This window comes from Globicephala melas, chromosome 5 (genome assembly GCF_963455315.2).
Source record: "Globicephala melas chromosome 5, mGloMel1.2, whole genome shotgun sequence".
NCBI classification, from domain to species: Eukaryota; Metazoa; Chordata; class Mammalia; order Artiodactyla; family Delphinidae; genus Globicephala; species Globicephala melas.
The window spans coordinates 2934651-3004963 of NC_083318.1; the positions used below are offsets into that span (position 1 = coordinate 2934651).

The 70313-nt window shown below is 55.1% G+C and overlaps 1 protein-coding gene and 1 non-coding gene across 4 annotated transcripts; one reads left to right on the forward strand and one right to left on the reverse strand.

Moving 5' to 3' along the window:
• The first annotated feature begins 1532 nt into the window (after positions 1-1532).
• On the forward strand, positions 1533-1605 carry TRNAG-CCC (transfer RNA glycine (anticodon CCC)). The gene has a single exon. It is a non-coding gene; the product is annotated as a tRNA-Gly (tRNA).
• Positions 1606-26006: 24401 nt separating this feature from the next.
• CPZ (carboxypeptidase Z) lies at positions 26007-49846 on the reverse strand. 3 transcript variants are annotated; one of them, XM_030876804.2, is made up of 11 exons: positions 49720-49846; positions 44699-44731; positions 43432-43806; positions 40787-41002; positions 37272-37468; positions 36572-36733; positions 36006-36164; positions 32074-32209; positions 30263-30402; positions 27106-27205; positions 26007-26451 (listed from the first exon to the last, which is right to left on the reverse strand). In XM_030876804.2, exons 1-11 carry the CDS (start codon positions 49805-49807, stop codon positions 26102-26104), a joined length of 1956 nt encoding a protein of 651 aa, XP_030732664.1. In that variant the 5' UTR covers positions 49808-49846; the 3' UTR covers positions 26007-26101. The 3 variants fall into 3 exon arrangements, with proteins under 3 accessions (XP_030732664.1, XP_060154708.1, XP_060154707.1); XM_060298725.2 differs by having other exon boundaries at positions 44653-44731; XM_060298724.2 differs by having other exon boundaries at positions 43432-43786; positions 44600-44731.
• Between the last annotated feature and the right edge of the window lie 20467 nt (positions 49847-70313).

Sequence of the window (70313 nt, forward strand, 5' to 3'; positions counted from 1 at the left end):
GCAGGAGTTATATGACAAACCTTCCTCTAAATTCTGCTGTGCACCTTTAAAATGCTCTTTAAAATAGTCTATTTTTTTTAAATGAACTAGAATATGTTTCCTATTTTTCTATTCTCTCAAAGAACTTGGGAGTGATTGGGGTTATTTGTTCCTCGAACATTTGGTTGTACTGACCTGTAAAACATCTAGGATTGTGCGTGCGTGTGTGTGTGTGTTTCTGGGAAGATTTTTAAACTACTGATTCTGTTTCTTTAATGCTTATAAGATCTCTTCTTGACTTCTTTTCCGTATTTTCTATGTCACTGTCTCTGGGTTACCTCCTGGGTGATTTCTTCTTGTCTCTTCTGCCTTTCGGTAATTCTCTCTGTAGCTGTATCGACTCTGCTGGTTGATGGTTTTCCTAATTGCAGTCTTTACATTTTCAGTTTCTAGAATTTTTTTTTTTTTGCTTCTTTCAAATGGTTGATGATTTCTTCTCCTTGGTCAAATTTTCAACACCAGCTTTTAATTCTTTAAATATATTCATGGATGATTCCACTGTTGCAGTCTCTATGGATCTAATTCCGCAGATTTTAAATGTTGTGACTTTTCCTCGGGCATTGTTTTTTCACTAGTATTTTATATTAATTGTAACTTACTTTGTAGAAAATGTCTTGGGGCCTGGGTTGAATGCACCCCCTGGACAGATCTGCACTCCCTCCTGCCTGACACCTGGCGTCTCCAGTATCCTAGGGCCACTCTGAGCCTCACTCCCACCTTCTTTTGTTGGCTGAGGGGATGCACAGCAGTGTGACTCCAGGCCCTCGTGGGAGGAAGTCTCACGGGAGCTCTCTCTGCTCTACTCAGAACTCACCATTTCGCTCTGTGAAGTGGTGTCTTTCTCATCCAGTTTCAGACGTACTGGCTTAGGTAGGGGTCTCCGTCCCAACCTACGACCCTGCTGGGGCCCTGGTTTTGTTTCTTGTCCCCAGTTATGTGGGACCCTTCAAGGCTTATCTCTAAGACACCCAAAATAGGCAGAGGTGTCCCAGTGAACCCCGCCTTTGTGCTGGCTCGCTGCCCTGGGTTCATGGTTCTCATCATTTCTAGCCGTCGAGGGTTTCCCTTTCTTTTTTACTAGCTCAGATACCCATCTTAAAAGATTTTCCTTGAAATGTATAAAATGTGTGTATAGTGCATATTTATTTCATCCAGCATTTTAAGTTGTTCTGAGCTGGGTTGATTTCTCCAGACATCTAGATCACTACATTGCCAGAAGGAGGGTCCTTTAATTTCAAAGAAAGAAAAGTCCACTTATTCTTTGAGCCGTATGCGCATCATTGAGAACATACTGCATCCTGGGCACTGTAGCTGGCGCTCTGCCTGCCTTGGAGGGCTCCCCCGTCCAGCGAAGGGACAGGCAGAGTCACGACAAACTTAAAAGGGTGGCCAAGTGTCAACCAGGCTGTAACTTTCACTTTAATTGGAGGCTATGGAAGCAGAGAGACGTGAACCATGGTTATGCCCACCTCAAGGAGACTCAGCTAGGGACCTCCCTGGTGGTCCAGTGGGTAAGACTCTGCACTCCCAATGCAGGGGGCCCAGGTTCGATCCCTGGTCAGGGAACTAGAGCCCGCATGCATGCTGCAACTAAGAGTCTGCATGTTGCAATTAAGATCCCGTGTGCCCCAACTAAGAAGTGCAATCAAAATAAATAAATAAATACTAAAAAAAAAAAAAAGACTCAGCAAGCTGGTCGCAGTAGGTGGCCCTTATCTGAATTGTGTGAAGAACTGCCAACCTTCGCCTTAGCGCGTGGAAAGATGACTCTGGATCGCAACCGTGAAATTTACCAATATATCCCGGGAATGATAGCTGTTGCTTACGGTGAGGTCTCCCTGTAGGAAAACCACTGACCTGCTATAGGAGCTGATGGAAGGAGGGGTGGTGATGCCGTCCACGGCCATCTGAGTAGTTTTCAAATTGCAATCTTATTCTCGTTTACCCTCCGAAAACTTAAGGTGATTTATGGACCCTCGTTAAGTGCAGCAATCATTGGATGGGGCTGAAGTCATTACCAACAATTAAGAAGCCGCCGTCGATTCCGCTAACCAGCAAATGGGCAGTCGAAGGCCACTTGAGATGTGTCCTCAAGGGAGGTCATCTTCCTCCTCCCTGGGGACCTGCGCGGACCACCCGTACCGAGTCCACAGTGGACGCTGGTGTGGCAGCACGGTGGGTGGGCAGAGCACAGGCTCCAGGGGAGGGATTCAGGTGCACACCCAGCAGTGACCTTGAGCGAAACCTGCGCCTCTACTTCTTCCCCGTCCACACGGAGGCGAGAGTCCCCACCTCACTGGTGTTTTTTGACTATATCCCATAATGTGTGTGCCTGGAATATGGTGGTCACGCGGTCAGCTGTCGCTGTTGCTATGATGAAACAGGTCACGAGTGGGACCTGGGGTAACTGGAAAGCAGGCTGCAGTTACAGGGCTGCAACCCAACATCCCACAACGGAAATCATGTTATATTATTATTAATACAAATGCAGCGTGCCGCTGAATGAGGCGGAAATGACCCAGAAGAAAAAGGGCTCTCTCTCCTTGGACAAGGCAGCCCCACTCGGCAGCCTGACAGGGAAGACAAAGCCCTGCTGGCCCCCGTGCTGGGCCTCGGGTCCAGGCTCCAGGCTTAGTTAAACTGTTTTTATCTCCCATAAATCCTCGTAAGCTACTTTAAGGCTCGTCAGACCCCTCAATTGCCACTTAAGTGTTTTTCCTGTGCTAACTGCTTCTTGTTAAATAGTTTGACATTTATGCGTCTAGACTTTGGTTGTTTTGATATTGATTTGGTCCAGAATGGTAATGGAGGAGAAAGACAGCATTTGCTTTGCTGTCAGTGGCAGTAGCCATATATCTCAGTTAAGTGGATTACTTTTTGATTTTCCCATGTTGGAACCCAAAGCGAAACCCACACAGGGTTTGGAAGAGGTTGCATCCTCCCAAATGGCTGCCCGACTCTTCGGGGCAGGGAGATGGCTCCACACAGGGGTTGAAGGTACAGCCCTGGGTGAGGTTTCCTGGCAGGTGCAAGCCTGTTCTCGCTGGAGGTCACAGGTGCCAGAGTCACAGGTGGGATGGTGTGGGCGCTTCAAGGGAAGGTGAAATCAACTCAGCTTGTCTGCAGCCTCCTGGGCTCGCCAAGCCCTGTCATGCCTTCTTATCTTTGTCCGTGCTGTTCCCTCAGACATGAGCACCCTTCTTTCCTCCATCTTGTAAACTCCTACTCATTCCTCAAGGCCCCAAGCATATGCTCCCTTCTCAGCAGGTCCTCCTTTGCTTCCCAATGGCGCATGCGGTGATGTGGTGATGTGGACACCCAGGGGCCTCAGAATTGTACGAGGTCAGCCAGACCCTCCTCGTCAGAATGTGGGTGGGAAAGGGTGTGACCTGCCCAGGGCCACCCAGCCAGCCTGAGGGGCGGCTGGGCCTGAGAGTGGGCTCTCCAGCTTCTGGCCTGACCCCTCTTCCACCACGTTCTCTGTACACCCTGCCCAGCTTACCCCAGGGGTGGCAATTCTCATGATCCAGACTGCTGCTGCCGACACCAGCCGGGGAGCTCGTGGCGAGAGAGTGAATTTCCGATCAATAGCCAGGAGCCTCACGGAGCCGCCGGCTGGCGGCTTGTGTGAGTCAGGACTGCAGGAAGGGAGGGAAGCCCCTTCTTCTCTCCCCCTCTCTGCTGTCGTTCCTCATATCCTTCGTCCTCCGGTGTCTCTTTCCAAACATTCTAGAAACACAGAAAAGCATCGAGGAAAAGTTCCACCCTTGTTCCCAGCCCCCAGAATCCACAAATGGCCACATCTTATTGTTTTTATTTGGATCTGTGGGAATAAAGGAAACGCGAGTCACAGATGCAGTTTGCACGTCTCCTGCCCATCCTGCTCTGCCTCCCCGCCCCCCGTCGCCCTCCCAAAGCCACACGGTTCTGAATGTGGTTTCTCCTGGGGTTCACCTTCTCTTCTACATGGATGGCCGTCTGGACACAATGGATGGCGTTGCGTTGCATGTTTTAAAATGTATGCAAAATGTTCAGACTCTGTTTCAACTGTGCTGTAGTATTTCCCCATATGTGTGTACCTCCATGTCATTTATCCATTCCACACGATGGCCGTACAGGCCGTTTCCAATTTTTTTGGCCACGACCAGCAAAGCTGCCACCAGCCCCTGTGTGTGCCCCCCGGGTGTGTGTCATGGCCTCTGAGGGTGAATTTCTGGAAGGAAAGTGCTGGACTCTACTCCTTCTCCTGTCCCTGGATGAGCCCACCTAACCGATGCCTGGACATCTGTCTGTTTCTATGCTCGTTGGACATTCAGATTTCCCCTCTGTTTATATCTTTTGTCCATTTCCACGAGATTGTCTGCCTCTTCCTCATTGGGTCACGGCAGTGATGGATAATCCAGGGCATTAATTTTCCTTCCGATGAATAGGCCACAGATGTCTTCTGTTGCTCAATGTCTATCTTTGTTTTTTGTCCTACAGACCATTTAAATTTTGACGTAATCAAATCGATCACTCTTTCCTTTACGAGTTATGATCTTTGCTTCTTGACTCAGAATTTTCCTACCCTGAGATTCTGAGCTCGTCTTGTGTATTTTCTTCTAATAGTTTTGTTTTCCACACTAAGATTTTAGATCCAGCTAGAAGTTTTATGGAAGGCGTGGATCTAATTTTTGCTGAAACAACTTTACATGTCTAGGATAAAGCTTGCTTTTTCATGACAGATTTTTTAAATAATCTGTTGGACTGAACTTGCTAATTCTTCATTTAAGGTTTTATATGTGTGTGTATAGATTTGGCCCACATTTGCCTCTTCTTTTAAAGACAGGTCTAAGGCCAGGGTGCACCACCTCTTCAAGTTGCTTTTATTTTTCTTTTCTGAAAGTTTGAATGAGATAGATATTGTCTGCTAATTGCAGATGTGTTAAAACTCACCTTTGAAATGACCTGGGGCTGCTCAGTTATTTTCATTGTTGTAGGTTTTCTATTTCTCCTTAAGTAAAATTTGATAACATATTTTTCTGGAAAAAAGTCTACTCCTTCTAATTTTTCAAAATATTCATATAGGACTTCCCTGGTGGCACAGTGGTTAAGAATCTGCCTGCCAGTGCAGGGGACAGGGTCTCGATCCCTGGTCCAGGAAGATCTCACATACCTCGGAGCAACTAAGCCCTCGCACTGCAACTACTGAGCCCACACGCTGCAACTACAGAAGCCCATGCACTCTAGGGCCCGTGTGCCGCAACTACGGAAGCCCGTGTGCCTAGAGCCCGTGCTCCGCAACAAGAGAAGCCCCTGCAATGAGAAGCCCGCACACCACAGCGAAGAGTAGCCCTCGCTCGCCGCAACTAGAGAAAGCCCACGCGCAGCAACGAAGACCCAACGCAGCCCCAAAAAACCCAAAAAACAAAAAGCCACAATATTCATGTAAAGTTGTTTATAATAGTTTCTGAGGATTTTACATCACCCTATTGTGCTTGTAGCTGTGTCTTCTTCTGCTTTCCATATTCTTTACTTTTGCCCTGTCTTTTAGGCAGTCTTGGTAAATATTTACTTGCTTAATATTTCAAAGAACCAAATTTTGGTGTTTGTTGCTATTTATTCTACCTTAGGTTTTTAACCGTTTTATTCTTGCTGTTGAAGGCAGAGTAGGGTGGTGATTGATAACCTGGACCCTGGACTGAATCAGCTGCTGCGTCACCTGTTTGACATCAGGCAAGTTACCCCACCTTGCTGTGCCACTCATCTATAAAGAGAAGAGAAGAGGACCCAGTTCATGGGTTGTTGTGAAAAAATTAATAAGGTAATACGCATAACGAGTTGTAAGTACTCTTTTAACATTTAAAAACCAACTTGGCAAACTAAGACTAGAAGAGGATTTCCTTGACCAATATTGAATACCCACCAAATCTATGCAAACAGGCTGCTTGAAGGTGAACTATTAAAAACATTCTCTTACACATCAGGAACCAGGCAAGTGTATCCACCTCAAGACAACATGACCAGGAGGTGCCAGCCAGCTCAGCAAGGCAACAAAAAGCAAGAAAAGACGATTTTAGGAAAAGAAACCAGGTTGTCATTATTTTCGCATGACATGATTGTTCCCTGCAGAAACCCAAAATAATCTATAGACAAATTATCAGAATTACTAAGAGATTAGCAAGATTTCTAAAAACTAGATCAGTACATTTGAAAAATATATTACTTTAAGTTAGCAACAGGTAACAGGTAGAAAATCTAATTTTTAAAATAGTAACAACGGGGCTTCCGTGGTGGCGCAGTGGTTGAGAGTCCGCCCGCCGATGCAGGGGACACGGATTCATGCCCCGGTCTGGGAAGATCCCACATGCCGCGGAGCGGCTGGGCCCGTGAGCCATGGCCACTGAGCCTGCGCGTCCGGAGCCTGTGCTCCGCAATGGGAGAGGCCGCAACAGTGAGAGGCCCGTGTACCGCAAAAAAAAAAAAAAAAAAGTAACAACAATTAAAGAACACCTAGCAATAAATCTAAAAGAGGATAGAAAAGAGCTCTGTGGAGAACGTCATTAAACATTATCGACAGACATTTTAGGAGACCCAATAAATGGAGAAATATACCATATTCATGGAGACAAATCCTCGTGAATTGAAAGATGTCAGTTCTCCCCAGATCAGTCTCTAGATTCAGTACAATTCCACCCACATTTCTGCACGCACGCATGTGTGTGTGTGTGTGTCTTAATGAACTGATTCTAAAATGTCATATGTTGAATTGCATACATTTTTAATAGGTGAATTTTATGATATGTGAGTTCAATCTCCATTTTTTGGACAAAGGCTCTATCCAGTGGAGAACGAGGAAAATGGACCAGCGTGGGCTCAGGAGGTCAGGGCTGTGCCAGTTTGTTTCCCAGGCCCAGGTGGAGCACAGTGTCTGACGCACGCCAACATGTGATAAACATTTGTCGACTGACTCTGCAGGTTTTGTGCATGAATGACTGCATGAGAAAGGCCTGAGGGGTTCAGCATCCGCCCCTGGTCATCCAGCCGGTGGGTGAGTGGAGAAGCTGGGATTTGAGTTCTGCCCTCCCTGGCCCACCCCTCTGACCCACTGGAGGAGGGAGGGCAGCATGGGAGATGGGGGCAGTCAGAGAGAGCCGGGAAACCTGCCCGCACATCGACCTGTCTGCGGGGGATGGTGCTGGCCAGTGTTTGGGAGGGACCCCGGGCGGCGAGGCTGGAGAGAGGGGGCAGCAGTCAGGACGACCCTGGCACTGCCTGAGTGGGGCTAGACTTCACACTGGGGTCCAGGGGGACACTGGGGATTAGAAACGTGAACGGCATCTGCGGCAGCCACGTGGAGCGACCCCTGGGAACGCGCGGCTGAACGACATTTCCCAAGTTGGAATGTGGTGCAGACGGGGTTACCTCCCGCCCGTGCTGTGAGAGGCAGGGCCGGAGCGGGGGTTTACTGAAGCCACCACTCTGCATCCCCCCAGACACCAGAACACATGCCTCCAGGGCTCAGGTGGCCTCAGAGCAAGAATTCTGACTCCCAGTCTCTGTAAGATGCTCCCACCTGATATGCAATAAAGCAAGAGTCTTGAGACCCTTTCTATTGTAAACCGTTGTGATGAAACTGTTCTTCCCTCACCTCCCAACCGACCAGGGACCCTCTAGTCCAGGTCTCCTGATGTATAAAACTTCAGGGTAAAGATCCAGGATGGTCTCTGGTTTCCCCCGCGGTGGGTGCGAGGGAACAGCGCTCAGGAAGGCCCGCGGACACAGTCAGTTGATTTAGGTGGTGAAGCATTTATCCTCCTGATGCAGTGGGAGCCCTCCGCATGCGACCTGAAAACCAGCTAATTTTGGCAGGTGCCAGGAAAAGCGCTGGGAGCCCTGTGGCGAGAGATCCCTCTGGCGGAGGGCAGCCCGGCGCTGCGGCTTACCCTGGGGGACCCGTGACGGATCTCATGGTCCCCGAGCCTGGGTTCCCTCATCTTGGGCTCATCCCGCCCCGAACCCTGCCCAGGGCTTTCTCCAGCCACCAGGCTACATCTGGAGCACGAGCAGGGTGCGTTCACGGGCCATCGCCTGGACAGACTGGCTCGCCGAGATCCTGCCGTGGCTCCAGTGTGTGTGTGTGTGTGTGTGTGTGTGTGTGTGTGTGTGTGTGTGTGTGTAGGGTACTGTGTGGGGCTGAGGATGGATTTGATTCTGGAATGTCTCCCCCTTGAAGGCTGAATCAGGACAGAATCAAGTCCGCCGTAGCACCTGCAGAGCCCGCCTTCCCCGCAACACGCAAGGACGCCCCTGGTGGAGAAGCAGCTGCCCGGGGAGCCCTCCCAGCCTCTGCAGGTGGGACTCCTCATCACGCTGGCATCACCCCTCGCTGGACAGCCCACAGCACCCTCAGGACCAGCCTCCCCATGTGCAGATTGGAACCAGGGTGGGGCTCCGGAGCCCTGTGCGTCTGCACGGCCTCCGCCAGCCCGCTTCCCCCCCTCCCACCTCCCTCGACTCCTGTGGCCCCCACCTCCGCTCCCACATCAGACCTGCCCCACCCCCGCAGAGAACCGCTGCGTTTCCCAGCGCTGCGCTTACATGGGGGACTCCAGTCTGTGCCAGTCGTTGGATCATCAGTAAATCTTCCCCGAGCCCCCATACATCTCTCCTCCATAACGCTTATTACCAAGAGCAGGCCCACTCGGGGGTCTCCACTTGGAGGGACACGTTCCTTTGATCAATCACTTCGTCCAGGGTTCATTCAGCTCTCACACAGTTCATTAAGCAGCTGGTCTGTCCCAGGGAGGCGACAGGACACAGGAATGAAGCTTCCTCTACCTTCTCCTGTGTGTGGACGTGTATGGAGAGGATGCTACTTGCTTACAGAGCTGACCACAGCACCATGAATCATGCTCTGAACGAGGTGTGTGCAATGAGCAAATAACCATCAATTCCACACCAAGAGCCTGGTCAGAGGTGGTGATGTTTCAGTGGGGCTTTGAAGGATGTATAGGAGTTCGTTAGAGGAAGAGAGTCCTAGGAACAAGAAACCACATGAGGAATGGCAGGAAAATGTATCGCACTATGCATTAATTCTCTCCAGCTGCTGTAACAAACTACCACAAACTTAGTGGCTTAAATTTCTTCTGACAGTTCTGGAGGTGAGAAGTCTGAAATGGGTCCTACAGGCCTAAAATCGAAGTGTCAGCTGGGCTGCTTCCTTCTAGAGGCTGCAGGGGAGGAACGATTCCTTGTCTCTTCCAACTTCTAGAGGCTGCCGGCATTCCCTGGCTCCTGGTTGCATCCCTCTGATCTCTTTTTCCATCGTCGTATGTCGTACTTCTGTAGTCAAGTCCCACTCTGCCTCCCTCTTATAAGTACCCCTGTGATTACATGTAGGGTTCACCTGGATAATCTAGAACCGTCTCCAAATCTCAAGGTCCTCAATCACATCTGTAAAGTCCCTTTTTCCGTACAAGTGCCCGGGCATTGCAGTGGCTTATGTACCCCTCTGTCTCCAGACCCCCTGAAGGGCAGCCCGTTCTCCAGTGGGGCCTGTCTACATCTTCCCCGGAGTGGTTTATAGTGTGGTGGTCTGCCTGGGACAGGAAATGTAACTTGTGTGTCTTGTCTTCCAAACCATCAGCAGGGTATCCTCTCTGGAGTTTGGATTCAGAGCCCCAGCCCGAGGGGCCGCCCAGGCACCCTGGCTCCAGCCCTGATTTTCTATTTCCAGCAATAAGGAAAAGTGCCCCGGGGGGGAGGGGCTGCAACAGCTGCCGGGGCTAACCTTTCCAGTCCAGAAGTTTTGGGGCCACATGTTAAATTACTGCAGTGCTCGTGGTGACAGCATTTACTCCATGGAAATCTGCAAACACTACAAGTCAGGGCTGCTTGGTTGGTGTTTCCTTTCTGGAGAGCCGGTCATTAACATTCCCAGCACAGTAGTGTACACACACAGACAGCCGACGGGCTTCCATGGCCAGGTGCCCTCCCGGGGGCTTTGCGTGTTTGGAACCACTTGTCCTTGCATCATCCCTTTCTGACGCATACCTGCATCCCCCAGCCCACTTTACAGAGAGGGTAAGTGACCCTGCAGCCAGTGGACATGGCGCAACCCAGAGCTGGGCCTGGCGGCCTGATGGGGGAGGGCGCGCTCTCAGTCACCACTCGCCGGCTCCTCGAGGCGGCCTGGGGACCCCCGAGACAGCGGGGGAGCACGGCCGCTCACCCCAGGGGTTCTAGCCCGCGTCCTGGCCAAGACTGCCCGGCAGGGGATCAGCTCACATTGGTTGAGGTCTGAAAGCAGACAGGATGGAAGTGAAAGGGCAGGACGGCTGGCCTGCGTGCAGGTGCCCCTCGGCAGAGACAGAGCAAGTGGGATGATTCTGGAAGGCTGGTCTGTGGGACCCAGCTCCCCAGCCCTGACTCAGGCCTGTCTCCTTGACTGCAAAACTCCAGGGCTGCGGAGAGCACCGTGGGATTCAAAACCTAGATCCTGTCTCTTCCCCACCGCCTGACCTGCAGAAAGTGAGCTCACCTTTCCACCTTGCTCTCCCTGTCTGTGGGGATGACATTGACCACCTGAAGGTTAAGCTGCATGCCTGGCTCCCGGGAAAGTCTGCCCTGCGCTGGCAGCGGCTGAGACCCCCAGCACGGCTCCGGGCTGAGCTGATGCTCCGGGGGTCTGCAGCCCCGTGAACCAAGCGAACCTTGGGTCCACGTCCTCTGCTTAGCAGCCCCTCCCATGGGCCTTCCCGCAGACCAGCATCCTCCCTGCTGGGTGCCCTGGAGAGAATTAGGCGCCTCCACCTGCTTGGGGAGGCTGGGTTTGTTGTCTCTTTTCGTGGAGAGTTGCCCCTTCAGGTTTGCATCCTGTAGATCTGGGCGTGCAGAGGAAGTCTGCTTCTTATTCTGGCGGCGCTGGAGCGAGCCAGTGCGTTGGGTCAGTGGTCAGGAGGCATCCGTGCTTCGCCGCTCACGGCCGGGTAGGCAGATGGCTTTGATGTATGCTGGGTGGGTGGGAAGACGGAGCGTCAGGGTGAGGGAAACCAGTATTCCAAGCCTTGGAGCGCCCTCCTCCCCGGGCCTGGCCCCTCTCCTCCCGGCCCCCCAGACTGACAGCACCTGGCCGAGGTCTCAGCACATCCCAGGCACCCAGTTCCGGGCTCCGGGTTCCATCCATCACCTCCTTTCCTCTCTCCACCCCGTGAGACTCGGTCAGAGGAGCAAGGGCTGGGACAGCCCAGCTGGTGAGCGCCCCAGCCAACGTTCGAACCCCCGGGCTCACGCCTCCTTCTTCGGGGGAGAAGAGTTGGAGGTGTGGAGATTGGGGATGTCAGTCATGAGGCTGATCACCAGTGTGTCCGTGAACCCCATTGCTAGGGGCGGCGACCCACCCAATGTCAATCTCCTGGGGTTTTCCTGGGTCGTGTGCAAAAAGGGGTCCCATGGTCAAATAAGTTGGGGCACCGCCGGTCTAGAGTGAACCGGTTTCCTTACGCAGGGCTTCTCAGAGCCTTTAACATGATAACGTGCACTGGAAATCTCCAAGAAAATCCCCCAAATTTATTGGGCCAAGGGACCCCTTTGCCCTGGGGGACACCCCAAAGGCCTTCTCCTCCATGGCACGTGCTCCAGAATGAAGACTGAGACTTGCAAGCTGACCAAGCCATCACATCCGGAAGATACTGCCCTTTTCTCTGCCCCATCCTCCCAGCCTGGGCTCCAGCTGACACAGCCAGGGCCGAGGACACTTCCCCACCAATGCCCTCTCTACTAGCCAGCCCACCTCCCCTCCCTGAGAGCTCTGATTGTGTGGAAGAGCCACTCATGCCTCTTCCTCTGGGAAGCCCTCCTGGAACATCCCCCCTCACCCCAGACTGCCTCTTATATGCGGTGGCGTCGGGAACCGCAGTGCGTGCTCGGCGAGCAGGTGCATGGTGGACACACAACCGGGGTTTTACAGGAAGGCAGCAGGTGCCCAGCATGGAAGGTCCACCCGAGGTGACCAGGAAGGACCACGGTCAGGGACTCTCTAGCTCACGGGCTTTTCTTCAGCACGAGACCTGGGTGCACATTTCTTTGTGAAAGTATTGGAACGGATTTATGATTTAAAAGCCTTCCTTTGTTTTGTTCACTTCTGTTCTAGGTTAGCCTGCGTCTCTCGGTCAGCGCGCAGACCTGGGCGCTGACTTCTGTCTCTGAGGCGTTTCAAGAATGATCTGAGCGAGAGTAGCAAATCCAGTGATGATTTTTATAAACAGCGGTTATTCTATCAATGATCCCTACAACTGAGACGGAAAGGTGAGGAATCTGATTCATTTAAATTTTTATACAAATTGAAGGTTCAAAGGAGAGGCCTGGGAATTCCAGTGGGGCCTCAGGTCGAATGGTGAGGGGAGTCCCTTCCTGCCACCCTCCTGTGTTCACCGGCAAGCAAGCAGGACCCCGAGGCTAAGTGGCTTGCCCAAGACCCTCAGCTATTAAACGGGGCCAGACCCCCCTAGCCCCGCCCCCCCGGCGACGGCCAAGGCCTGAGGCTCTAACTCCACGTGGGAAGGGCTTTCTCAAAGCGGGAAGGGGGTCAAACCCAGGGGGGTCACAGGGGATCGGCATTCTCCAAAAAGCCCTGTGAAGTAGTGAGCTCCCTGTCACGGGGCTGGAGGGGCGTCACCAGTCAGGACGTGGCCCCCGAGGACCGCTGCTGCCCCACCGCCTGGCCCCTCTGCCCACTGGCGTCCCCCTCCCCTTCCCAGGAAGAGAGGTGGGTGAGGGGCTGACACTGATGTGCTCAGGCAGCCGAGAGCAGCTGCAGACAACTTTCTCGGCCTTTCTGAGTAATGAGTCCACTCTGGCCACACCGCTTCCCCGGTCAGGGAGCTGGCCTGCGCAGGAGGGGCCCGCAGCCTGCCCGTGGTCAGCCTGTCTGTCTGCACACGTTTGACCCTGGTCCTCCCTAAACCTTTTCTCACACCTAAAGAGCAGACCTCTGACCTGGGCCTGCAGAACTCGATCAGCGCCTCTGGGTCTGTTTATCTTACGTATTAATTCTGGCCACGTGGGCTCGGCCCGGAGACCACCTGACCCCCGATTCTGGGGGGGATGGCAGCCACCGCGCTTTCACCGTCACTCAGCATGGGAGCCTCGCCGGCCAAGCCAGATGGGTCAGAACCAGCAGTACTGTTCCTTCTTTCCGCCGCTCATCACGTGTCTGGGGGACGCCCGCTCGGGGCCAGCCTGTGCTGACAGCTTGCGTAAGAAATTCTGCACACGGAGGCGGTGGACCAGAGCCTCCAAAACCCATCCTCTCTGTCTCTCACATTTTATTCTTGAATTGCGCCGGCTGAGAGCTGAGTGTTTCAATCCAGGTCAGGTCTGAGCCCCTCCAGGAAACTCTTCTGAACTCTTCGAGTCAGACGCAGTCGGATCAGACAGAACCAGAAGGTGCACGGGAAGCTGCATTAGGAGTCTCTCGCCCGGGTCATGGGGTCTGGGACCTCGTGCAGCGGTTGGAACCATGGGCAGGACGGAGCTACCCCCGGTTCTCCCACCTGCCGTGAGGCTTGGAGCAGGTCACATGTCACCTGTAAGGTGAGACTGGTGATCCCCGCCAGGTAGGATGGCCGTGTGGGTTAGAACAGCGGATGTGATGTGAAGAGCACATGGGTCACAGGGCTCCTCCCATCCGCAGACCGTGTTCCATTAGCTCATGGCTGTATCTCCAACGCCAGGCACATAGTAGGTCTTCAATAAACATTTGCCTAATGCAGTCATTTATCACCCACTTTCTCTTTTGCCAGTTTCGCTCAGGCCCCGACCTGAGAACACCCTGTCTTTCCTCTGAATAACTGACATTTTAAATCTTGTGGACACTGCGAACCGTGCAATGAGCCTGTTCTCATCTTTGGTCTGAAGTCCAGGCTTGAACTTCCACCGCCCCTCACCTGCACACAGGGGCTTCTGGTGGCGTTTTGTGTGTGATCCTTACCTCTGACTTATCTTTCTGTTCCTATTTTCCCTTTGTCCAGATTCCTTCATTTATTAATTCTTTCCTTTATGATAGTATTTCTATAAACTCTCAGACGTTTGGGGACATGCTATAGAATTTAAAAAATTTTTTTCTACTTCCACAGCCTTCTTTTTCTTTTTTCTTTTTAATTGAATTTCTATTTCATGTTGGAGTATAGCTGATTTACAATGTTGTGTTAGTTTCAGGTGTACAGCAAAGTGATTCAGTTATACATATACATGTATTCCTTCTTTTTCAGATTCTTTTCCCATACAGATTATTATAGAATATGGAGTAGAGCGCCCTGTGCTATACAGTCGGTCCTTGTTGATTATCTATTTTATACATAGTAGTGTATATATATTAATCCCAAACTCCTAGTTTATTCCTCACTAGAATTTTTTTTTTAAATCACACAGAAAAATCCTCAATGGGCAACTAGGTCTCAGTTATCAGCTTGTGTAAAGGAAAAATAAAAGTAACAGAGGGGAGCCACTCCCTCAGCCCCACACTTGCCACGATGCTCCCGGGGGTCCGGCACACCAATAGCAAACAGCAGTTGACAGATTTGGACGGCCTACTGTGTGTCACACTCTTAGTGACTTCATTTGATTTAGTGGACACGATGCCAGTCTGATGGATGAAGAAGCTGAGATCCAGAGATCTCGAGCACCTTCTCTGGGTGACCCCAAAAGCGAGTGGAGGGGTTGGGATTGGAACAGGACCTCGTCCACGCCTGAAGTCTTCTCCCGCGTCATAAATGTCTCCGAGAAAGCCTGAAACCAGCGTGTGTCTCCAGCCTTGCAGGAGACAGACTGCCCCACCGTCTGGCTCACAGCCACCCTCCCACCCAGCCCCAGCGTCACGTGTGGAGCAATCCAGCCAGCGGAGGGGAAGCCCCCCACCCCCAAGCGGGTCTCCAGCTCGGGTCCCGTCTCAGAAACAGGCTGACGTTTCGCACAGGAACTCTGAGTTCAACTAATCAGTCATGCCTCCGGATGTGAACTAGAATACATGTTTACCACAGAAAATTGGGAAAATGCTGGAAGCAGAGAGGCACAAAATGAACGTCAAGCCTCCGGTGACAGTTCTGAAACAAGCGCCAAGGCCACGTTGCCGTGGATCCTCTAGCTTCTGTCTGCGCCTTCCACGTGGCTCCGTCACACTCTGTTATCTGCCCACGGAACCAATGAAGAGGCACTGCATTAAGGTTCTCCTTAGTATCCCTTCTAGGAAACGGAGGAGCCGGCATTTGATGGGCGTAGCGGCTGGCGTGGAGGTGAGGTCGGATGAGACTCGCGGAAGAGCCTGGCCCCAGCCGGGAGGCGGAGGGCGCTGATTGGACCCTCCAGCAGCCGGTCATGGTCCTGCCTTCTCTTGTCGGATGTGGCGCTCTGGGGGTTTCTAAATCATTTCTGTTCTTTGTGAACAGCGCCTGGTCCTGCCCTGAGGCAGCATCCTCTCTCTTCCTGTAACACTTCCCGTAACGGTATCTGTGTGTCGGGAGCCCAGAGCCCAGGTCAGGCCAGCACGTGTGTGTGCTCCTGCGGCCCCGGGGCCTCGCCTGCAGGTCTCGGCGCGCACGTGCTCGGCGAAGCACAGGCCCAGGGCCTGCGGATGCAGCCGCAGGTCCCACGGGCCTGCTGCCCCCAGAGGGCTTACCTGCTGCCACCGCCAGCCCTTCCAGAGCCCGCCCTTCCTTCACCCAGCAAATCTCATCTTCTAACGAGACGGCCGCCCCCGCCAGTGACAGCCCACGTCCATGTACAAATCAGTTTGTCTCCACTGAGAGGAGAGAATTGCAAAGCCAACCAATTATGCGCGTCCCGCTGCACTTGGGGCACGCGGGCCACAGCTTCGGAGGGATTTGCTTCCTTCGCTCCCACAGAGTGACCGCCCTGGGGAGAAACGTGATGCTCCCCAGCCCCTGAGCAGTAACTGCCCAATTCCTTTTCCGCTGAATGAGCCCATCACCAGATGTGAAGAGAGGGCCAGCCATCCCTTGAGAAGGGTCTGTATCGTTTCCTGGGGAGGCCTTAACGGAGCACCGCAAACTGGACATCTTAGAACAACAGAGGGACTTCCCTGGAGGTACAGTGGTTAAACTTCACCTTCCAGTGCGGGGGGTACGGGTTCAATCCCTGGTCGGGGAGCTAGATTCCCACGTGCCTTGGGGCCAAGAAACCAAAACGTAGAACAGAAGCAATATTGTAACAAATTCAATAAAGACTTTAAGAAAAAATAAAAAAAAATTTTAAAGGCCACAGAAATTCCTCTCTCACAGTCTGGAGGCCAAGAGCCTGAGACCCAGGTGTGGGCTCACCTGAGGCTGTCAGGGTAGATCTCCCAGGCTGCTCCAGCACGGGGGCCGCCCCAGTCCTTGCATCCTTCGGTTCATGGCTGCGTCACTCCTGTCTCAGCCTCTGTCGTCACGTGGCCTCTCCCTGTATGCCTGTGTCTCTCCTCTTCTTAGAAGGACACCAGTCATTGGAGTGGGGCCCAGCCAGTCCAGCATGACCCTGTATTAACCTGACTACACCTGGAAAGATCCCATTTCCAAGTGAGTACCTGGGGCTTGGACGTCAGCATAGCTTCTGTGGGCACACAGTCCAACCCCCAGCAGGATCCACCCACCATCCTCCAACCTGTGGACCCACCGGGGAGGGAGGCCCGGGGAGCGAGGCTCACGCCAAGGCCTCCTATAGGCATCGTCCCATCTGGTCTCCCCAGGAGGGAGCATGTGACCAGGGGGGCAGGCCTCGGCCTCGCAGCCAGGCCGGGCACACAGGTTCACAGTGAGACCTGCTGTCTCCGCTGCCATCACTGCACAGGGGGCCTTACGGCCTGGCAGCTGGCGCACGGCACCTGGCTGGGAGCCCGACGCATGGGGGCTGCCTATAGCACAGGTCGATCCCAGAAGACGCATTGGGCACGACGCCCGACTGGCCACCAACAGGCTGTGCAACTGAAGCCCAGGCCTCAGTTTCCCCTCCTACAGCCTGAGGGATGGGGAGAAGCAGGGCTCAAGTCCTCCTGCCATCTCCACCTTGGAGCCTCCAGCTCCAGGAAGGGGCTCAACCCTGTCTCCCTCCAGAATCAGGGCATCTGGAGGCGTCCTGCTGATAAGGACTCCATCCACCTGATGGCAGGCTCTGCCCCAAGTTCTAGCGGAAATGATGCGTCCCCCCCCCCCAGCACCCCGCTCCTGCCTGCAGAGGGCCGCTGCCCCGCGGCCGTCAGTCCACTCATTGGTGAAGGCAGTGGGGACCCGGGTGTCCATGCTTTTCTCCATTTGATCCCGAAACAGCCCATGAGGACCGTGTCAGCAGCATCCCATTTCCTGATGAATAATCGGAAGTGGAGCGTTTAAGTCACTTGCCCCAGCGCGCTGGGCTGGGAGGTGACAGAGCTGGTCTGACTCCAGCCTCTGAGTCTGACTGGGATGCTTCAAACGTGAGGCCCAGAGGCCTCTTCCGCTGGTCACGGAGTCTCTCATTTGGTGGGAACTTGGGAACCCCCGCCGGCCACTCCACTCTGACACTCCGCAGTAGTAGCTTCCAGCTGCTTCACTGTAGGGCCCCCTCCACGCGTCCTCGGAACCCCCGCGAAGCTTCCTTCTGAGGCTGGAGACAGCTGACGAGGAGGTCCCCCTCCTGGCTCTAGACGAGAAGCCACGTCTGGTCCCTCCCAGGACCCATATTATTTAAAGAGGTATTGGCTGCCTTCTGTGGAATCAGTGGGGAAGGACAAGGCCATTCTGACTAGGGTGATGGTGATGGTGAAGCCTGCACGGAGAAAGCAGGATCTGCACTGGGGTCAGGGTTTCGAAGGGCTTCCCCAACCCCGCTTTTTCTATCGAATATTCTTTGGGAGCCCTGACCGGGTGGCGAACGTGGCCAGCCTCAGACATCTCCTGAGCTCCTGGCCCCTTGTCTACATCGTCCTCCTCCACGAATCCTCCGCCCCAGGAAACCGGGGCGCACAGTAAGCGACACAGCCAAGGAGGCTGAACTCCAGCCTCCCAGAGCCCATCCTTCACGCCCGCCGTTCTCTTCATCACCTCCAACCCGGTGGCCCAGCGGAATCACGGTTCTCAGCGATCTGCTCTGCTGGGGGAGAGAGGTGTAGCCCAGGCTGGTGCTGGTGGCCCAGACTGTCCCTGTGCACCGGAGGCCGATCCTCTGGACACCGCTGCCATCTTGGTAAGACGTCATGGTTTCGGTTCAGCTGGGAGAGACGCAGACTGGCTGAAACAGACTCTGATTCTCTTTATTGAATTGGGTGCTATTGAATTTATGAAACTCAACTTTCCGATGACAAAAAAATTATCTGTGTGGCCAAATAAAGATGAACGGAGCTCAGGGCCAGCTCCAAAGGCAATTTCGTCCGCTAACCCCACTCACGGGCCGCTTATCGCGTCAGGGGATGGTGTCATCTGCAGGGTTGGGATATAAAGTGCCCTTTTGGATTTTTCTTAAGCTAACATTAGAAAATTGTGTATAAATTTAATCTCAGCTAAAAGGTAAAGATACTCCACAGCCAAAGGGCAAGGCCACCATCCCATGGCAATCGCGGTGCTTTATGTCCAATCAGACGCAAGCTAAGAGGGGAAAATAGGGTTCTCGAGACTAATCAATTACATTTGAGTAATTGATCGTATATTATTATTGATGAAAGCCCGTAATATGTGAGTTAGAAGAAAGTAGGTTCTCGAAAGATTAGATTTGTATACGAAAATGGAAGGGAAAAAAATGACTCTCATAAAATCATTTGAGAGTGGTTTATGGTTTAATGCAGAGTGGAGCGTGGAGACTGGCCCCAGATTGCTCTCTCCTCTCCCTGTGGACTGTCCACCTGGGAAGGAGGGACCTGGACGTTTAGCAGGGGGGAGCACGGTGAGTCCATGGGAGCTGCCGGGATGGTGGAAGAGTGGTCATGGGAAGAGAGAGGATCTGACGTAAGAAATGGGCCCCCTTTAAGGAAGTGCTTTCTCACAATACAAAACATCTACACAGCGATGGCTTCCCTGTAAGGGGGTAATCTTCCCACCCCTCAAGGTATGTAAGCAAAGATTGTAAGACTAACTATCAGAGATGTCGGAGAGGAGACTCTGCTTGGGCAGAAGGTCACTTCCAATCAAGAGTCTAGGGTTCTAGGGCTTCCCTGGTGGCGCAGTGGTTGAGAGTCCGCCTGCTGATGCAGGGGACGCGGGTTCGTGCCCTGGTCCGGGAGGATCCCACATGCCGCGGAGAGGCTGGGCCCGTGAGCCATGGCCGCTGGGCCTGCACGTCCGGAGCCTGTGCTCCACAACGGGAGAGGCCACAGCAGTGAGAGGCCCGCGTACCGCAAAAAAAAAAAAAAAAAAAAAAAAAAAGAGTCTAGGGTTCTAGAGAATGCCCCAAACCTAAGTTGTGGGTGCCCTGGAAGGGACCTTGAACGTGCACACCCTTGGCGCAGGTGAAGCCCCTCCCTCACAGCCCCCGAGTCTTGTTCAGCGGCCCCCTCCGATTTCCCAGGGTGACTCCCCATACCATCACCCTCCCACCCCCCTTCACTCTCACCCAACAGTTTCTTCTCCTGCTTCACAGGGAGAAGAGAGGCCCTGCCTTTCCCATGCCTGCGGCCACCCACCTCAGCCTTGGCAGCGGCCAAGAACCCTCACCACCCCTGCTCTGGCCCTTTGTCTCTCCCTGTCCCTAAAGCAACGACCAACAAGCAAAGGGGGCTCAGGAAACGCTTGGTCTACAATCAGGCCACATCTCCCCCACCCTGGGAAGATGAGAACCCTCGGTTGACCCCCTCCATCTTCTGGTGAGAGCCGACGCCCATTTTCTTCCCAGGCGGCCCGGGAAAGCGTGGCCAGCACCCCCGGGCACCCTCAGCCCTGCCCTACCTCACCACTCCCCAGGCGCGTCCAGCTTTCCTCCTGCTTCTCACTCATTCATTCCTTGTTCAATGAACGTCAGAGGTGCACTAGCCTCTCACAGGACCTAGGACGCGGTGACACCTTCCCTCCCCCGAGGACGTCACAGTCCCCAGGGGTGGGAGGATGCGTGTGTGATGAGCATCCCATGACCGAGGACAGATGTGCCCCAGACCCACTCCCACAGTCTGTACGTCCCCTCAGTCCTTGACATCCCATCAGTGAGCACTGTCACCCGGATGTCACTCAGTGTCACTCAATTCTTCATCTCTGGGCGCTCCTTCCAACAAGCCTTCTCTCTACCTTCTTTAAAAAACAGATAGGGCTTTCCTGGTGGCGCAGTGGTTGAGAGTCCGCCTGCCGATGCAGGGGACGTGGGTTCGTGCCCTGGTCCGGGAAGATCCCACATGCCACGGAGCGGCTGGGCCCGTGAGCCATGGCTGCTGAGCCTGCGCGTCCGGAGCCTGTGCTCCGCAACGGGAGAGGCCACAACAGTGAGAGGCCTGCGTACCGCAAAAAAGAAAAATAAATAAATAAATAAATAAAATTTAAAAAAGATAAAATTCATAAAACGTAACATTCATCATTTTAACCATTTTAAAGTGTACAGTGGATTTTAGTATATTCATAGAGCTGTACAACCATCTCCACTACCTAATTCCAGAATATTCTTGTCACCCCCCAAAACCCACACCCATTACATTAGTAGGCACTCCCCACTCCCGCCTCCCGCAGCTCTCAGCACCCATGTTTTCATCTGCTCTCTAATACATGATCGGTTCAAGTTACCTACTTCTTACGTTAAGTCTTAAAATTTATACTTATTTTTTAAATATATTTTATATATTTAATTCACATTTTTCCAGGAAACCATCTCTTTTTCTCCAGGTCTTCAGTTTTAATGCCATTGAGTTATATAAAACTTTCTGTAAAAAGATATTCTTAAATCTCTTCCAATTTTTTTAGTTATTGTCTTTTTTTTCTCATTTTTGATCATGTGTCTTTTACTCTCTTTCTTAATCAGGCTTGTGAGAGACTGATCTGTTTTGCTGGTCTTTTCAAAGAGCCAGTTCTGGGGCTTGTGAACACTTGCTACTCGTTTGGTTTCTTTGCTCTCTTTATGTTTTTTTCTTTATCATTTTCCTCTTCTTATATTCTGAGTTTAAAAAAATACTTCCTTCAGGTGATAAGTTAACTCCTATATTTTTAGTCTTTCTTCTTCAATGATGAATGTATCTAACCAGTGTACCAGCTTTCACTGTGTCCCATTGAGAAGATTTCCTTGTCACTGCTCTCAGATTAATTTCAAATTTCAGTTTTCATTTCCCTTTACTCCGAGGATATAGTACAGGGTCTAATTGTCTTATGAAGTCCATTCTCCTCTTTTCTATGGTAACAGAGCCCTCAGTTTTTATTGGACTTAGTCCTACCCAGGATAAAAACTACAAATCCCAGCATTCCTTAAGCTAGGCATGACCATGTGACTGAGTTCTGGCCAATGGGATGTGAGCAGAAGTGATGGGGGCAAGTTGGGGACCATGTGGATGAGGGCAGCCCCGCGATGGTGGAGCAGCAGGGTGATGGGGCCTGGGCTCCCGTGGAGCATCCTGCTGTCTGACCACAACCTAGGCCAGACTTTTAAACTTCCGTCGTGTTAATTCACTCTTCTGTTGGTTCTCTGCCATGCAGCTAAATCTATTCTCTAAGATAAAACATAATTTAAGAAATGTGCATGTTACTTTCCAACTGGTAAAGGGTTGGGTTTTTCTGGGGAGGAGAGATCGAAATTTTATTTATTATTTCTAATTTTTCTAGCAAATGGCTAGAGAAAATCTCAACCTTTTAAATTTTTTCTAAAGGTTTACTTTGTGACTAAGTACATTATCAATTTTCATAAATGGTCAGTGGCTCTTGGAAAGAATGTGTAATCCGTATTTGAAGTATGAAATATTTTGTGTACATCTATTAAATTGAGTTTGCTGGTGATTCCATTTCTCTAAAACTTGATTTATTTATTTATCGTCTACCAGATTGGTCTGATTCTGAAAATGGTACATTGCAATTCCTGTTGAAATTCTGCTTTTATCACGTTCTCCTTGTATTTTTAAATAACTTGGTTTTATATAGTTAGCTGCTAAGTTGATTAGTGTATAATACAGATTGATTATTTTATCTTACTCATAAATTGTCCTTTTAATCCTTCAGAATGCCTCTTTCCCATTTAGTGTTTTGATTTTCAGTTCCACCTTCTCTGGACTAAAAATGATGCCCTTGCTTTCATTTTGTCTGCATTTCTTGGTATCCTTTCAACATCCCTTTATTCTCAAGTATTCTTTATCACTTGCCTTGAAGCCTGCTTCTTTAAGAGAATGGAAAAAAGACTATAAATATATATATGTGTATATATATACACTTTGCTGTACTCTGAAACTATCACATTTGCTGTACACCTGAACCACTTTGCTGTACGCCTGAAACTAACACATTTTAAATCAACTATATTTCAATAATTTTTTTAAAAAAAAGAGAATAAAAAAATAAAATAAAATACATATAGGCTTTTTTTAAAAAAACCCAAATTGCTGGTCTCTGCTTTTTAACAGGCAATTTTGCCCATGCACAGTTTTGGTGGTCTCTGCATTTTACTCCTACCGTGTTCTTTATGCTTATCGTTTACTTTTTCCTTGCTGTGTGATCTTTTCCTTTTCCTCCTTTTTTCTGCTATTTACCCCCACCCCCTTTCTCCTCATCAGCATCTGTGAGTCATCTGGGCTCTCTCTTTACATCAAGGGTCACCTTCCCTTTCCTGCTTCTACATCAAACTCCCAGTTCTGTGTCGAAATCAAGACCCCTCCCCACAACCAGTGACCCCACCCCCAGCTGCTGAGAGCTCTGCTCCCTTTTGAACCCGTTCCTCCCCAGTGCCCGGCCCCATGCAGGAGAGCAAGGACCAGCTCCTGCAGCCAGTGCTACCGAGTGCCTGTGATTATTTGCTGCCCCTCAGTGTTGTGCCCTCAACTGCCAGGACTAGTAAAATCTAATAACTTGACCTTGTATCTTTAATGGGTTGTTTCCCAGGACAAAAGAAAAAAAAAAGGAAAATCTTGAGCTGTTTTCAGTCATCACACCATGAGCGGTGGGGTGGTGGTGTCACCTGAGGCTGGTGTGTGTGTATTCGGGATAAAGCAAATAAGCAATTATAACAAACACTATCTTCCCCATCACTGTTGAAAATCGGGTTTCTCAGAGTAGCATGGAGGGCTAATTCTGAATTTGGATTGGAACCATGAATGTGAACTCATCTATGTTCCCCCTTCAAAGGAAACCTATTTCCTGCTGTCTGTAACAGGGAAGAACCTTTGTATTCTGTTACAAGTTCATCACTAAAGGGATGTTGTCTATAAGCTTAAATTACACATCATTGCCCATCTCTGGGAACCCTGACTCCCAGGTAATGAGCATTAAGCTAAAATACCTTCGTTCAGCTCACAGGAAACATCCTGACCCGGCCCACCTGTGAATGACTGCAGGGGGAAGAAATTAACACAGGAACCAAGAAGTGTTTGACTTTGCCCCCTCCCCTTTTAGTATAAAAGGAGTCTGAATTCTAACTCAGGTGAGACGGTTCTTTGGGACATGAGTCCACCATCTTCTCTGTCTGCTGGCTTTCTGAATAAGGTCGTTATTCCTCGTCCCAGCAACCCGTCTCTCAATTACTGGCCTGTCGCGCTGCAAGCAGCATGAGCTTAGACTCAGTGACATGTCCTCTGCAGGGCCTGGAAGCCATGGCCAACCCCCGGGGGAAAATGAGGAGCCAGGTGTGCAGGTTACATTTTTAAACGTCATCTCCCACGATAGAAACCAGGAGACTTGAAAAGACGGGGTGGAGCCAGAGGGCCCTGGCTCAGGGCACTGTCAGAGGGCAAGGGTGTTGCCAAGGACTCCTGGCTTCTATCGAAAGGACATAGGAGCCCCCCCAGTGTCTCTGCTGGCCACAGACAGGTGATGTGAGCACGAGTGAGGGGCTGGGGGTGGCCTCCTGGTCTTCCATCTCCCCGTCCTCATCCCCGTTTCTGGGGCCCTGTCCTCAGCACCTGGCGTGAACCAGGCGCCAGACAGCTGTCTCTGCCTCTCACACCGACTCTGGGAGGTGGCTGTGATCAGCAGAGAAAGTGAGAAATGCCGGGAGAGCAGGAGCCCCACACACAGGTCATGCAGGAGGGGTCCAGCTGCCGCCCACATGCTGCGAGGTCCTGGGCTCGTCCCACAAGCTCTCTGGGCGGTACCCATATCCGTGCAGCAGGGATAGAGTGCCCAGTACACAGTAGGGCCAAATAACTGCTGGTCTTCGGGACCACTGACACATGAGTGGGGGAATGTGAGGTAGAGGGGCTCCGAAAGCCGTGATGTTTCACCAAAGCTCCGGATCACCCCTGGATGCACACACGTGCCTCGCTTTGCAAACTGTGAACCACTGTATGGGGGCCGGATTGTGTGACTGGAGGACGCCCTCGCCCCCTCCTGCACCTTCCCCCCCAAAGGCAACACCACCCACCATCGGAAGCATGCCTGTTCCTGTTGGCTTTGGCCCAGGCTGACAGGAAGCAATCCCACAATGCTGATGGTGCTAGTAAGGGTCAGGCTGGTATCCAGCTGGGGTGAAGGCACTGCTCCAGAGGGATAACACACTTGTGTGTGGGGTCAACCCTGCCCAGGCCAGGGACACTAGGAGGCAAAGGACCCCAAGAACACAGCCAGGAGCAAGCAAGGATCCCACTTCTCTTATGGGTTGAATTGCGTGCCCCCTCCCACCCGGAATTTATATGTCAAAGTCCTAAGCTCCAGTACCTGTGAATGTGACTGTATTTGGAGACAGAGTCTTTACAGAGGTGATCAAATTAAAATGAGGCCATCAGGGTGGACCCTGATCCAATAAGACATACAAAGAGGGCATTTGGATAGAGAGACAGACAGGCATGGAGGGAAGAGGATGTGAAGAGGTGGGGTGAAGACAGCCATCTAGAAGCCAAGGACACAGGCTTAGAGCAGATCCTCCCTCATGGCCTCAGATGGAACCAGCCTGCTGACACCCTGACTCAGATCCCCAGCCTCCAAGGCCAGGAGACAAGTGTCTGTGGTCTGAGGCCTGGTCTGCGGTGCTTTGTTACGCAGCCCTAGCTGACCAATGCACCCTCTCTACGAGCCTTCTCTGATAGGCTACCTCACTCCCTGCCTGATAGATCCCAGGAACGACAGACCCACCTAACTTCAGAAGCGGACCAGAAGGGGGTCCTGTGGGGAGTTTGGGGCCTCAGGTACCCCTGGACCTGAGTTGGTGGCAACACAGGATGAGGATGGGGCCGAGGGAGACCCTCCCTCCTGGAGTCAGGAGTCTCTGAGTGTGACCATTGGGTGATGCTGCTTCTTTTTTTTTTTTTTGGCGGTACGCGGGCCTCTCACTGTTGCAGCCTCTCCCGTTGCAGAGCACAGGCTCCAGACACGCAGGCTCAGCAGCCATGGCTCACGGGCCCAGCCGCTTCGCGGCATGTGGGATCCTCCCGGACCGGGGCACGAACCCGTGTCCCCTGCATCGGCAGGCGGACTCTCGACCACTGCGCCACCAGGGAAGCCCTGGGTGATGCCTCTTGCCAGCTCTCCTACCCTTGAGGCTGTGACTCTGAGGGGGTCACCTGCTGCTCACCTGCCACTTCCCCAGCCAGGTTCCCCCCACCTGTCTCCGTGGCCTCCAACCTCCACATATTCCCAGACACACAACCTTCAGCTGTAGGACCCAGAGTCTCGGCTCCCAGCCCGGCACCACCCTCTCCATGTGTGACCTTGGGGTGTCACGGCCCCCACTGAGCCTCGGTTTCCGGTCTGTAAAGTAGAGGTCCCTCTGGATTTAAGACCTCACTTTCTGGGAATGGGCCACACACAGAGGGGTTTGAAGGGCAACCCCGCTACTGGCTGCCTGTGGGACAGAGGAGCCCTTGCCCAAGCGACCCTCTCTCCTCCAGGGACCGTGTCTTCCCCTGCAGGGCCTCACACACAGAGCGTCTCATCACTTTAATAAAACAAACACGGCTTTGTGGGATGTCTTTGGAGGATGGAATCAAGAGCAAGAGAGCGCGTGGGGGGCGGGGGGCCTAGTACTTGAGCAGCCAGCGAGGCTGGTGCGGGCCAAGCGACGTGAAGTAGGACCACCACCAGGGCTTGCTGCCGCCGGCCGCGGGCTGTCTCCGGGCCCCCAGGGGCTCCTGGCTGGACTCCTCGGGCTCCCTGTGTGGGCCGGCACCTCCGGGCCCACTTCTCCGTGGCCCGAGAAGGAACGTTCGGGGTCTGATCCTCAGCGGCTGGAGAATGAAGTCCACACGGCCGGCCCTCTTCATCCGGGCAGGGATGATGACTTTCTTGATGACCTTGGAGTAGCCAGGGGCTTGAGCGATGACGATGTGGGACCCTGGGGGCAGCAGTCTCCAGTAGTCACCATCTGGGGCTGCGGACAGATGGAATGAAAATGACTCTCAGACCTGGGCTCAGATAGCTTTTTGATGATGGGTAATGGGGGGCAGCAGACCCCAAAGGTCTACCTCTGCATTGGCCTGGAATGTCCTTCCCACATGCTCCCTCTGTCAAACTCCTATTCATCCCTCAAAACCCTGCTTAGGCAGCACCTCCTCTCTGAAGCCTTCACAGACCATTCCATCCCCCACACAGTTAGCAATCCCTCCCTCCTCTGGATTGTTTCCACTAGGAACTCACATCACAATGTACGGTATTTTTCAAATCAGCTGTGAAATCCCTGAGGGCACCTGGAGCCCACATGGGCACCCCAGCTTATCGGTGGGATGTAAGCTCTAGGATAGGAACCAGCGGGGTCCCTCCTGTAGTCTTTGAGAAGGTTTGCCCAGCAGTCACTTCTTGAGGAACATGGAATCCGCATCGATGGTCACTGGCAGCCAGGACGTGAGCGCAACCCCTAACCCCCCGCTGGACCCAATGCTGCGGGAGACACAGCTCGCCGTGGACGCAGACCCCAGGGCTCCCCCCCCTCACCCCCCCCCCCCGGGCCGGCGCAGGACGGAGGGAGCGGCGGGCATGCTCTGAGCACTGCAGGTGCCGGCACCACGTGGCCCCGGGAAGTGCTCACCGGTGGTGATGTCATGACGGATGCCCTTGACTAAGATCCGGGCGTTTTTGACCGGCTTGCCAAATTTGTCCATCACCACGCCTTTGATGCCCCGGTGCACCTGAGGAGACCAAGGACAGGGCATGGGTACGGCACGTACCCTGCTGAGCGCCCGGCAGCCCTCCCAGCCAGTCCCCACCCGTCCCCAGGGAAATGGCCTGGCTAATCCCAGCTCTGCACCAGTCGCCTCGCCATCTTGAGTAAGCCACACCCCCTCTGGGCCTTGGTCTCCTCATCTGTGAAGCGAGGGTGACCAGTGAGCCCACCTCTGGGGTCCCCCTGCGGCAATCAACCCCGTCCTGGGTTTGTGAACGGCCCACAGTCCAGCTCGGGGGTCTGGCTGACATCATCTCCTGGGCCATGAGCACTGAGCCCCCTGCCTTCCCAGGCAGAGCCGGTGTGGCAGCTTCTCTCTGAGCCGAGGCCCCAAGGCAGCGTGGGGCAGCGGGAGGACACGGGCCCGAGGGTTTGGACCCTAGTGTCAGTCCTGGCTGGGCACCAACCCTCTCCTTGACCTTGGAAAGCTACCTGGCATCTCGGGCCACTCTCCCCATCTGTAACACAGGGTCACCGTGCCCACCTCAGGAAATAAGAATTAATACACGTGAGCCGCAGCGGCCGAGCTGGAGGCAGGACGGCCCACCCTCCTGGTGGGTCCTAGGCACAGCCATTCCCGAGCACACGCCCTGCAGCTCCTGCACACATCACAGTAAGACTAGGAAGCCGCACTTTCCAAAGAAATCAGCTCCTGGAGCCCTGAGCCCGTGCACAGTTCTCCTGAAACAATCAGCAACAAACACGCTGAACAGCCTTTGCTCTGTCGGGCCGCAAACAACCAGAGGTTGAAGCTCACATCAAAGGCGGCCGGGACGCCCTGGGGGGAGGGGAGACAGCACATGGGCGCTGCCCTATCCCCGGAGGCTGCCCCCGGACTCCCAGCCTGCATCCCGGCCCTTCCTTTGCTCAGAGCACCTGACCAGCTCCCTCACCTGGCCTATTCCTCTCCCCCTTAGAGACACAGTTCACACACCTCTTCCTCAAGGAAGCCCTCCGTGACTGGCCACATCAGGGGCCTCTTCTGGGGTCCCACGGTCTTGATTTCCACTCTCCCAGCCCTGACCTCACTGCGATGTCATCTGCCCTTTCCCCTCCCCCGCGGCCTGAGAACAGAGGCCAGCACACAGTAGGGCCTCATGTAATCCCAGCACGCACCAGCGAGATTTTGGTCCGACCTCGTTCTCGGGCTGAGGAGTCACCTTCACGCAGAACCAGGGACGCGGAGCTCTCAGGCAGAGGAGGAGAGATGGCGTGCCTGCCCCTCCCCTCCTGTCCAGGGGGATGTAGACGCCCCCCGCCCAGGCCTGGTCAGGATCACTGTGCAAAAGGCCTCAGTGGACACGACAGACGGATCCTTATCAGGAGGCCCGGGCAGCTGTCCTGGGGGCCATCCTGGGAGGCCGGCCACGCCCGGCCATGTGCTGCCCGGCCTTCCACGGTATCGCGCTTGCTATTAAATCTTTATACCCCGAGCCTTCACATACAATATCCACGGAGCAATCCCAGCTCCATTTAAGACTCCTTAAAACTCATTTTCACCAGACAGCCGTAAAACGAAACGAGCCAGGAGGCCTGGCCTCGAGCCATCATCGATGATGCCCAGGCCCCGCAGCGAGGTCACCGGCACAGCCGCAGAGAAGGAACAGTGCGAACAACGCCCAGTTGTTACCCGCGGCCTTGCTTCCTTCCTATTGCTGCAGCTGCTGGTCCGGAGGCTCGGCTTCCTTCCTGCCTGGAGGAAGGTTCCTGATCTTTCCAGAAAGCAGGGGGCTCGACCACAGAACTGGCGTTGGGGGCAGGCACATCTGAGTTCGAGCTCTGCGCAGTGGCTGGTGACACTGGACCCGCCCGGTCACTCTCTGACCCTCTGTCTCCTCCTCTGGCTGTATCACAGCCTCTGTGAGCCAGGATGGGAGCCCAGCAACCCCGCACCAGCACGATCCTTCCCCCAGCACCCCTGTTCCTCCATCTAAAAAGTGGGGCAGCCCCATCCCCTGGCCAGGACTGGTGTCAGGATTCGACGACACGTGGACACCAACGGAAAGCTCTGTGCGCTCACAGCCCCTCGTTGTCTCCCTCGGGCGATCCTGTTTTCCTCTTAGGACCTGCTTCTTGCCGGGTCGCTACGGCAACATGCCATCTTTATGATTCTTAAAAATGCTCAGGGATAAGCAAAATATAGAGGCTTCTACTGTAATACAAAAGCACTGTCGATCCAGTTTGAATTCCTGTGTCCCTTTCGTGAGCGTTATCCTATTCAGAGCCCTGGTGGCAGGCCATGCTGGGGAGACTGAGGGGTGGGGCAGGGCTGGGAGAGGCAGTGGGACCTGCGGCATGCGGTCCCCACGCAGCCACCAGGCCGCTGGGAGACCTGGCTCTCGGGGTCCAGCGATGGGTGATTGTAGACACGTTCTCTGAGGCCCCCGCTCACAGCCTGCCCCCCTCTGGGTGACCTCAGCCCCATAACTGGTGGGGGGGTTACCCCTCAGTCCGGGAGCCTCACTGCTGCCCCAGCAGCCTGTGACCTCCCCTCTGAGTCCCAGGGGCAGATCGCACAAGGCCCTGCCTGGACCGCACAGACACCCTGCCGCCCAGCCATCACCTCTGGGCCCGCCCCCGACCAGGGCCTGCCCCATTCCTCTGGCCACGGTGCCCCTGCAGGCCTAAACGTCCCACTGAATTCTAACATGTGCTGTCCCCCCTGCCAGAGGGGTCCCTGTCCTGTCACCTGATCTCCCTCCTTCTTCAAGGTGCAGCCCAGGTGCCGTCTCCTCCAGGAAGACCCCCGTGGCCTCTGAGGCTGGGTCAGGTGCCTCTCCTGGGCTGCCCCGGACCCTGCACTCCCCTTGTTGAGACCTTTCCTGCACTGGGGGCCCTGTTGTATGCCCCGTGGTGTCCCCAGCCGCCCCAGGGTGGCCGGCGAATCCTCACTCGTGAACACAGGTGGTTAACGAATAAACAAGAGCAGTGTAATCGTGTGACAGCACGGGCGCTGAGCCCCTACGCACGGCCTGGGTCTGGCCCTCCCCATGCCAGGCCCCGGGGGCTGCCCAGAGCTCACCATCTCCACGAAGTTCAGGAGTGGTTCCTTATTGTGCTGCCAGATGGTATAGAGGGCCTCCTCGGGGGGGAACTTCACGCAGCCCAGCTCCACCGTGATCTCAAAGCAGTTACTGTGCAGGTAGTTGAAGTCGGACATGCCTACAGCACAGAGTGGGTGGCTCTCAACGCCGGCCCCTGCAGGGCCCTGGGCCGGGCAGCTGGGAGGGGCTGCGGTCCTACCCGCGCCTCCCAGATGAGCAGACTGAGGCCCGGGAACGTCACAGCTCCCACCCAAGGTCCAGGGAGTGGGCAGCTGCACTGTGGACCAAGTGGTCTGGCGCCCACGTCCGCGGGCTCACGCAGCATCCCTGCGGCCCCTTGGGGGGTAGGGAGCAAGCCCACTTCCAGCAGAGAAGCTGGGAGCATGTGGGGGCCAGACGTGCCCCTGGGGCCCAAGCTGCTGGCCCTCCCCTGGCTTGAACCCCCAGTGATAACGTCCATTTACCTGGACGGTCCCGAGCACAGCTCAGGGAAGAAGGTCCTACTACCTTCATCTCCGGGTGAGCCTGGCCCAGCGAAGCCAACGGCCAGCCAGGGAGACGGCAGAGGCGTCGGAGCAAGTGGGGCTGACCGCACCCCCCCGTGTCTACCTTCCACCCCATCTGCTCTGGGAGGTCTTCTCCCGCAGAAGCTGCAGCCAGGCTCTGTGGCAGCCCTGGGCCCTGATGGGGCAGCGGGAGCCCCGGCCTTCAGAGCTTCAGAGCCTGCTCCGAACCCCGGTACCCAGCGGCCACCTTCCCGACTTAACGTTCACGTCCACAGAGAGGCCACACTCCCCTGCAGATGGCCCTTCTGTCCCTGGTCACTGGCCCCATGCCCTCCCTGGGTCCGTGTCCCGAGGGAGGGGAGCCCAGCTGGCCTCTCCCAGGCTCAGCCCCCCCAGTGGGGCCTTTGCAGACCCCAGGAACAGGTCATGCCTGAGACTCGGAGCCCACCCCCCGAGGGTCAGGGGGCCCGTCCGTCTGGATCCTGGGAGGGAGAGGAGCCTCCCTGACCCCCGGGAGGGACCACACGTGCCATCGTGGGCAGCAGGGGTACTGAGCTGAGCAGGGGGCAAAAGTGGCTGTGGAACGGGAGCTGAGGGACCTCCGTCCCCGCCTCCACAGGAGAAGCGGGGGCACAGGCAGGGTGCGTCCCAGCTCTACCACGTGCCGTGGCCCTCGAGCTGGTCCTACTCTTGTGACATGAATAATAAGGGTCGTGCTGGCGTGGAGGGCTGGCGGCAGCACCTGGAAGCACGCGGGCCCAGCCTCCAGTGTCCCCATGACACAGGGTGTCACCTGCTCCCACACTTCAGAGAAACAACGAATATGGTTTTAGTGTAAGTATATCCCGTGCGATATCTGGGACTTGCACAGTATTTATACAGAACTAAAAACTCTTCCTTACTTCTCTGAAATTCACATTTAACTGGGGAATCCCATATTCCATCGGGCAACCCTACTAAACCCCAAAAGGCAAAAAAGAACTGGTCACGGGTGGAACCGTGAGATGTTAAGTGACCACTAAATAAACCACAAAACTGGCCATGGGGAAGCCACAGTCTAGCCCTTCCACGACAGGCGCACGTGAACTTCACCAAGGCCGCGAGAGAACTAAGGTCAGCCACGCCCTAATCTTCCCACCCCAGAGCGTACTCCACACATGAGGCATCCCTGCTGCTCTCCCTGTTCCCAGGAGAAGCTGTTGGGAGGAGGCGCCAGCCCGCCCCGCCCCAGCCAGCCCCGCCCCATCCAGCCCCGCCCCCGCCCCCGCCGGTCCAGGGCGCACCTCCCGTGAAGCTGTACCAGTCTGCCCCGTTGATGATGCTGCCACTTTTCAGGAAGTTCCCCCCACACCTGTTCTCCGACTTGTCCATCATCATGGGGTGCACGTCGGCGTAGGCTTTGGCCAGCAACTTGAACATCTGGAAGGAGATGGAGAGAGAGGTCCTCTCGAGGGCGAGACCAGAAGGTGGGCACTCTGCAGGACGCCCTCCGAGCTGGGGCAGTGGGGCGAGGAAGGGCCGCCGCAGGGAGCACCTGCAGCTCGGGTGGGAGGGGGACCAGGGTCCCCGCAGAAGGCACAGCACGCGCAAAGGCCCGGAGGCGGGACGGCCAGAGCTCGGGGCGCCGGTGGTGGGTGCGTGGGCGCATCGTGGAGCCCCTACGCACCTGGCTAGGGAGCGGGGGCTTCCTCTCGAGAAGGGGTCACCCTGTGGGGACACTGGCGGGGCACCTGGAGGTCGGCTTTGCAATTTATAAAGCGTTTCCTGCCGCTGTGCAGAGGGCAGGCCTCGGGAGAGGCGGGAGGCTGGCATGGGGCTCATTTTCACTAACTTCATCCCCCAAGCGAATGGCTATGACAACCGTCACTTCATTTCCCTAGGAGACAGGCAGCCCCTGCGGGCGCCCACCGGCCCACTGCCATAACCACGTGCAGTGCCCACCACGGTTGGGATGCAGCTCACGGGGCCTGCCACCCCCTGTTGGGGAGCCTCGGGGGCAGGGCCCGTCTGGGTGCGACCCCGATTCCTGGGTGGTGCGGAGCCCCTCCCCCACTAACCTCCCCCAGCCCAGAGCTCCCCCGTTACGCTCCCCACCCCACAGGGCCGCCAGGTCCTTCCCCGAGGCTGGACTCAGCCACCTGTACGTCCCAGGACCAGACACGGGTCTGACCCAGGACGGAGGCTCCAAGTAGAGGTCAGATGGAGGAGGGCCCACCTGTGCTGGGCCTGTTCAGGCCCTGCGGCCCTGAGAGAGGTCTGTCCTGAGCTGGGCACCCCTCTTTAAGAAAAAGGGAGGTGGGCAGGTGGGGTCAGAAATGGGGGGCTGCTCCAGGCCAGAGTGAGAGCCTCTCCTGGCGACTCAGACCCCGGGACCTTGGGTTTGGGGAAGGATGAGTCCACTTTCTCAGGGATAAGCCTGCAGTTTCAACTCGGTCCCACAGACACAAAGCAAGCACCCAATACACAAGCCCACGCACGTCCTTCAGTCACCGAGGTGGGCAGTCAGGGACCGCCATCCTGCCAGCAGCCCCCGTCACCCGCGGGCTGTGGTCAACCATCTTCAGCCAGGCCTCCAGGGGGTGACGGGGCTGTTTCTGGAACTGTGGCCGGGCCTCCATCGCCTGTCTGTAGGGCGGGACCTAGGCTGGTGGGCGTAGGTTGGGCCAGCCCCTCTCGAAGGTCTCTCTCTCCATCCTGCCCTGGGGCCTCCTCCTGTCACCTGTCAGTCAGCCGCCTCAGGAGAGCAGGGGAAGTCACCACCAGTCCCTACAACCCCAGGGCGCTGGAGCCCCAGGCCCGGCTGGGAACAGGCCCGACCTGGGGGCAGGATCTCCGCCCAGAGTCCAGGCGGGGTGGTGGGTGGGTGGCAGAAGGACACAGAGACAATGCCCCCCCAGATGAAACAAGGTGGGGTGCAGTGGGCTGCTAGGAGGGGCAGACATGGGCTGGCGAGGGGCCTAGGATCACAGTCAGGGCCACGGAGAAGGACCGGCTGCCCGGGACCTGGATACACGGCAGCTACTTCCCACTGGGGGTGGGTTGCGTCAGGGAGGGCTTGGTCGGCAGGACGGAGCTCGAACCCAGCTGGGGAGTAGGATTTGGGCAGAAAGGGCAGGTGTGAGGGGGACAGAGGGGGGCGAGGCAGGCAGCCCTGGCCGGCCTGGACGTTGCCCTGAGGCGCTGGCCCCCATCCACCAGGCACTGTGGAAGTTTGGGGGCGTTAACTGGTCCCCCTGGCCAAGCCCTCCTCACGTGCCCCCACTCCCCAAGCCTCTCCTGGGACCCTGGTTTCCACAGAGACCACCACTGGCTGCGGGGCTGAAGGAGTATCGATTGATGATCGATGATTGACGGCTGATGGGGAAGTTCTCAGGGTTCTGACTCCGCGGGGACTCCTGGAGGCGAACTTCCCCCCAGAGGCGTCTTCACGCACCTGCCCCTGAGATCCAGAGATTCTGAGTCCAGCGGCCAGGGGCTCCTCCTGCCTGGAGGACACAGGCCTCCCCCAGGCATTGGCCCTGATCCCCGACAGCACAGCGGGCGGAGGCCAGGCACAGCGGAGGTCGCCCAGCCACCCCAGGGGGCCCTGGCTGAGCTCCAAGCATAGACCCTGGCACCCCTCCAGGTGCGAGGCACGTGCTGGTTGTAGTCAGTGAGGGAGTGACTGGATGAATGAATGAATGAGGGAGTGAACGAGTGGCTGAATGGATGAGTGGGAGCGAGAATGAACGAGTGCAGGCACAATCGCAGGAGACACGGGCTCTGCGCCCCCAGCTCTGGAGGAGGCCGGCCCAGCCCATCCCTGCTGGGCCTCCCCAGCCTCACTGCTCACAGGCCCTGAACCCTCACTCCTGGGGGTCTGGCGGAGTCTCCACCTGCCCTTTCAGGCTCCACTGCGGTAGCTGCCCCTTGAGGACACCCTCCTTAAAGTGCACCTTCAGGCTGAGGGTCCAGCACGCACACACACGCACACACACACACACACACCCACACACGCACGCACACACCCCACCCCTGCACGTCCCCGGCCTCCTGGGCAGCCCCTTCTTCTGGCCAGGCCACACCTTCTCATCCTTTCCCGTTTCCGCTCCGTCTCCCACCCTAAGCTAGGACCCTCGGCCCAGGGCCCAGTCCACGGGACCGGCCACACACAGGGAGGGACAGGGTGAGGCAGGGTCGGCCTCTGGGTGGCCACAGGAGGAGAACACGAGGGGAGCCAGCCCCGGGCACATGTCTGTCCAGGACCAGTCCCACCCTCCCTGCCCTGCCCCAGTACCGGTGGAAAGTGCGAGAAGGCAGCAGAGGCCAGGCCTCGCTCTCCACCCCGAGTCCGGGCCACCAGGGGGCCTGCTGAGTGACCAAGCGGGCAGCTCAGACCCTCCCAAGCCTCCCCGGGCTGGTCAAGGAAGGACTATCAAACTCTGTCTTCCCGGAAGGGCAGGGAAGTCTCCTGCCTCCTGACGGGGTGGGAGGGCAGGAGCTGGCCTGGGGGCGGGGGGGCATCAGGGCAGTTGGGGCAGCTAAGCTCCAGTGCACTCGGCTGTGGCCCACCGAAGATCACCCACTGCCTGGCCTCAACCCCCATGCCCTTCCCAGGAGACCAGCCTCTACTATCAGTCAGGGCAGGGGGTGCCCCTGGGGAAGGGAAGAACGGCATTGGTGAGGGGTCCGGCCGTCATCACGGGTCTCATGCCCTGCTGGTCTGAGCAGGGTCTGAAGGGTCTCCTCAGGGCCCACGTGACCGCTGGGGCCAAAATTCCTACTCTGATCCCACCGCATCCTCAAGTCCCAGGGTACCTGACCCTTAACAAACTGGCCAGACCCACAGGAAGGAGGGAGGCGCCAGGAGCCAGCTGGGGCGCCGTGCACGATGCAGTGCTGCCCTCTGCCGGTGTCGCCCGGAACCCCAGCCTCCCGAGGACAGAAGACACGGGGCGGCCTGGGGGGAGGGCACTCGGCCAGGGTCCCCACCCCAGGAGCTCCCAGACAGATGAGACACTGATGGAAGGGGGGCAGCCAGAGGAGGGAGGGGCTGCTTCCAGCTGGCTGGAAGGCTTCCTGGAGGAGGGGTTTGGAGGTGGGCCTAGAAGGCTCCTAATGTTTCAGAGCTCCATGGGCTTCACCAGCTCAGAACCGGAAGGACTCCGGGGCCCCGAGGGCACCACCCACACTGCTGCCTCTCCTGCATCCACTGCACTTCTGCCCAGCCTCTCACCTTCTCGTCAGGCGTGGGAGAAAACATCTTCTCCTCCTGGGGATGCTTGGAGAAGTCGAAGGGATAGGACACCACAAGGTCGCCCCCGTGGAGGCTGGCGGAGAGCACGAAGGGGATGGTCCTCATCCACTTCATTATCGCCTTCGTCTCAGGGGCCACCTGCCCAGGCGGACGAGGCAGTCCTCAGGACGGGGCACGTCCCCGCCGACCACCCAGCCCCACGTCCAAGATTCAGGATTCCGTACAGGCCCCACCGGGCACTCGCACGTGCCCATCCTCTGGCCTGGAACTCTCTTGCCCACCTCCTGGGGATGCCACCCCCTCCAGGCAGCCCTCCGGGGCACCGCCCCTGAGCACCTGCCAGACTCCGGGTGCTTTCGGTACACGCTCCCCGAATCCCACCAGCGGCCCAGTGAGAACCATCCCCATGTTGCAGGCAGGAAACCGAGGCTCAAAGGCCAAGGCTGCTAACCGCCAGGCTCTGCTGCCCTGGGGAAGGATGACCCCCGAGGGTCCCAGAACACCAGAGACCCCGGCCGCATCAGAGGGGCGCGCGCGGCTCCTACCTTACCCCACCAGTAGTGCTGTGGGATGGCGATGTGGCCACCACGCATGCTGCGGGCCGAGGCCAGGCGGTAGTACTCGGACGTCAGGTCGGGGAAGTTGCGGTTTAGGTCCAGGTTCTGCGCGTTCTGCCTCCCACTGGTCCACCCGTTGTAGCCGGCACCCTGAACACACAGGTCGGCCCCGACCAGGGGTCAGCACGCCCACCCTGATCCTTCTGGAGGGAGGCGCAGGGCTGGGCTGAGAGTCGCGGGCAGGGCTGTGGTTTCTCTCTGGCTTCACGTGATGAACTTGGGAGCTGCCCTTGACCTCCTCTGCCATCTCTCCAGCCTCTGGGCTGGTCCTCCAACCTCAGGCCCTGCACTGGCTGTTCTCCGCCTGGAATACCCCTCTCCAGGGCTGCACTGCTCGCTCCACCTCCCGCAGGCCCTGCCCAGGGCCACCTTCTCCCGGAGCGCCCCCTCCAGCCAGCACATGGTCCAGCTCCTGCCACCCCCGTCATCCTGTTTCCACAGCACGCGTCGCCTTTGAACCCACCATAGAACTCCCAGTGTCTGCCGCCCTCCCCACCCCCAAGGGGAACCTTGCAGATGTTGAGGCCCACTGAGTCCTGTGCACAGAGACCCTGCACAACCGCTAGGGGGTGAGCGAACAGGGGAGGGGGGAAGGCGGCAGCCCCGGGGCCAGCCTGGGGGCGCTCACCTCAGCGGCCGCCACCTCGTAGCCGTCGGGGTTCATGGAGGGCAGCAGGTGGATGCGGGTGGTGTTGAGCAGGCGCTGGATGCGGTCGCTGCCCAGCAGGTACTCAGAGCACAGGTACTGGGCCAGGTAGATGAGCATCTCCCTGCCCGCCACCTCATTGCCGTGGATGTTCCCGATGAGTTTCACCTCGGGCTCCACTGCGGGAGTGGGGGGGGATACAGTGACCTGGTGGCACCGTCTCAAAGCCCCAGGGTCCCCAGAGACTTGAGGGCCCACACGGCAAAGGTGGCCAGTTGTTTTGGAACCTATTCCTACTCGTTTTGGCCCAAGCGACTCTGTGCCTAATGAGGTCTCATCAAGGTCATCACTTTTGTTGAGCTCATCTGTGATGTATGGCCGTAACTATTAGCATGATGGATCAAAGATATTGATAAATAATAATATAAGTTATCATTGGTCTGTGGGAATTTCATTCATGGCCACTCTTCATGTTTGTGCAGTAGAGTAGGGTATACGTTGGTGCTTAGATGCAAAGGCAGCTGGCCCTTGGATGGATGGATGGGTGGATGGATGGGTGGATAGATGGATGGGTGGGTGGATGGATGGATGGATGGATGGATGGATGGATGGAAGGATGGATGGATGGATGGATGGATGGGTGGATGGGTGGATGGATGGATGGATGGGTGGATGGATGGATGGATGGATGGATGGATGGATGGATGGATGGGTGAGTGGGTGGATGGATGGGTGGGTGGATGGATGGATGGATGGATGGATGGGTGGAAGGATGGATGGATGGATGGATGGATGGATGGATGGATGGGTGGGTGGGTGGATGGATGGGTGGGTGGATGGATGGATGGATGGATGGATGGGTGGAAGGATGGATGGATGGATGGGTGGATGGATGGATGGATGGATGGGTGGATGGATGGATGGATGGATGGATGGATGGGTGGGTGGATGGGTGGATGGATGGATGGGTGGATGGATGGATGGATGGATGGATGGATGGATGGATGGATGGGTGAATGGGTGGATGGATGGATGGATGGATGGATGGAAGGATGGATGGATGGATGGATGGATGGATGGGTGAATGGGTGAATGGGTGGATGGATGGATGGATGGATGGATGGGTGAATGGGTGGATGGATGGATGGATGGGTGGATGGGTGGGTGGGTGGATGGATGGGTGGGTGGATGGATGGATGGATGGATGGATGGATGGATGGATGGAAGGATGGATGGATGGATGGATGGATGGATGGATGGGTGAATGGGTGGATGGATGGATGGATGGGTGGATGGGTGGGTGAGTGGATGGATGGGTGGGTGGATGGATGGATGGATGGATGGATGGACGGATGGATGGATGGATGGGTGGATGGATGGATGGATGGATGGGTGGATAGATGGATGGGTGGGTGGATGGATGGATGGATGGATGGATGGGTGGGTGGATGGATGGGTGGATAGATGGATGGGTGGGTGGATGGATGGATGGATGGATGGATGGATGGATGGATGGAAGGATGGATGGATGGATGGATGGATGGATGGATGGAAGGATGGATGGATGGGTGGGTGGATGGATGGATGGATGGATGGATGGATGGATGGAAGGATGGATGGATGGATGGATGGATGGATGGATGGATGGATGGATGGACGGACGGACGGATGGATAGATGGATGGATGGATGGATGGATGGATGGATGGATGGATGGGTGGGTGGAAGGATGGATGGATGGATGGATGGGTGGGTGGATGGATGGATGGATGGATGGATGGATGGATGGATGGATGGGTGGGTGGAAGGATGGATGGATGGATGGGTGGATGGATGGATGGATGGATGGGTGGATGGATGGATGGGTGGATGGATGGATGGATGGACGGACGGATGGATAGATGGATGGATGGATGGATGGATGGATGGATGGATGGATGGGTGGGTGGGTGGAAGAGTAGACCAGGAGCCTGACAGTCTTACTAACTGTGTGACCTAGGACAAGTCGCCTCTCCTCTCTGAGCCTCACACTGCTCACCTGGAAAATGGAAAATGGCATCTCCCTCCCTGGCTGTGCACAGCCCAAGGACCACCAGCTGTGGGAACAAGCGGCCATGTCCCTCCGACATCCGAGGGTATAAACAACCCTGAGGCTTTCCACACCAGCCACCGCCCTTGACCCTCTCACAGGGAAAACCCCTCGCCCACATGTTCCAAAGCTTCAGGCCAATCAGTCTGAAAGCCAGAGTCCTGTCTTCAGCCCAGGGCTGGAGGGGTAGGAGACAGGGTGGGCCTTGGAGGCTGGAGTGGGGCTAGATGACCTCTGGCCCCTGACGGGAGACAGAGCTCAGGGCTCATGACGTCCATGTCGCCCAAGCCACCAGGATGGAAACTGGCTGAGTGTGGCCAGCCCAGCAAAGGGGCCAGAGCCACTTAACCAAGACGAGGGGTAAGGACCAAGGTCAAGTGGGGCTGTTTCTAGACCAATCCCGTCCGACTTCCACAGTCACAGGGACAGACAAGCTGAGAGACCAGACGAGGAAGGACGGGGACCCTCACTCATCGACTCCCCGGCAGAGGCCAGAACGGGGCCCCTGTGCCCGATGCTCTCAGTGCCCTGGAGGGGGGGGGTCTCGTGATCGTCTTCTCCCCGCCACCCCGGAAACAGGCTGCAGCCAGGGCGCTGAGTCTTTGCTAGAACATCTGGATTCTTGGGCCAGACCCCTGAGCCCCGCCCCCAGGACCCACTGCCTTTCCTCGACCTGGCCCTGAAATTCAGTTTCACAGTCATGTTTTTTCAGTATCCGCACCGCAGGCCCATCTCAGTCATGGCAGAAGACCCAGGACTGTGGTGGAGTCTGACGCCTCCTCAGCCCTGCAAGAACATGGCTCTGAGGGACAGTAAGATGTGGCGCTCTCCACGCGCTCCCCCGTCTCCAAACAGGACCTAAGCCTGATTCGAGCTGAAACGGACGTGGGTTTTAAATAAATGGGAAAATTGCTATATTCACATCACTCTCTGAATGTGGAGCACGCAACTTAAAGTAGCAAACGTCAAGGGCCAGGACCCAGAGCCCCACATACCTGCCTGGGGTCCGGGTGTGCCAGGGCAAGGTTGCAAAAACAACAAAAGGTACAGACAAAGCACAGTTAAGTTTGCACTACAGACGCACAAGGCCCGACGTGCCTGCAGCCACTGCACACCCTCACCTCACGCCCCCTGACTTGTATAGCCCACTTCTCCAGGACCGTGGCCGCCCCCCCGCTGCTCCTCCCAGCGATGTGGCTGTGACAGCGGTCACACATGCCCGGTGGGACGGGACGTGCACCCCAGTGCCCCAAGCACACCCCGAAGCCCCCGCCGCGCCCTGTCCCCCAGACATCGGGGACCTTGATCAGGATCCCGGGTCTGGCTCGTGCACCCCAAGGTCAAGCAGGCCAGAGCCTTTTCCTGGCCCAGGCCTCTCACCCCTGCCCCCGCCGGCGACAGTGGCTTACTCAGCTCGTGCTGGCCAGGCAGGCTCGAGAACTCGATGACCAGCAGCTCCCGGCCGTCGAAGCTACGCCCGATGCTGTAGGTCTTGGCTACGTGGGTGCAGCGGGCCGCCGTCTGCTTCAGCACGCGGACCATCTGGGCGTAGGAGTGGTGGGTGAAACGAAGGAAGGTTGGCGGAAGGCCCGAGGGCAGCGCCTCCTCGACGACGTCCAGGCCTCCTGGGGGAGGGACGCGGGTGCCGGGGGTCAGCTGGGGCCTGCCCACCCCCCTCCCCACCCCACGATGACGACAAGGGGCCCTGCCCTCTCCCGGCGCCCTCACCCCGACCCACACTGCACCGGGGCAGCTTGGGGGTCGGGACCCCCCTGTCCCCCTCGGATGGCTCCCCGGCCAGTCCGTGTTTGCTGGTAATGAAAGATCTCTTTCTAATGCTTCATATCAACAGCTAAGAACAGCCCCCAGCAGACGTATCCAGCAACACAGTTCCCGGCGTTACCATGAGTAACAATCATGTGTAGTTAGTTTGGAAATTTTACAAAAGACAGAACAGTAGAACACGAAGCAAGAGGCACGCGGACAGGATCCTCCACCCAAGGGAACGCTCCGTTCAGCTGCCGCCCCTGACTTTGGGTGTCCCGGGAGCGTCAAGCTATAACTGGGGGGAGGGAGGCAGGGTTCTGTCCTTTACTGTTGTTTACTCAGCATCGCGGTGGAAACAGTTTCGACATCTTGTCAGGGAGGCAGCAAGGCTCTGAAAGGCTCCTTACTGCCCACTATTCCACTACCCTCCTGAGGCCAGACGTTAGCTGTTATTACCCACACAACAGTGAGCATGCGGGGGGGAAGGCGGAGAGAGAGGGAGGGGGATGGGAGCGGGAGGGGGCGAGAGAAAAGCTCTTTCCCCAATTTTAAAGTTTTCTTAGGAGAAATTCCTGGGCTTCCAGGTCGAGGGAAGGATGCTTTTTAGCACAATCCACAGGCCAGCTGGCTGTCCCCTCCCACCCACATAAGCACCCCAAGGCCGGCCCCAGGGGCCCCTGCCCACCCCCTTCCCCGGGGTGTCTGCGCAGGAAGACGCAGGTCCCCGCAGGCTGGTCCTGGGGGAAGCACTGATGGGGAATGCTTTTCCCAAGCGTCTCACTTGCCCTGTGGTTTTGTTTCTCCTCAGAATGGTTTCCGAGGGAGAAGCAAGCAGATGGAACTGGTAATTTGGTGGCAAAATTGCCCAAAATAAACTCTCTCCAGCCCACTCTGCGGGCTCTCTCAGGGCGGGCAGGCTCAACCCCAGGGAGATGTCTGGTTTCCTTCCTCTGTTTCTCGTCCCCCACCCGGCCGTCCCCGCTGTCCACGCTTCCTGCGTCCTCACGTGCAGAGGGCTCCTGTCTGCCTGCAAGGTGCCACCCACGGGCCACCGCATCGCCCAGAAGCTGCAGGTGGACGGAACCCCCAGCGCCCCAGATTCAGCTCCAGGATCAGCCCTGAGCCCCGCACAGCCAGCGAGTGGAGGCCAGCCCAAGGCACCTCTGTGCCCCGCCCCCCGCCATCCTCAATGTCCCAGCCAGGAGCCATGGACACAGCAGGTGCCCAAGAGCTTTTGCTGAACGGACAGATGGATCCATCCATCCGTGACTGGCCTGGCTCCCACCAGCTCCACCAGGCAGGAGCCGGCCGCCTGCCGCCACTGGCCTTCCCAGAGCCTCCACTTTGCATCTGTAAAATGGTTACACCAATATTCAGGGTCGCTGTGGGGTCTTCATGAGACAGTACGCGTATAGCACTTGGCCCCAGATCACGTGAACTTCCCCGCGAGCTCCATGACACGAGCACGTGAGAAGCCAGAAGCCGACGTCACTCTGCACCGCCCCGTGTCACACACTGGCCACGTGTGGCTGTCTGCATTTAAGCTCAAATTCATTAAAATCTAACCAAATCAAAATTTAGATCCTTAGTCACACTCGGGAGCCACATGTGACCAGTGGCTGCTGACTGGGGTGGCGGGTGGCACAGAGGCTTCTACTAGTGGGGCTGCTGTGGGTTCCACTGTGCACTGGAGCTATCCCTTCTCACCCAGTCTGGAAGCCCAGCCAGGGGGTAGGGAGGCCTGCAGAGGCACTTGGCCTGCACGCCCCCCCTCCTCCAGCATCTCTACCAAGCGGGGCCCCAGGAGCTCCTTGCACACCCCCCAAGACGAGGGGCTCACCACCACCTAGGGCTGCCCATTCCATCACCACGACCCAGGGCTGCCCATTCTACCTCCACTGGTTTGTCCACACGAGAAACCAAAGCCCATCTCTGCAGCCCCTCTTCCCCTCTCCCCTGGGGCTCCACAGACCCCACTTTGAGGAGTCTAGCTGCCACTCCCGGCCAGTATTCTACGTGTGGTCTTTCAGGACTGACCACAGGCATCGCCAGGCTTTGCCGGGCAGGCCTCACGGGGGGACAGGCCCTCCTCACAACAGTGCCCTCTGTTCTCTGAAGGTGGGGGAGGGGTGCCGTCGAGGACTCACACATCTCCGCCCTCCCAGCCGCACACCTGCATCCAGGGCCTCCTTGTCGGCGCCCTGGCCCAGGCACTTCCCACCTGACGTGCGTCCTATCCGCCCGCCCGCCCCCCAGCTGCTCACCACCACGGGACTCCAGAGCCCACCTCGCAGCTTCTCCAGGGGGTTGTAGCAGCCCTCCTCCTGGCCCGCGAAGTAGCGGCTGCAGTCTAGGAAGTAGGGCCACGCCATGTCAATGGCGTCGAAGGCGGGCTGGCAGGCGTCCCGTAGCGCCTCGCAGACGTGCCGGCAGGGCCTGCGCGCCCGGTCGCCCTCGCACCGTGGGACCAGCACGGCACAGCCCAGCAGACGCAGGTCCGGGTTGCACTGGCCCTCCAGGAGGTGGTGCAGGACGCTCAGCAGGATGTACTCGGAGCTGGACTCCACCGCCACCCGGGACCGATGCTCCAGCAGCGTGGGGAAGGTCGTCTGGTTGTAGGAGGCATCGCTGCAGGTCTGGAGCTGCAGGTCCACGCATGTAGCTGGGGGAGGCGGGGTCACCACGTCACTCCCTCCCACGGTGGCCCACCCAGACGCCTACTAAGGGCCTGCTCTGCCCCCGCTCAGGGCCGGGGCCTAGGGGATGGGCACCTGCAGCGTGGCAGGGAGAGGCCGGGGCCTGCGGGAGGACCAGAGGAGCTCCCGGGGCTCACTGGTGAGACAGCAGGGCAGGCTTCTGTGGGTCCCAGCCTCCACGTGTGCCAAAGGGCTGCAGGAGAGCCACCTTGGCCGAGGGTCTGCCACGGTAGGGCATGCCACTGACTTCCGTATGGGGGAAAGATTTTCCTACTTTTAAAAAATCTAGTCCCTCCACTTAGAATACACCCGATGCCTAAGTCTGGCAGGAGGGGCACTGAGGAAGCGTGTGCTTCTGAGCACCTGTGATAGGTTAGAGCCACGCCGTCTCCCAAATCATCCCGAGATCAGTATTCCCTTCCTCGTTTTACAAAGGAGGCACTCAGGGCCAGGGAGGGAAGGGGCTTGTCCCAGCCCTGGACTCAGCAGGTGCCGGGCACAGGACTGGGAACGCACAGAATGAACAGCCAATGCAGCGGGTGTGTGCACACCTCACAGTCGGAACCCGGCCCACTTAGATCCCGCCTTGGCGGGGGGGAAGGGGGGAGGGGAATAGGAGGACCCCCTGCAGGAGGCCGGGCAGAGTCAGGCTCGGGAGCCCAACTGCACAGAGGGAAGGGCCTCCTTGTCTCGTTTTGTCTGACTTCTGGCTGTTTCAAATGGGTCTGGGTTTAATCAATGGGCCACCTTATTCCTCACCACTTTAGAACGGTGGGTTCCACCCCCTAAAACGCTCTGATAGTGTGAAGGACCTGCGTCACTGCTACAAAACAAAACCAGGAAGTCCGTGTACCGTACCGCTGTCCGCAGCTCCTGCCCTGGGACATCCACCTGGGGAGAGAAAGGGCGGTGCTGTCAGGGGAGCGGACCCCTGCCCATCAGTCGTCCCCCAAATGTGCTCAAAGGCGCTGCTGCTTCTCATTGGGTACTGGCCAGGCCGCCGGCCCCCTGCCCACCCTCCCCTTCACAGCCACCCTCTGATGTCCACATGGCCGTCCTCCCGTATTTCACAGGAGGGGAGACTGAGTCTCGAAGAGGTCACACGACTCCCCTCACGGAAGACAGCCAGGACGAAAGAGCCCTGGCTCAGAGTGGTGGCCGATCGCCGTGGTGAGAATACTTCCACTGTGGCCAATTTCAGCTTCCTGCAGCTCAACGAGTTCTCACCAGATTCCCAAATATTTAACAAGCAGCCCTCAGAGGCTGTACCCGGGGCTGCACCCCCCCAGTGCCTCTCACCCCACACTATTCCAAGTTCCCCCGAGACTCAGGCAGGCAGCGGCCCTCTCCCCTCCAGAACACTCTGCAGCGTGCTGTCTCCTGTTTCCTGAGAAGAGGACCAACGCGTGAACTGTCCTTGGAACTGTGGGTTTCAAGGGTCCTCCCCGAGGCCCAGACACATGGACCCAACAGTGAGACCCCTGGGAAGGTCAGTGAGACCAACCTCAACCAACACTACCCGCCAGGTTCCCCATCAGAGGCAGGTCCCAAGTGCTCTGTGAGAGCTAAGAGGAAAAAACAGCTCCAAGAGACGGAAATGAGATTTAAATCTCAGCTGGTGCAGGGGTCCTGGGAGGCGGAGGGCAGGCTGGGTGGCGGAGGGCAGGAAACGAGACAGCGCTGGTGGTGGGGAGGGCACTTCCGGGTGGCGCAGTGGTTGACGCTCCCAGTGCAGAGGACCCGGGTTCGATCCCTGATCAGGGAACTAGATCCCACACGCATGCCGCAACTAAGAGTTCACATGCCACAACTAAGGAGCCCGGCTGCCGCAACTAAGACCAGGGGCAAATAAGTAAGTAAATAAACAAACAAACAGAAAGTGGGAAGTGGGCGCAGGGGGAGCCCAGGAGGAGCAGGGAAAGGAGGCTAGGACCAGGGGGAAAGGCTGTTTCTAACCCCGTAACCTCATCGGGAACTAGGCCTGGACCACAGCAAGGGTGGGACCTGCTTCTAGGGATTCGCCTTAAGATCTGGGGGTCGTGGAAACCTGCCTGAGCACGTCAGTCCCCAGTGGCGGGGACGCGGTGGGGGCCAGGCAGCCCCCCGTGAGGACCTCTGCACACGGTTCCCCCACCGTGGACTAGGCGGCCACAGTCCCTGACCCCTCGGGCCAGCTCTCGAAGCTCTCATGGGATGGAGACGTTCAGGGTGCCCTCTCACCACCTGGTGAGCCAAGGACTCAGGCTGTCCTAACTGGCTGGTACCACTTGGCAAAGAAACGGGCAAGAGAATCATTTTCCTAAAGTATCCAGGCAGTGGAACTGCCACCCTTAACGCAACAGAGAGGGCTGCTGCGTGTCCACCACCCGTGCCCTCGGCTACCCCGCAATGCCCGCTGGGATGAGGCTGGCGGTGAGTGAGGACACCAGGCAGTATGAGGCACCTGCTCTCAGCCTGCAGCCTGGGAATTTCCACGCCCCCGCCCGACTCCACGCCTTTACGGTCTAAAGTGTCTCCAGACTTGTGCCCACCGCCCTCTGCGGAATGAGGAGGCGTGAGGAGGAATCAAAACATAAGGGAAAGAAAGAACCAGAAACCGGCCCAGGGCAGCTTGGAACGCTGCGCTGTCACCTGCTTGTCTGCGCTGATGTCGGGAGAACAGATGAAAGGACGCGATCGGAGCAGGACCCCCGGGAGCATCCGTGCCCAGGGCTCACACTCAGAACTCACGCTTAGCTCGGCCGACCCGCCCTCACGGCCCGTGCGAGCTCGGACCCACACGGATGCCACGACTCAGTCAGCTCGGGAGCCCGAGGCCTCCCTAGGCGGATGGCTCCAGCCAAGGCCCCCACCCCTCCTCATGCCTGCACCCACCACGCCGAGGCTGCGCCTGCCGTGTGCCCAGCCCAGAGCCGAGGGGGGCGAACCTGAAGATCTGCTCAGATTCTCGGCAGGCGCTCAGTGGGCAGAGCCCCCGCTGGCCCCGGGGCCTGTGCTGGCCTCAGGCAAACGCGTGGCAGGGAGGCCGGAGCACAGTGACTGCCACGCCTGCTCCTTCAAAGCCATCAGATGCCACACGGTCGCCTGGACTTGAGTGGATCTGACAAGCGGATCCTCCCGGTTTCACGTGGCTTCGAGCCTCCCTGAGTCACAGGTGAGAAAACTGAAGTTCGGGAATCAAGCTCCTCTCTGTGCCTCAGTCTTCTCATCTGTAAAGTGGGGATGATACTAAGAGTGCCCACTGTTGTTGGAGGGTCCGATGAGGTGGTGCTGAGGCCAGGGCCTGGGCCCAGTAAGGGCCCAACACACAGTGGCTCGGGGTCGCACGGGGAGAAGGAGGGACGGCCCGTTGTGACCCTCCCGCCAGACAGCGGTGCCCAGTGGGAGGACAAGGGCGCGGCATCTGCTGACTTGGTCACCAACACTTCCAGGGTGGGCACCGGAAGCAAGGCAGAGAGATGGGTGGACTCGCTTCCTGCGGCTGCCGTAACAGAGAACCACAAATTGGAACAACAAACATTGTTCCTCTCCCGGTTCTGGAGGCCAAAAGCCTGAAATCAAGCTGCTGGCAGGCCACACCCTCCGCAGGGTCCGGGGAGGGTCCTCCTGCCTCCTCCAGTTTCCACCCCCAGCAACCCTTGGCTGTGGCCACATCACCCTGCTCTCTGTCTCTGTCACCACACGTCCTTCCTGGTGTGTCTGTGTCCAAATTTCCTCCTTCTTCTAAGGACACCAGTCATTGGATTCAGGACCCACCTTAAAGCAGTGCAACCTCCTTCTAATGTGACCGTACCTGCAAAGACCCTGTTTCCCAAGAAAGTCACGGTCACAGGAAGGGGGAAGGGGGGCTAGGACTTCAACATATCTTTGGGGGACACAATTCAACCCATAACGATAAGCAAGCCCCAGGGGGTGCCTTTGGGGAGCTCGGGCTGGAGGTGGTGTGAGAGAGGACACACCATGCAGGACGGTAGCCACGAGCACTTAAAAAAGAACGTAAAACAGTTCATTCTTAATTTTTACATTGATGACAAAACACTGAAACAATGTTTCAGATGTATTGGGTTAAATCAAATTTGTTATTAAAGTTAATTTCGCCTGTTTCTTATTATCTCGCTCGTGTGGCTTCTGGGAAATGTGAAGTGATGTATGTAGTTGGCATCGTTCTGTCGGGCAGCGCTGGCCCCAAGGCTGCCTTTGAGCAGTCCACACGTGACCGTTACACCTCTCGACCACAAGGTGTCAGCATGTCTTCAACGAAGGGAGCAACATTGACCTGGGGCTGAAGGTCTTCGAGACGAGGAACGATAATAGAATGAGGTAAGAGAGGTCGGGCCATCTGCCCAAGACCACACAGCAGTGTAGAGGACTCAGGATTTGAACCCAGACCTGCCTGGCCCCTAGAAGCATGAAAGTTGCCTCAAACCCCAGGCTCTCGATAAAGACCTGAGGGAGGCAAGGGACAGGCGGGGGGAAGCGTCTGGGCCCGCTCTGAGCCCTGGGACGGTGAGGACGTGGATCTAGTCCTGGACATAAAAGCCTGGACTCAGGCTGCCTGGCCCTGCCCACGTCAGCGTGCGGTCTGGAAAAGGCACTGGGTTTCCACGGACCACACATGCTCATCTGTAAGGAGAAGATCCAACCAGAGGAAGGAATTATTCTAGAAACAGTCACTGATGCCACCACGGAGTGGAGGACAGACATCCACCCTGCTCATCCCTCCAGGTGAGGAAGGGGCAACCTGGGCCCAGAGGAGGGGGCTGCATTTCTCCCTGGAAAAAGGGGAGGTCAGGGAGAGCATCCTGGAAGAGGGCACTGTAATCCCTGACATTTCCTGGGGCCTCAGGAGAGGACCCTCAGGGGAGGGTCCATCCATGACACCATGCAAGTTCCATCTGCAACCCGTGCACAGATGTGCAGGCGTGCGTGTGAACACACACACACACACCCATACACACTCCGCCTGGCCCGGGTCTTTCTGTAGCAAGTGGGGGAGGAAAAGGTGAAGCGGGGTAGAGGAGGAGAGAAAATTCAGTTTGGGCTGAGGGAGAAGCAAGGGAAACGATGGCCGTCGGCACATTCGAGAGGCATCTTGCTCCTGGCACACCCACTGGGCTGGTGCCCGCAAGTTCTCAGGTATCCACAAACCTCCAGCGCTCGAGAGATTCCGAATCTGACACTCCCAGACCCCTGTGCCCCAGGGGACCCCCGCCCTCCAGGGGCCCAGATGTCTGCTGCTGCTAAGAACGCTGAGGGCAGCGGACTAGATACACCCTCACCTTTAAACGTAAAGGGAAAGCAGCGAGGCCCACTCCAGAACGGGAGGTGTGGTCAGGACCGGAGCCCGGGCCCCCAGCTGGCCCCCGCCTCAGCCCGGCACCCGGGAGGGTCCCTGGCTCCCGACACTCTCCCCTCCCCCTGCCCCAGAATCCTACCCCCTCCTCCCCGGCCCTCTGCGCCCACTTCCGGAGACGCTGTTGTCCAGGCCGCAGAGATGGGAGGGAGGGGTCAAGAGTGTGCCCTGCCCAGAGGCCGCCCCCCTCCTGGAAGGACCGGGGACCTCGGACGACCTCTCCTCCTGCAAAGTTCTGGCATCCGCTCCCTCGGACCCCACCTGCAGGGCGCCCTGCCCGCTGTGCCCAGACCGAGAAGAAGCCCCGGCCACAGCACCGGGTACCTCCGCTGCCCACAAGCTGCCTGTGCGTTCAGCCCGGGGGTCCCAGCCTGGATGCGCTCAGACAGCCGGCTGCCCGCTCCTGCGCAGACCCCGAGGTCCAAGGTCACAGGGTGCCCACTTGGGGACCATGGGTCACGCGGGGGATAGTTCCCGGTTCCGGGGCGCCGAGTTCCACCCCAGGGCGCGAGCCGTACGGCCTTACCCGCGGCGTCCGGGGTGGGCTCGCACCAGGGCCGGGCGGCGGCGAGGACCAGCATCGCGAAGAGCAGCGGCGGCGGCGGGGGCCGCATGGTGGGCGGCGGGCAGGGTGGCGGGCAGTGATGTGGCACTCGGGCCGGGGCGCAGCGCCGCGCGGGCTCCCGCCCCCCACGAGCGCGGAGTCGGATTACAGCACGGCGGCGCCAGGAGCCGCGCAGAGCGATGCGGCGGGAGGGACCAAGGAGCGCGCAGCCCGCTTCCGGGCCGATGCTCCGCCCCGAGCGGTGGGTGCCCCCCCTGGGGCTCGGTTTCTGCCTACCCCCTGACCTCCAGATCCCCTGCTGATCCTGCCTACGAACCCTGATTCCTGGGGTCTGTGGGCAAGACTGGTCCGTGCTGGACCCAACTGGCGGGGAGCCAGGCCAAATCATCCCCAGCTCTGGGCCTTGGTCCCAGGAGAGGAGTGATGGAGTGTCCCCACCTCCCCTCACCGTCACAGGCTGTGGATGCACCTGAAGGGTCGGGGGGCGGGGGAGCGGTCAGGTACCAAGAAGGGCAGGCAGCTCCTCGGTCGCCTTGGGCGACCCCCCACCTCTGAGCCGGCACCCTGGGGCACCCTGAGCCGGCACCCTGGGGAGGAGCCCCCTCCGGGTTTGCTCCCAGCAGGACCTGCCAGGGAGTCTGGCACCAGGGGTCCTCAGAGAAACGTGGCAGTCCCTCCACTCAGCCCATTAAAGGAGCCAATAGAGGTCCAGGTGGTGGCGTAAAGGCTCACGGGGGTGTCTCTTCCATCCCCCCCACCCGCCCCCAGCCGATGGCAGGGCAAAAGCACCTCAGGGGCGGGCAGAGAGCCCAGCGCAGACACCCTAACTCCAGGGCACATGTCTACACCTGGGGGTGCGAGAGAGCCCCTTCCCACTCCCCTCCCCTCCCCCATGCGCCTGCCTGCATCACCAGGAGCCATCCCGGCAGGAGGCCTGAGGGGCCTGGGAGGAGGGAGGCCCAGGACCTCAGCCCCAAGGGGAGAAAAAGGTGGTCCCTAGAGCCCCTCTCTCCTCCCAGGGTCAGGACTGCGTGGGCGTTCGGCCAGCGCCTTTGAAACCCTCCCCCCGCCCCCCCAAGGAGCTGGACGGGCGCGCACTCTGCTGTCCAGATGTGCGCACATCTGCCTGCCAGCCACTTCTCACAGCCCCACAGCTGTGGTCCAGCCAGCATGTACGTTGCTGTGCTCGTGCCCTGAGTACTGGGAACAGTGCGGGCCAGACACGGAGGTCCTCAGCCCAGCATCGTCCCCTGGGGCAGGTCCCTCCCCAGCTGGGCCACTGGCCCAGACCATCTTTGGAGGCCGGTTCCTATATGGGCCTCCTTCACCAACTGTCCTGGCTGGCAGGGAGGCCGGACCCTGGAGCCAGATGTCACCCAGCCCTAAGACTTGGGATGAGCCGCTTAGCCCAGAGGCTGGGGTGACAGTGACAGTACCTGCTGTGGAGCACACATGGGAAGAGGGCTTTGACCCATCGTTGGCTCAGAGAAGGAGCCGCTCACTCCACTCACGTCAGCACCTCCAGAGTCTGGGGCGCTGGCCTCCATGCTACCCTCTGTCCACATGGACTGCAGGCTTGTCCTTCCAGAAGCCCCTGGCCTTTCTCTGGGCAGTCTCCCGGGCACTTTCCTTCGACTTCCCCTCTGAGGTTTCTGGCCCACACTGGGAGTGTGAATGCAGACCCCAGTCTTCCTGAGTGCCAGCTGGTGGTGCCCGTACTGGGGGACGTGTGTTCCCTCCCCCTCCCTCACCCCCATGCGCCCACATGGGCACAGGTGAGTCTCCTGGCTGTCCCCTCCTGCGACGGGTTCAGTTCTGAGCCTGAGCCCTTAGGTGGTCAGCTTCGCGCCTCCGATGACAGCCCTCTCATCCAGTTTGTTTTTCTCTCTGAGAGGTGCAGCTTTTTCTCCTTCCCAGAGAAATGAGAGACTCTTTGAATAAAGTGTTTATTGGTTCACAAAGTTCCTGGGACCCAACACCATTCTGCAATACATTTAAGTGCACATGAAAAGTATCTTTCAAATAATAAAAAAAAAAAGACCACAAGCCCAGGATGAAAGACAACACAGGGACTTCCCTGGTGGCGCAGTGGTCAAGAATCCTCCTGCCAATGCAGGGGACACGGGTTCGATCCGGGAAGATCCCACATGCCGCTGAGCAACTAAGCCCATGCGCCATAACTACTGAGCCTGCGCTCTAGAGCCTGTGAGCCACAACTACTGAGCCCGTGTGCCGCAACTACTGAAGCCCATGCGCCTAGAGCCCGTGCTCCACAACAAGAGAAGCCACCGCAGTGAGCAGCCCACGCACCGCAATGAAGAGTAGCGCCCGCCCACCGCCACTAGAGGAAGCCCGCGTGCAGCAACGAAGACCCAACACAGCCAATAAACAATAAATAAATTTATAAAGAAAAAAAAGAAAGACAACACAGTGAGTAAACCACATCAGCTGAGAGAGAGAATGTTCTAGAATGCCTAGCACAGACACAGCTAACAGCACTCCCCCGGGAGGGGCCTGTGCCTGAGTGGTCTTCTAGAAAATTCCATGGGGCTTCAGGGAAGACAGAATAGGGAGAGGAACAGCCACCGCCTCTAATAAGTGTCGTCTCTTTCCAACCGTGACATCTTCAGCAGGACAGTATGCACGTATCTCCTCAAGTGGATGTAAGGCTCTAAGAGCGGATTTTCACATGGCAAGCCTGTGCGTGGCTTGGCACGGGGCCCAGCCCCGCCGGCTGGCACGCTTCTCCCACCCTGGGGATGTTCCCAGGAAGTAGAAGCGGGTTCGACCTGCAGATTCATGGCCTGGCTCTGAAGTTACAGACAAGCGGACCACACTCTCCTTTGCAAGAACCGGGGGTGCCCGGGGGAGCCCCGTGGGCTCTGGGTCCACATGCCTCCTGTGAATGAGGGCAGCGAAGCCCGCCACTGCCTCGTATCTGCAGCCTACCGCCCAGGGCTGGAGTGACGGCTTCCACTGAACTGACTGAGTAGTTTATTTTTTAACTGCTTCTTGACCCCGTATCTATAGCTATTATTCTCTCAAGTAATTTGCTTTATTTGAATTGCACCTTATATTTTATGAGCGCTTAAATGTACCCTGCTGGCGGGAGGTGCTGGAGAATCAGCCACAGCAGAGCCAACGACACCCAGTTAGTCGGAAAAGAATTCGTCAAGGCGGCTCCACCAGGCTACAAACTGTTACTAACGCCTTGAGAGGCCAAAAGAGCTGACTGCTGTGTGTGTGTTTGGAAGGAACGAACTCAGGACCCACCTCGCCCTGGACCTGGGCGGGGGCCAGCGCTGCGGGCCCTGCAGGGTCCTGTGGGCGGGCCCCTGTCAGACAGTCCGTCTTACCAGGTGGCGTCCCCCGCCCCCAATCACGCCGCCCACCCCTGGTTCTGCAGGGGGCCGGGAGGAAGGAAACAGTGATGAACAAGATTGAAGAGGGAATCGAATCCATTCGTTCATTCACTCACTCACCTGTACAGCCTCCCTCTGCTGAGGGCAGGCTTCTAGGCTGGGCACCATTCTCTCTGTGAACTGTGACATATGACAGATGTGCACGCAATTCCCGGGCACTGTGCCCTGGGTCCATTTGGCAACAACGACAGCGGGTGGCCCTACCCGGGGGCGTTCCCCTGGATGGACCACTAGACTGAAGATGATGCCACCCAACGGAGGCCCCACCCTCTCTGGGCTCCAGGACTGAGGAGAGTGGCCGCAGTGGGGGAGGGAGGCCCCCAGCCTCCCGGCCGCTGCCCCCCTGGACTCCTGGGCTCTACCCGCTGCTGTCACTCTCTTGACCTTCTCATGACTGTCATCAAGAGGCCCAACGGTGGCCTTGGGAGATGGGGATGGGGTCCACGTGCTCTTCTGTCCTCATCAGAAAAGGCTGAGACACAGACACTCTTTGTGTCCTTCCCCAGTCAAGATTCTCATCCTTTGGAGGAAATAGACCAAAAAAAGGCAGACGGGGTGCAGGTGTGACCAATGAGTCCAGCCTCCGAGCATCACGATGAATAGAAGTGGAGCAGAGGGAACAGACGGCAAGATTTCTCGGGGGACCCGCCCCTGCCCGCACTGGAGCACCCCACCCTGACCACAGGTTGTCGGATGTGCCGAGTGGGGGCCCCAAACTAGACTCCCCGCAGGACTTAACTCCCTAACCTGGACAATTCTGAGAGGCAAGGGGGGCAATGTTAATAACTGGGCCGGAGCAACAGGTGCTAACCTGGGCCGCCCCAGCAGACCCTAAGTGAGTGTAGTCACCCTACCCGTAACGACAGCTGTCACTTACAGGAGACCTGCCGTGTACCTGGCACTACGCAGGGGGCACCTTGAAGCATTACAACAACCTCAGAAAGGAGGTGGGGAAACAGGCTCAGAGAGGGCAAGCCACTGTCCAAGGGCCACCCCACAGCCACAAGCCCAGGCCTGGAGCTGAAACGATCCCCACTGTGACCAAGTGAGCACGGATGGTGACAAGGGCACGAGCCCCACCAGCCGGTCGGGCGATCGAGCAGGTAGCTCGGCAGCAGTGGCCACGCTCACACAAGCACACCTGTGCTCTAGGGATTTGGAAGTTTCTAGACCCACAGAACCACAGGGGAGTCCACATGGCAGCCCTGACGCTTACTGGCTGAGTGGCTCTGGGCTTCAGGCCAGGTGTCCTGGGAGTGAGTCTGGGAGCAGCACAGCGGGTTACTGTTCGGAAACCGTTGCCTGGCTCGAGCTGTTGAAACTCAGGCTTTGTGTCCTAAACACACACACACACACACACACACACACACAAGTGTGTACCCGTGCACCCGCACACGTGTGCTTACACACGCACGCGCACATGTGTGCACATGCAGACGTGATCCTGGGTCAGGTAAACCTCTGGCTCAGGGAACACCACCCCTCCTTCTGTCCGCGATGGCTCCCACGCAGTCTCCCCAAACCAGAGTCCTCGCCAGGTTTCACGGGAGGAAGCGTGGTGCCCGCGATCCAGGAGAAACCCACACCACGCGCCCGAGCCAGCCGGGGTCAGTGGCCGACAGTCACGTGACTCGGGTCCTGAGCACGGAGCCTCAGCAGGAGCTGGACGGGGAGGACAGCGCCCTCCAGCGAGCAGAGAAGCTCAGGGACGCCCCTCCTCAGCCTGTGGGGAACGTATACCTCCTCCCAACACCAGCTAACAAACAAAACGGGCTGAGGAGACAGCCAGCCTGACCTCACAGTGTGTCCTAGAGCCCCAGGAGGACCTCGTGTGAACAAAGCCGGGCGCCTGGACCCGCGCCCCGTGCCTGCTTTCTGCCCTGGGCTGTGGCCTGGGCCACGGGTGACGCAGCCCCGTGAGGCTGAGGGCCATCAGCTCCTCCCGGGGGCAGTGAGGACCACCCAGGGCATCTGACCACAGCAGGGCCCTGGCCACGGAGTGAGAATCCCAAGAGCACAGACCCACGCTGCCCTCGTCACAGGACCTTGACAATGGTACCCAGAAGGCCCCTGACACGGGCTCTTTCCCAGTCTCCTGCAAGCTCCAGGCCAGGGTGTCCAGGGAACGGATGGGAGGGGGGGCAAAGAGACCACTCACCCAGGTGTGACAGTCCTGAGGCCCGGCCTGGCCCTGCCCCCAGGGTGCCTGCAGCCCACGCCCGGGGGATGCTGAGTTTCAGGCTTACGCTGCTCCCAGTTTGCCTAAGTGATTCTGAACACTTCCCAGGACGAGAGAGAGCCAGGTGCTGGCTCAGACGGACCCACCGACTGTGCCCGGCTCAGCCTCCCTGGGTGGGGCAGTCGCTTCATTTAAAGCACAGCAAGTGTGGCTGGGGACATCCCAGTCCCGGCGCCTTTGACGAGAGCTGAGATGAGGCCCCGGGCGCCTCAGGTGTTGAGGAGGGGCCTGTGCATGTTGGCTTCCCTCCAGGTCCCCGGCTGGAAGACCTCAGAGCCCGACTGGGCCGGAGCCCACCCCGCCCAGCAGTTCCCAGGACAGGGGCCTGACAGCCAAGACCCATCCAGTCACAACACGTGGGGCAAAGCAGCTGATGAAGGACCCGCTGAAGATGCCGGGCTTCCTGGCAGCCCCCGGGCAACCCTGCTTCTGCTCGCAGAGGCAGCCCCGCCGCACGCTGCAGGGAGAGGAGAGGCCAGCAGTCAGGGCGCCAGGAGGGCAGGGGACAGAGCTGCGCCCAGGAGGGCAGGGGACAGAGCTGAGCCCAGAGCCAAGAGCTCAAGGTGAAGTCGTGGAGGCACGGGCAGAAGGAAGGAGGGGACAGTCTTCCCCCCCCCCGCCCCGCCTTTCCCCGTTCTAAGCCCCTCCCTCCCCTCCCCCGGCGCTTCGTTCCGCTCAGTGCAGAGAGAACTAAGACCCGCTCAGGGGGGAGCGGGATGCACCCTCGTGAGCAGAAGCCTCCTGGGCCTGCGGGGACATGGGGAGGGGGCAGCGTGGCGCAGGGGCTGCAGGAGCTCCGTGCACAGGTGGAAGAGGGCAACACTTAGCAGCGACCCCAGCTGGAGAGTCAGCGGGCACGTGCATGCCAAGTAGTGAGCCGACGGAACCGGCAGATCCTCCCCAAGACTCGAGAGTCCCCAGGTCAGGCAAAGGCACAGGGTCAGCAGAACAGAACCGGGGAGGGCTCCGAGCCACACCCACGAGCCACACCCACCTGCCCCAGGATGGGCGTGGCTGATGCCCCTACATCAGGGCGGGGGCAACCCTCCCCCATGGCGCAGACCTCACAGCTTGGTGCAAAATGCCCTGTCTGCTGCAACACATGTTCCACAGGGACATGAGAGACACCCGTGCCTTTGGGTGTGTGGACACACAGAGGAGTGCGTAAACAAGCCAACGTGGAGGCTCATGATCAGCGCGCAGGGGAAGCCCTTCAGTGCAATGTCTGAGCAGGTGACCGAGCCCGCAGGGTCCTCTGAGCCACCTGCCAGGGGAGTACAGGAGCTCGGATGCGGCCTTCGGGGCTGGGGGCGGGGGTGGGTCAGCTACCTGCGTGGACGACGTCGCTGCGCTGAAAGTGGCCTAGTGTCACCCGCAGCAGCTTGAGCGGCAGGCGGAGTGGCCGCTGTGGAGCAGGGAGGCCAAGGCGCCCGCGCAGCGAGCAGGACGCGAAGGCGCCGGTAGCCGAGCCACCAGCAGACGCGCGGTGAGCTCAAAGGCCAGCGACCCTCCCCACCAGTAGGCCAGCAGCAGGTTCAAGGGGACGTCTGACCACAGCAGCGCAGCGGGAAACCCACCGCCAGCCTTGGAAGCCGAGGAAGTGTCCAGGAAGCCGACGGTCCAGGCCCCCGTGGCGACCGCCCGCGCAGCACGCGGAGCAGCGTGAAGTGCAAGTCCGGCGCCGGCAGCAGCCGGGGCCCAGGGACAGGTTCACCGCGAAGACGCCCGAGGTGCACGCGCAGCTGGCTCCGTAGGCTCAGAGCAGCAGCGGCGCGCTGGACAGCGGCGACACGGCCAACACCAGCGCCAGCAGCACCGTCTCTCCCCGGCCCGTGGCGCTAGCGATTCGCCAGGCACCCAGCTACGGCGTGGGACAAACCGGGTGCGAGCGGGAGAAAGCGCGGCGGGGCAGCGGGCGTGCCCACAGAGTCCGAAGATCCGGAGTCGGCGGGCAGGTCCGGAGCGGCACTCAGAGCGGCGGCAAGCGCAGGGCTCCAGTGCACTGACCAAGGCGCTGCGCTGCGGAGCGGGGCGCCTCCCGGGAGGGCGGAGCGCGGACACCGCCGCAGAGGCCACCGCCCGTGGCGCTGTCCAGGGTGCTGAACGCGCTCGCCGTCCCCGTGCCCGGCGCAGATCTGCCCCTGGCACCGTCTAGCCCCCAAAGCTAGGCAGGAGGGAGCAGGGTGCGGGGGACCCAGAGGTCTGATGGCTGTTGCTTTGTCTTTACTTCCCTTCTCGTGGAGTGGCGGGAGGGGGCTCTGCGCCCCTCTGTTCCGGACCAGGTTGGTCCGTGCAGCGGTCACACCTTCACGGGAGGCTCCCCAGTGACTCACGCACAGTTGAAATGCTGGGCAGCCAGTGAACTCCTCCTCCAATGCCTTTCGCCGTGCGCCTCAACCTCCTATTCTCTGGCACCAAAGCGCCGTGGTTTGTGGGGGGCTCTGAGTAGGGAGACTGAGGGCGCAGGGAATTGTGCAGCCCAGGCAGACGGTGTCACAAGGAGGGAACTAGAGAGGGAAAGCACGCACTGGCTGGGTCACGTTCCCCTTCCCCAACCCCCAGCTCAGGGTCAGGGACTGGATCCATGCTTGTTGAACCAAGAGGCATGGCAAGAAGTGGAAACAGGGCTGGAAGAGGGGTGAGGGGAGGAGGGAGATGAGGAAGGCAAGGTAAGGAGGAGAGGAGGACATCAGGAGATGGAGGGGGAAGAGAAACAGAAAGACAGAAAGACAGGCTGAAAGACAGAGAGACAGAAAGAAAGGCTGAAAACGGGAGGGGCTGCTCCCAGCGTCCTACAGTCTGGAAGCACCTTTGGAGCTGGGGCTCTGCTGCCCCACATGGCTCCTGGAGCCTCTAGGAGAGGGTCTCTCTCCCTCCCCACCTCCCCTGACCCCTCTCGGCTTCCGAACCTTGTCACTCTGTGGGAATCTTCCAGTCGTTTCGGTGGCCAGCTGGCAGGACAAGGATGAGGGGGAGGCACTTGGAAGCCACTGGTTCCAGGAACCTTCTTGGCATCTTCTCTGCAGTGGCAGCCCTGACATAAGAGGCAGAAGACAAACCTTCATCCCACCTTTCCCCACTCCTTCCTACCCACCCTCACCCGGAGGTTCTGCCAGCCTAGCCCTTTCTGAAGAACAAAGTGTGGCAAGTAGGGAGTCTCCCTAGTGCCAGTGCTGTGAGGCCTGGAGGGAGGGCAGGGGACTGGAGGAAGCAGCAGGGTGGACTGGCCCCATCACCTGCCACATGGCCTCGGGCAAGTCACTTGACGTCCTGGGGCTCCTTTTCTCATCTGTGTGATGGATATTAATAGTAATTGCATCTTCCTTGTGTGGCTGTTATTAGGATTAAACTAACATATATGCATAAAGGACTTAGAGCAGTGCCCGGCACACCACACTGAGCACTGAGAGAAGTGTCAGCCTCTATTATGGTTCCCACCTCATAGCTGGGGAAAGGAAGGCTCAGGTAAGTTACAGCCTCTATTATGGTTCCCACCTCATAGCTGGGGAAAGGAAGGCTCAGGTAAGTTACAGCCTCTATTATGGTTCCCACCTCATAGCTGGGGAAAGGAAGGCTCAGGTAAGTTGAGTGTCTTTTCCAAGGCTCCATAACTAGAAACCAGGAGTGCTGGGAATCACTCTGGCTCCAACCCCAATGCTTATCATCCCTACACAGAGAGGCCATCAAAGCAGCTCCCAGCCCAGCCTCCCTCCACTAAATGCAGCAGCCTCCTCTTGCCTCCTCCTTCCTGCCAATCTGCTTTCAAATCCAAGAGAAATTTTCACCCAATCAGACCTTGCATGAAACCAGGGCAGCACTCAAACGCATGGAGGCTAAACAGTGTGCTGCTAAGCAAGAGATCCCTGAAGAAATCAAGGAAGAAATAAAAACATACCTAGAAACAAATGGCAACAAAAACATGATAGTCCAAAACCTATGGGTGCAGCAAAAGCAGTTCTAAGAGGGAAGTTTATAGCAATTCAGTCTCACCTCAAGAAACAAGAAAAGGGCTTCCCTGGCGGCGCAGTGGTTAAGAATCCGCCTGCCAATGCAGGGGACACGGGTTCAAGTTCTGGTCCGGGAAGATCCCACATGCTGCGGAGCAACTAAGCCTGTGCACCACAACTACTGAGCCTGCGCTCTAGAGGCCACGAGCCACAACTACTGAAGCCCGTGCACCTAGAGCCCATGCTCTGCAACAAGAGAAGCCACCGCAATGAGAAGCCCGCGCACTGCAACAAAGAGTAGCCCCTGCTCACTGCAACTAGAGAAAGCCCACGCACAGTAACGAAGACCCAATGCAGCCAAAATTAAATAAATAAAATTTTTTTAAAAAGGAACAAGAAAAATCTCAAATAAAAATCTAATCTTACACCTAAAGCAACTAGAAAAAGCAGAGCAAAGAACACCAAAAGTTAGTAGAAGGAAAGAAATCATAAAGATCAGAGCAGAAAGAAATGAAATAGAAACGAAGAAAACAGTAGCAAAGATCAATAAAACTAAAAGCTGGTTCTTCGAGAAAATAAACAAAATTGATAAACCTTTAGCCAGACTCATCAAGAAAAAAAAGGGAGAGGACTCAAATCAATAAAATTAGAAACGAAAAAAGAGAGATTACAACTGACACTGCAGAAATACAAAACATCCTAAGAGACTACTACAAACAACTATATGCCAATAAAATGGACAACCTGGAAGAAATGGACAAATTCTTGGAAAGGTACAACTTTCCAAGACTAACAAACGTAAGGTAGATAGCTAGTGGGAAGCAGCCGCATAGCAGAGGGAGATCAGCTCGGTGCTTTGTGACCGCCTGGAGGGGTGGGATAGGGAGGATGGGAGGGAGGGAGACACAAGAGGGAAGAGATATGGGAACATATGTATATGTATAACTGATTCACTTTGTTATAAAGCAGAAACTAACACACCATTGTAAAGCAATTATACTCCAATAAAGATGTTAAAAAAAATTGAGCAAAGATGAAAAAAAAAAGACTGAACCAGGAAGAATTAGAAAATATAGACAGGCCAATCACAGGTAATGAAATTGAAACTGTAACTAAAAATCTTCCAACAAACAAAAGTTCAGGACCAGGTGGCTTCACAGGAGAATTCTATCAAACATTTAGAGAAGAGCTAACACTCATCCTTCTCAAATTCTTCCAAAAGATTGCAGAGGGAGGAACACTCCCAAATTCACTCTACGAGGCCACCATCACCCTGATACCAAAACCAGACAAAGATATCACACACACAAAAAGAAAATTACAGACCAGTATCACTGATGAGCATAGATGCAAAAATCTTCAACAAAATTCTAGCGAACAGAATCCAGCAATACATTAAAAAGATCATACACCATGATCAAGTGGGATTTATCCCAGAGATACAAGGATTCTTCACTATATGCAAATCAATCAATGTGACACACCATATTAACAAATTGAAGAATAAAAATCATATGATCATCTCAATAGATGCAGAAAAAGCTTTTGACAAAGTTCAACACCCATTTATGATAAAAACTCTCCAGAAAGTGGGCATAGAGGGAACCTACCTCAACATAATAAAGGCCATATACGACAAACTCACAGCAAACATCATTCTCAGTGGTGAAAAACTGAAAGCATTTCCTCTATGATCAGGAATGAGACAAGGATGTCCACTCTCACCACTATTATTCAACATAGTTTTGGAAGTCCTAGCCACGGCAATCAGAGAAGGGAAAGAAATAAAAGGAATCCAAATTGGAAAAGAAAAAGTAAAACTGTCACTGTTTGCAGACGACATGATACTATACATAGAGAATCCTAAAGATGCCACCAGAAAGCTCCCAGAACTAATCAATGAATTTGGTAAAGTTGCAGGGTACAAAATTAATGCACAGAAATCTCTTGCAGTGCTATACACTAATGATGAAAAACCTGAAAGAGAAATTAAGGAAACACTCCCATTTACCATCACAACAAAAAGAATAAAATACCTAGGAATAAACCTGCCTAAGGAGGTAAAAGACCTGTATGCAGAAAACTATAAGACAATGTTGAAAGAAATGAAAGGTGACACAAACAGATGGAGAGATATACCATGTTCTTGGATTGGAAGAATCAATATAGTGAAAATGACTATACTACCCAAAGCAATCTACAGGTTAAATGCAATCCCTATCAAACTACCAACGGCATTTTTCACAGAATTGGAACAAAAAATTTTACAATTTGTATGGAAACACAGAAGACCCCGAATAGCCAAAGCCATCTTGATCACTGTCCATTGAACCTTTCAGATGTTGATGATGATGGTGATGATGGTGATGATGGTGATGATGGTGATGGTGATGGTGATGGTGATGATGATGGTGATGGTGATGGTGATGGTGATGATGATGGTGATGATCGTGATGATGGTGATGGTGATGATGGTGATGATGATGATGATGGTGATGGTGGTGATGATGATGATGGTGATGGTGGTGATGGTGACGATGGTGATGATGGTGATGATGATGGTGATGATGGTGATGGTGGTGATGGTGATGGTGGTGATGATGATGGTGATGATGGTGATGATGGTGATGATGATGGTGATGATGGTGACGATGGTGATGATGGTGACGATGGTGATGGTGATGGTGATGGTGATGATGGTGATGGTGATGATGGTGATGATGGTGATGGTGATAATGGTGAGGAAGACGGTGGTTTTAGTAATGATAATGGTGATAATGATGAGGACAATGATGATGGTGACTCTGATGGTAGTGGTGATAATGAGGGTGATGATGGTGTTACGATGTCAATATACACATTTAATGGGAATCCATCATGTTCTAGTCACCAGCTAAGTCCTTTGGATATATTATCCCACTCAGTCCTCTCACCTGTGAGGTACATATTGTGATTATCTTTATTTTAAAGTTGAGGAAATTGAGGCACAGAGAGGATAAAAACTCACCCAAGGTCTAGCAGGTATTTGGTGGTGGAGCTGAGATACAGCTGTTTCCCTCAGTGGTTCTTGCAAGAATGGCTGAGACCCCACAGGAAAAGGGTTGGGTGTGATGCCAGGCCTGGGAAGGCTCAGTGGCCAAGGAGAGAAGAAGGAATTCCTGGAGACGGGAGGCCGGCAGGAGCGGGGGGGTGCTCAGATGGTTCCGGTGAATAGGGCAGGGAAACAAGTCATTGCACATCAAACAGACTGACCCATAGGCCAAAGCGAGATTTGATCAAATATGTTAGCGCCCGTCACTCATCACTCAACAAAGGGCCCTCAGAAGCTGGTGGCCCAGCAGGCCCCTGTCCTCTGTGCCCAGATCTTTCTGAGATGGCCCCGCTCCCCTCCCCACTGCTGGACCCCAGGTCCTTCCAGAGACTGCACTTAGTAGGTGCTCAACAAATACTTGTGGAATGAAAGAGTATTTTTAAAAGTGTGGTTCTCATTACTGGATTATAACCACCATATCAGTCCATCAACCAGGTAAGCGGAACAAGCAGGAGGTTTGTCGTAGGGATTTTTTTCGAGGAATTGGCTTACGTGATTGTGGGGTCTGACTAGGCAAGCTGGAATCCATGGGGCAGGTGGCTGGGAAGAGCCAGCTGGGACTGGGGCACTAGGTGAGGCTGCGGCCACGGCGGATTCCTCCCTCGGCAGGGAGCTAGGTCAGCCACCCAGATGACCTCGGATAATCTCTTTTATTTAAAGTCAGCTGATTCTGGACTTTAACCACAACTGCAAATACCTTCCCAGCAAAATCTAGGTTTGCATTTGATTGAACAGACGGAATCTAGAGCCTGGCCTAGATGACCCATAAAACTGACCATCACGACAGCCACCAAGTTTAACCAGCGATGAGATGTTACATGCAGCTCATCAGAGTCAAAGCAGTCAATGCACGGTCTTTTGTCTGCTTGCCCAGATGTCTCCCCGATCAGCCCCTCGAGGCTGGGGTTTGCGCATTGGTCTTCCCTCCATCCTAGGAGGTGAGGGGTTCCAGGGAACGCTGCTGCCCTCAGATGTGTGGGTGGTGACTGACAGGCCAGAGCTCTGCGGAGGGCCCCTTGCGCCCACGGCAAATCGGGTGACGCTCAGGTCTCTAATTGGTTTGATCCTCTGCTGCCCCGCTCCCTGCTAAGCATGGGCCACGTTCCCAGGTGCCCTGCAGCACCATGCCATTCAGACCCCCTAAGTGCCAATGGTACCTCCTTCCTCCCTCCCTCCCTCCCTCCCTCCATCAAAATGTACCTGTCCGGTCCCATCCCTGCACTGGCTCTGTGGTGGCTAAAGCAGAGGCCCCGTGAGCCCCCCGCCCACTTTCTAACGTGTCGCCCCCTCAGGGCAGTGTGTGTCTTCTCGGAGAGCTTCAGGGTCCTGACCCACAGGGCAGCCCGAGGTGTGGAGGAGACACTGGGCTTGGAGCTCAGACTGAGCAGGACCCCGTGAGGCCTTCCCTGGAACAGAACCTCCAGTGTCCCCCTCCTCTTGTTTGTAGAAAATCTTTAGCCTCCTAGGTCTTCCCTGAGTTCCAAAGAGCAGACTGAATCAGAGAAGTGAGAAAATGCAGAAACAAAGGAAAGCCGTCAAGCAAGACAAAATAATAATAGCTCAGCCCTAAAACAAAGCCAAGGACTTTAAGTTCCTCCTCAAGGGCTCTAGAGAACATCCTGAGCTGTGTCCTTGAGCTGTTCTGCAGGTACTGAGACCCCCCAGCAGGTGGAAGAAGTTATGCAGGCTGCCCACCAGCAAGAAGACCCCAGACCAGGTGGAGCGAGAAAACTGATCACTGAGATTCCCGAAACGTCACCCAGTTACCTCAGCACCAACCAATCAGAGAACTGTGCACGAGCTGATCACACACCCCGTGAACCCCTCCCTCACGCTGTCTTTTAAAAACCCTTCCCTGAAAGCTCACCTTGTGGGAGTTTGGGTCTTTTGAACATGAGCTGCCTGTTCCCCTCTCGGTGGAAAAAAAAAAAGCTGAATTCTGTGCCAAGCCAGTAAGCCGATCTTGGGAAGGATGGGGTAGGGGTGGGGGGTGGGGGTGAGCTGACCCGGCAGGTCTGCACCCCCAGGTCTCGTCCATCCACACTCCTCCTAAATAAATACCCACTGAACGCCTGCTCTGGACCACAGCAGCCGATGAGAAGACAGGGCCTGGGACCTAGCGAGGCAGGAAAGTCATGAGTCCCATTTCACAGATGAGAAGACTGAGGCCAGCAGCGGCCCCCTTCCTTCCCGGCTTGGCTTCCTTTCCATCCTATCGGCTTTGGGGCGAGTCATTTCTCTCTCTGCACCCCGAGAAGGCTTGTCTCTCTGAGAACCTTCTTGAGACTACAAGTTCCTTCCTGGAACCTACTTTCTGCGTCCACACAGAACCCCGGGTGGCCGCCCCCACCCCGGGCTGAGGAGAAGGAACACTGGCGAGGGGGGCGGGGGCGGGTCCCACCCCCCACCCTTCCTTTCTGCAACAAAATGCTCACATCTCGCTCCTGCCTTCAGACCCTCACGCCCAGCCTAGTGGGGAGGAATTAGGTGATGATGGTGTCATCACCTTTTTTTAAATTTAAATTTAATTTAATCATCACTTTTTTTAAATTTAATTTTACTTATTTTTTTATACAGCAGGTTGTTATTAGTCATCCATTTCATACACATCAGTGTATACACATCAATCCCAATCTCCCAGTTCATCACACAGGCACTGCTTTCCCCCCTTGGTGTCCATACGTTTGTTCTCTACATCTGTGTCTCTATTTCTGCCCTGCAAACCTGTTCATCTGTACCATTTTTCTAGGTTCCACAGATATGCGTTAATATACTGTATTTGTTTTTCTCTTTCTGATTTACTTCACTCTGTATGACAGTCTCTAGATCCATCCACGTCTCTACAAATGACCCAATTTCGTTCCTTTTTATGGCTGAGTAATATTCCATTGCATATTTGTACCACATCTTCTTTATCCATTCTTCTGTTGATGGGCATTTAGGTTGCTTCCATGACCTGGCTATTGTAAATAGTGCTGCAATGAACATTGGGGTGCATGTGTCATTTTGAATTATGGTTTCCTCTGGGTATATGCCCAGTAGTGGGATTGCTGGGTCATATGGTAATTCTATTTTTAGTTTTTTTAAGGAACCTCCATACTGTTCTCCATAGTGGCTGTATCAATTTACATTCCCACCAACAATGCAAGAGGGCTCCCTTTTCTCCACACCCTCACCAGCATTTGTTGTTTGTAGATTTTCTGATGATGCCCATTCTAATTGGCGTGAGGCGATACCTCATTGTAGTTTTGATTTGCATTTCTCTAATAATTAGTGATGTTGAGCAGCTTTTCGTGTGCCTCTTGGCCATCTGTATATCTTCTTTGGAGAAATGTCTATTTAGGTCTTCTGCCCGTTTTTGGATTGGGTTGTTTGTTTCTTTAATATTGAGCTGCACGAGTTCTTTGTATATTTTGGAGATTAATCCTTTGTCTGTTGCTTCATTTGCAAATATTTTCTCCCATTCTGAGGGTTGTCTTTTTGTCTTGTTTGTAGTTTCCTTTGCTTTGCAAAAGCTTTTAAGTTTCATTAGGTCCGATTCACTTATTTTTGTTTTTATTTCCATTACTCTAGGAGGTGGATCAAAAAAGATCTTGCTGTGATTTATGTCAAAGAGTGTTCTTCCTATGTTTTCTTCTAAGAGTTTTATAGGTTCCAGTCTTACATTTAGGTCTTTAATCAATTTTGAGTTTATTTTTGTGTATGGTGTTAGGGAGTGTTCTAATTTCATTCTTTTACATGTAGCTGTCCAGTTTTCCCAGCACCACTTATTGAAGATACTGTCTTGTCTCCATTGTATATCCTTGCCTCCTTTGTGATAGATTAGTTGACCATAGGTGCATGAGTTTCTCTCTGGGCTTTCTATCCTGTTCCATTGATCTATATTTCTGTTTTTGAGGCAGTACCATATTGTCTTGATTACTATAGCTTTGTAGTATTGTCTGAAGTCAGGGAGTCTGATTCCTCCAGCTCCATTTTTTTTCCCTCAAGACTGCTTTGGCTATTCGGGGTCTTTTGTGTCTCCACACAAATTTTAAGATTTTTTTGTTCTAGCTCTGTAAAAAATGCCATTGGTAGTTTGATAGGGATTGCATTGAATCTGTAGATTGCTCTGGGTAGTAGAGTCATTTTCACAATATTGATTCTTCCAATCCAAGAACATGGTACATATCTCCATCTCTTGGTATCATCTTTAATTTCTTTCATCAGTGTCTTATAGTTTTCTGCATACAGGTCTTTTGTCTCCCTAGGTAGGTTTAATCCTAGGTATTTTATTCTTTTTGTTACAATGGTAAATGGAAGTGTTTCCTTAATTTCTATTTCAGATTTTTCATCATTAGTGTATAGGAATGCAAGAGATTTCTGTGCATTAATTTTGTACCCTGCAACTTTACTAGATTCATTGATTAGCTCTAGTAGTTTTCTGGTGGCATCTTTAGGATTCTCTATGTGTAGTATCATGTCATCTGCATATAGTGACAGTTTTACTTCTTTTCCAATTTGTATTCCTTTTATTTCTTTTTGTTCTCTGATTGCCGTGGCTAAGACTTCCAAAACTATGTTGAATAATAGTGGTGAGAGTGGACATCCTTGTCTTGTTCCTGATCTTAGAGGGAATGCTTTCAGTTTTTCACCATTGAGAATGATATTTGCTGTGGGTTTGTTATATATGGCCTTTATTATGTTGAGGTAGGTTTCCTCTATGCCCACTTTCTGGAGAGCTTTTATCATAAATGAGTGTTGAATTTTGTCAAAAGCTTTTTCTGCATCTATTGAGATGATCATATGGTTTTTATTCTTCAATTTGTTAATATGGTGTATCACATTGATTGATTTGCATATATTGAAGAATCCTTGCATCCCTGGGATAAATCCCACTTGATCATGGTGTATGATCCTTTTAATGTGTTGTTGGATTCTGTTTGTTAGTATTTTGTTAAGGATTTTTGCATCTATATTCATCAGTGATATTGGTCTGTAATTTTCTTTTTTTGTAGTATCTTTGTCTGGTTTTGGTATCAGGGTGATGGTGGCCTCATAGAATGAGTTTGGGAATTTTCCTTCCTCTGCAATTTTTGGAAGCACTTGAGAAGGATGGATGTTAGCTCTTCTCTAAATGTTTGATAGAATTCACCTGTGAAGCCATCTGGTCCTGGACTTTCGTTTGTTGGAAGATTTTTAATCACAGTTTCAATTTCATTACTTCTGATTGGTCTGTTCATATTTCTATTTCTTCCTGGTTCAGTCTTGGAAGGTTGTGCTTTTCTAAGAATTTGTCCATTTCTTCCAGGTTGTCCATTTTATTAGCATATAGTTGTTTGTAGTAATCTCTTATAATCCTTTGTATTTCTGCAGTGTCAGTTGTGATTTCTCCTTTTTCATTTCTAATTTTATTGATCTGAGTCCTCTCCCTCTTTTTCTTGATGAGTCTGGCTAATAGTTTATCAATTTTGTTTATCTACTCAAAGAACCAGCTTTTAGTTTTATTGATCTTTGTTATTGTTTTCTTAGTTTCTATTTCATTTATTTCTGCTCTGATCTTTATGATTTCTTTCCTTCTGCTAACTTTGGGTTTTGTTTGTTCTTCTTTCTCTGGTTCCCTTAGGTGTAAGGTTAGATTGTTTATTTGAAGTCTTTCTTGTTTCTTGAGGTAGGCTTGTATTGCTATAAACTTCCCTCTTAGAACTGCTTTTGCTGCATCCCATAGGTTTTGGATCATCGTGTTTTCATTGTCATTTGTCTCTAGGTATTTTTTGATTTCCTCTTTGATTTCTTCAGTGATCTCTTGGTTATTTTGTAACGTATTGTTTAGCCTTCATGTGTTTGTGCTTTTTATGTTTTTTCCCCTGTAATTGATTTCTAATCTCATAGCGTTGTGGTCAGAAAAGATGCTTGATATGATTCCAATTTTCTTAAATTTACCGAGGCTTGATTTGTGACCAAAGATATGAGCTATCCTCAAGAATGTTCCATGCACACTTGAGAAGAAAGTGTAATCTGCGGTTTTTGGATGGAATGTCCTGTAAATATCAATTAAATCTATTTGGTCTATTGTGTCATTTAAAGCTTCTGTTTCCGTATTTATTTTGTTTGGATGATCTGTCCATTGGTGTAAGTGAGGTGTTAAAGTCCCCCACTATTATTATGTTACTGTCGATTTCCTCTTTTATAGCTGTTAGCAGTTGCCTTATGTATTGAGGTGCTCCTATGTTGGGTGCATATATATTTATAATTGTTATATCTTCTTCCTGGATTGATCCCTTGATCATTATGTAGTGCCCTTCCTTGTCTCTTGTAACATTCTTTACTTTAAAGTCTATTTTATCTGATATGAGTATTGCTACTCCAGCTTCCTTTTGATTTCCATTTGCATGGAATATCTTTTTCCATCCCCTCACTTTCAGTCTGAATGTGTCCCTAGGTCTGAAGTGGGTCTTTTGTAGACAGCATATATATGGGTCTTGTTTTTGTATCCATTCAGCAAGCCTGTGTCTTTTGGTTGGAGCATTTAATCCATTCACGTTTAAGGTAATTATCGGTATGTATGTTCCTATTATCATTTTCTTAATTGTTTTGGGTTTGTTTTTGTAAGTCCTTTTCTTCTCTTGTGTTTCCCACTTAGAGAAGTTCCTTTAGCATTTATTGTAGAGCTGGTGGTGCTGAATTCTCTTAGTTTTTGCTTGTCTGTAAAGCTTTTGATTTCTCCATGGAATCTGAATGAGCTCCTTGCCGGGTAGAGTAATCTTGGTTATAGGTTCTTCTCTTTCATCACTTTAAGTGTATCAGGCCACTCCCTTCTGGCTTGTAGAGTTTCTGCTGAGAAATCAGCTGTTAACCTTATGGGAGTTCCCTTGTATGTTACTTGTCATTTTTCCCTTGCTGCTTTCAATAATTTTTCTGTCCTTAATTTTTGCCAGTTTGATTACTATGTGTCTCGGCATGTTTCTCCTTGGCTTTATCCTGTATGGGACTCACTGCACTTCCTGGATTTTAGTGGCTATTTCCTTTCCCATGTTAGTGAAGTTTTCGACTATAATCTCTTCTAATATTTTCTTGGGTCCTTTCTCTCTCTCTTCTCCTTCTGGGACCCCTATACTGCGTATGTTGTTGCATTTTATGTTGTCCCAGAGGTCTCTTAGGCTGTCTTCATTCCTTTTCATTCTTTTTTCTTTGTTGTGTTCTGCGGCAGTGAATTCCACCATTCTGTCTTCCAGGTCATTTATCCATTCTTCTGCCTCAGTTATTCTGCTATTGATTCCTTCTAGTGTATTTTTCATTTCAGTTATTGTGTTGTTCATCTCTGTTTGTTTGCTCTTTAATTCTTCTAGCTCTTTGTTAAACATTTCTTGCATCTTCTCGATCTTTGCCTCCATTCTTTTTCCGAGGTCCTGGATCATCTTCACTGTCATTATTCTGAATTCTTTTTCTGGAAGGTTGCCTATCTCCACTTCATTTAGTTGTTTTTCTGGGGTTTTATCTTGTTCCTTCATCTGGTACATAGTGCTCTGCCTTTTCATCTTGTCTGTCTTTCTGTGAATGTGGTTTTCGTTCCACAGGCTGCAGGATTGTAGTTCTTCTTGCTTCTGCTGTCTGCCCTCTGGTGGATAAGGCTATCTAAGAGGCTTGTGCAAGTTTCCTGATGGGAGGGACTGGTGGTGGGTAGAGCTGGGTATTGCTGTGGTGGGCAGAGCTCAGTAAAACTTTAATCCACTTGTCTGCTGATGGGTGGGGCTGGGTTCCCTCCCTGTTGGTTGTTTAGCCTGAGGTGACCCAACACTGGAGCATACCCAGGCTCTTTGGTGGGTCTAATGGCCGACTCTGGGAGGGCTCACGCCAAGGAGTACTCCCCAGAACTT

Coding starts and splice junctions, on each gene's coding strand:
- CPZ (XM_030876804.2), bottom strand. CDS start 49,807: ATGCGGCCCCCGCCGCCGCCGCTGCTCTTCGCGATGCTGGTCCTCGCC. Junction 30,403..32,073: donor CTGGTACAGCTTCACGGGAG/GTGCGCCCTGGA, acceptor TCTGTGCTGTAG/GCATGTCCGACTTCAACTAC. Junction 26,452..27,105: donor CCGTCATGACATCACCACCG/GTGAGCACTTCC, acceptor ATCTGTCCGCAG/CCCCAGATGGTGACTACTGG.